The 60,948-nt window shown below is 43.9% G+C and overlaps 2 protein-coding genes and 2 long non-coding RNA genes across 6 annotated transcripts; 2 read left to right on the plus strand and 2 right to left on the minus strand.

Moving 5' to 3' along the window:
* The first annotated feature begins 11,369 nt into the window (after positions 1-11,369).
* Positions 11,370-26,520, plus strand: Rps6kl1 (ribosomal protein S6 kinase like 1). 3 transcript variants are annotated; one of them, XM_027931590.2, is made up of 11 exons: positions 11,370-11,455; positions 13,014-13,298; positions 14,620-14,744; positions 15,598-15,690; positions 21,221-21,268; positions 21,700-21,832; positions 22,601-23,209; positions 23,574-23,663; positions 23,824-23,906; positions 25,242-25,337; positions 25,650-26,520. In XM_027931590.2, the coding sequence occupies exons 2-11, from the start codon at positions 13,034-13,036 to the stop codon at positions 25,761-25,763; spliced, it is 1,656 nt and encodes a 551-aa protein (XP_027787391.1). In that variant the 5' UTR covers positions 11,370-11,455; positions 13,014-13,033; the 3' UTR covers positions 25,764-26,520. The 3 variants fall into 3 exon arrangements, with proteins under 3 accessions (XP_027787391.1, XP_027787392.1, XP_027787393.1); XM_027931591.2 differs by having other exon boundaries at positions 25,653-26,520; XM_027931592.2 differs by having other exon boundaries at positions 11,377-11,455; positions 13,141-13,298.
* LOC139704670 (uncharacterized) lies at positions 22,170-25,246 on the minus strand. The gene is made up of 2 exons (XR_011706552.1): positions 24,827-25,246; positions 22,170-22,296 (listed from the first exon to the last, which is right to left on the minus strand). It is a non-coding gene; the product is annotated as an uncharacterized lncRNA (long non-coding RNA).
* Positions 26,521-28,914: 2,394 nt separating the features above from the next.
* On the minus strand, positions 28,915-50,283 carry Dlst (dihydrolipoamide S-succinyltransferase). Its single transcript, XM_027931568.2, has 15 exons — positions 50,174-50,283; positions 49,596-49,629; positions 46,528-46,576; positions 43,297-43,352; positions 43,112-43,186; positions 42,676-42,731; positions 42,039-42,150; positions 39,347-39,499; positions 38,905-38,981; positions 37,766-37,863; positions 33,910-34,040; positions 32,127-32,200; positions 31,836-31,919; positions 31,313-31,480; positions 28,915-30,242 (listed from the first exon to the last, which is right to left on the minus strand). The coding sequence occupies exons 1-15, from the start codon at positions 50,234-50,236 to the stop codon at positions 30,108-30,110; spliced, it is 1,365 nt and encodes a 454-aa protein (XP_027787369.1). The 5' UTR covers positions 50,237-50,283; the 3' UTR covers positions 28,915-30,107.
* Positions 49,553-60,458, plus strand: LOC139704669 (uncharacterized). Its single transcript, XR_011706551.1, has 3 exons — positions 49,553-49,741; positions 54,741-54,909; positions 60,282-60,458. It is a non-coding gene; the product is annotated as an uncharacterized lncRNA (long non-coding RNA).
* Positions 60,459-60,948: the final 490 nt, after the last annotated feature.

A 60,948-nucleotide genomic window follows, 5' to 3' on the forward strand; every position in this document is an offset into this window, starting at 1 on the left:
CTCTTTTTAATTTCTTTTCTCACTTGTCTTCTCTCGGTGCCTGAAATATTTAGTGCCCACACCTCTCCAGGGCCTTTGCTCAGGCTGTCTCCTCTGCCAGGAAATCCCGTTCCCTCCTGCACCCAACCCCTCAGTTTTGTTGACTGACACGCGCATCATCTGAAACTCAGCTAGAAGGCACTTCCTCAGGAAAGCCTCCCAACACTGCACTCCTTCAAATTCCATCTGATCCCTCATTAGAGTCTGGCAGAGCACGCTCTGCTCTCATGTGGCTCTCATTGCTGATTCTGTAAATAGTTTTAAGGTGTTTTGTTTTCTTTTGTCTTGTTTTGGTGCCAGGGATTGAACCCAGGGGTGCTTAATCACTGAGCCACATCCACAGCCCTTTTTTTGTATTTTATTTAAAGACAGGGTCTCACTGAGTTGCTGAGGGCCTCACTAAGTTGCTGAGGCTGGCTTTGAACTAGTGATCCTCCTGCCTCAGCCTCCTGAGCCACTGGAATTACAGACATAGGCCACACCACCCAGCCTTTAAGTTATTTTTAATATCACAAATAATATGTCAATTTTATTCTTTAAAAACATATGTCATGTCACTACAGATACCGTAAAGATCTATTTGATCTCTCCATCCTCCTCAAGAAGACCCTCCTCCTTTGAGAGCACCCTGTTAAGGGTTTAGTGTGATCAGCCTGGTACTCCAAAATCTGGGTTCTAGAGCCAAACTGCTAAGATTTCACTCCTACTGCTCCCAGCTCCTAGCTGGGTAAGCACTTACTCAATCTTTCTGCAGCTCAGCATTGTCATCTGTAATGTAAAGATGAATAATAGTTATGAGTAGTGTAGTGTTAAGATTTAAATGAGATGTTCTATGTCAAGTGCCTGGGAGAGTACCAGGCTGATACGAAGTGCTTTTTAGATGTTAGCTTCACTATACATGATGGTTAATCTTATGCATCAACTTGACCGGGGCACAGGGTATCCAGATATTTGATTAAACATAATTTCTGGGGGTATCTGTGAGGGTATTTCTGGATTTCAGCATGTGAATCAGGAGTAAAACCAATCGCCCTCCCCAGTGTGTGTGGGCATCATGCAACCCGCAGAAGGTCAATGAGGAAAGAGAAGGTAGAAGGAAGGAGAATGCACTCTCTCCCTGCCTGCTGACTACAACATCCAGCTTCTTCTGACTTTGGACTGAGCCTTTGGTTCTCAGGTCTTTGGACTTGAACTTGAACTCTACCACCAGCTTTCCTGGATCTCCATCTTGCAGATGGCAGATCATGGGACTTTTAGCCTCTATAAAATTACATGAGCCAATTATTTATAAGGAAATAACACATCAGTCTATTTATATGTAAATGAGATATATGTGTATATGCACATATAATCTTTACATTATACATAGATTAATATTAATTATATATTATATATGTGTATATATGCAAAATCTACATATTATCTATGCATATTTTTAAAAAATATATTTTAAGTTATAGGTGGAAACAATATCTTTATCGATTTTTATATGTGGTTCTGAGGATAGAACCCAGTGCCTCCCATGTGCTAGGCAAGCACTCTACCACTGAGCTTCAGCCCCAGCCCATATATTATCTATATATTATATATGAATATGGATCTATTGTATAAATAAATGTATATATATACACATATATACAAGCTATATATACATATACATGTATACACATCCACAAAATTGACATATTATATATATATATATATATATAATCTACAGATTTTGTATATAACACACACATACACGTGTATGTGTGTATATAATCTCCTATTAATTGTTTCTCTGTAGAATCCTGACAACCATAATATATAGATAATACATAGTGTTGTTTTGTATATGTATTTTTAAATATATAAATATAAATGGCATTATATTGTAGGTGGCATTTGGAAAGAATCTCACTCAAAAATATACTTTTGAGATGTGCATGTTCACACACATAGATTTAGTTCTGCTGAATCCACTGAATAGCCCTTATCTGAGAAGCTTAGGACTTAGGACCAGAAGTGTTTCAGATTTCAGATTTTAGAGTATACATAATTAGATGTTTAGAGATGGGACCCAAGTGTGATATAATTTTATGTTTTATAAATATCTTATGTTTATAGAGTGAAAGCAGTTTTATACAATATTTTAAATAATTCTGTGCATGAAACAAAGTTTCATGTAGAATTTTCTACTTGTGATATCATGTCAGCTCTCAAAAGGTTTCAGATCTTGGAGCATTTGGGATTTTGAATTTTTGGGTTAGGGATGCTCAACCTATAATAATAATTCAATAGAAGAATATACCACATTTAATTAACTTGAAATGCTTCCTTTTTCCATATTGATATTATATATGATATTGAACTTAGGATTTGTTTCATTTCTTGATATTGCAAGCAATGTTAAGTGAATACCCATATATATCCTTATGTGCCCGGGTGTTTAGTCAGACTTCCATTGCTGGGACAAAGTACCTGAGAAAATCACAACCCAAAATCCTCCCTTCTGAACATTGCTGCATTGAGAACCCAGCCTTCAACGCAGGAATCTTTGAGGGATGCTTCATATCCAGACCATGACACTGGGCAATTGTTTTTCTAGATTAAATATCCAGAAGTGAAATTGATATTTGGTGTATTTCCACTTTAAATGGTTCTATAAATCAGCCTCCCAAATGGACCAATTTATATCCGCTTTTCCACCAGTAATATTTAAGAGGCACGTTTATCTGCAACCATATAGTATTCTTTGACACTTTCCTCTAAAAATTTAAGGCTGTTCTCTTTTTTAAAAAACAATTTAGAGTTTTTAACATGGATTTATTTTTGAATCTGGCATGTAGTAGGGATTGATTTTTTCCATAAGTTGAGGGAACTGTCCTATGAAGAATTCATCCCTCCCCTGGCTTGAAATGCTTCCTTTATCCTATGTGAAATCCCCAAAGAAGCATGAATGTATTTTTGGACTCTATTCTAGTCTTTCATGTATTTGCCATATGTTTTAAAAACCGATGCTTAATAATATGCTTCACATCTGATATGGCAAACTCCCAGCCTCACGTTCTATTCTTTATCGAGAGGTAATTGTTTCCCATTTATATACTGTAAAATTGCCATGAGATATTACGTGTTCCTACGTTTATTTTTGCTTCTCTTCACAAAGAATGCGAGTTTCATGGAGGCAGAAATTCTGTTCTGTTCACTGTTTTTCCAGTACTTAAGGCAGGTTCAGACCCATAGTAGGATCTCCGTGTTTGTTTATTTGTTTGGTTTTGCAGGTCTGGGCATTGAACTTGGGATGCTCTATCACTGAGCTACACCCCGAGCCCTTTATCTTTTTTTGTTTTGAGACATTCTTACTAGGTTTCCAAGGATGGCCTGGAATTTGCAATCTTCCTGCCTCGATCTCATGATTTGCTGGGATTATGGGTATGTCCCATCACATCTGGTCATAAGTTTTTGTTGAATGAATGAACGGACATATAAATTTTAGAAGCATCATCCAAGCTTTATGAAGAGTTCTTTTGGTATATTGAGTGAGTTGCATTGAAATTTAAAATTAACTCAGGGAAAATTGGTATCTTTACAATGGTTGCGATCCCGTTCTTGAACATAACACGTTTCATTTATTTGGTTCGTTCTGTCCAGTTTTAATTTCACCACAAGGGTCATATATTTCTAAGTTGTTTATTCCTAAGGATTTAATAGTTTTTGTAACTATGATGAATGGAATGTAAAATTATTGTTGTATTTTCAAGTTGTTATTGCTGTATAGAGGAAAGCTATTGATTTGTTAATATTGATCTGTGTCCAGCCACTTTGCTGAACCTACAGACTGTTCCAGATGGATAATCACCTCATAAACAATGGCAATTTGGCTTCTTCCTTTCCAGTCCTTAAGCTTCTTATTTGTTTTCAGTTTCTTTTTGCATTTGCAGCGACTCCTAGTACATGATTAAAAAGAAGAAGTGTTGATGGGTTCATCTTGGCTACAAGGGGCATATCATTCAGGATAGGTCAAAGTACAGTGCAGTAACAAATAATCCCAAAATCTAATAGTGACTTAACACAACAAAAATTATTTCTCATTCACAAGTCATGTCCAATACAAGTCATAAGGTAGAACAGGGAGTTCTCGTATTGCCAGAGGTCCAGGATGATGGAGGCTGTTTGTGTCCACACACAGGTGTTTCCATGGTGACTATGGCAGGAGGAAGAGATGAGGTGAATGAGGCACTGGTCTTTGAAGTTTCCATCCCAAACGACAGATGTTTTGTCCACGAGTATTCCAAAGCAAGTCCTGTGACTAAGCTTAGCTTTCAAAGGAGTTAGAGAAGTGTGATGCTATCATATGCCAGCAGGACAACTGGACTGTAGGAATGCTTCTAACACTCCATTACATGCAGTGATTGCTGGCTGGCCATATAGCTTAGTCGGAAGACTCTTTTCCTTGTATGCACAAGGCCTTAGGTTTCAATCCCCCGCACCACACACAAAAAAATGCATTTGGTGGTTGCTCTGTTTCTGGTAGAGAACCACTTATCAGGTTAAGAAGCAAATTCATGAGCTTGTTTAGAGTTTGTTAAGCAGGTGTTTATCTTTATTATGAATGGGCATTAACTTTTTTAAAATTTTTTTTTTTAAAAATATTTTATTTTTTACCTTTATTTTGTTTATATGTAGTGCTGAGGATCGAACCCAGGACCCCACATGTGCTAGGCAAGCACTCTACTGCTGAGCCACAAACCCAACCCTAGGGCATTAACATTTTTTTATTAATTGTTTAATTTATATATGTCAGCAGAATGCATTAAAATTCATATTATACGTATAGAGCACAAATTTTTCATATCTCTGGTTGTATTCAAAGTATATTCACACCAATTTGTGTCTTCATACATGTACTTTGGATAATAATGTCCATCACATTCTACCATCATTTCTTTTTTTTTTTTTTCATAGTTGTAGATGGACAGCATGCCTTTATTTTATTTGTATATTTTTTTTATGTGGTGCTGAGGATTGAACCCAGTGCGTCCCAAGTGCAAGGCAAGCACTCTGCCACTGAGCTACAGCCCCAGCCCTCCACCGTCATTTCTAACCCCTGCCCCCTCCCTTCCCTCCCACCCCTCTGCCCTATCTAGAGTTCATCTATTCCTCCCATGCTCCCCCTCCCTACCCCACTATGAATCAGCTTCCTTATATCAGAGAAAACATTTGGCATTTGGTTTTTTTGGATTGGCTTACTTCACTTAGCATTATCTTTTCTAACTCCATCCATTACCTGCAAATGCCACGATTTTATTCTCTTTTATTGCTGAGTAATATTCCATTGTGTATATATGCCACATTTTTTTATCCATTCATCTACTGAAGGGCATCTAGGTTGCTTCCACAGTTTAGCTATTGTGAATTGTGCTGCTATAAACATTGATGTGGCTGTGTCCCTGTAGTATGCTGTTTTTAAGTCCTTTGGGTACAGACCGAGGAGAGGGATAGCTGGTTTAACTTTTATCAAATGACTTTATACTGTCCCTTTGAGCCTGCAAATGTTATCTTCCTCCCTTAATTCGTCAAAGTATTTATATATATCTTGTCCCTGCCAAGTACATTCTTCCTCCACTGCCCTCTCTGAACACTTTTTCTGGTTAATTCCTTCTTATTCTTTAGAGCTTGCTCACTCATTCAGCCAGTATTTCTTGAGCAATATTATAGACTAGATGCTGTTCTTGGCACTTGGGTTACAATAGTGAGCAAAGCAGACAAAGCTCTTGTCCATGTGGATCTTATGCCTGGGATAGAAAAAGTAAGAAAATAAATATACAAAAAAAAAATAAATAAATTATAGAGTATGGTACAGTGTTGAGGCCAATGGAAAAGAAGTAGAGCCAGGTGTTGGCAGCCCACACCTGTAATACCAGTGACTAGGGAGGCTGAAGCAGGAGGCTCACAAGTTCAAGACCAGCCTAGGCAACTTAATGAAACCCTGTCTCAAAATAAAATATATATATATGACTGGGCATGTGGTCGAGGACCTCTGGGTTCAACCCCAGTGCCAAAGAAAAAGAAAAAAAAAAGGAACTGGGGAAAAAAAAAAAAGGTGACCAAGCACTTTGGAGGTCACATTAGGGGTTAGTTCTTGGAATAAAATGGGAGCCCTTTCAGTGTTTTGAGCAGATGAAGGACAGCAACTGATTTGTGCTTTGAGAGGTTCTCAGTGATGCAAGGTCAGTCACCTTTAGGATGGCAAGGGTAGAAAGAGAAGACAGTTGGAATTTCCTACACTAAGATAAATATGATTAACCTGATTTTGACATTTTGTAGTTTATACATGTATCCAAATATTACATGGTACCACCCTAATATGTACAAATTTTATGTTTTTTTAATGTATCAGTTAAAAATTAATTAATTTTAAACCCTCCTACAGTAAAGGAGTCACAAGATATAGAAGTTTTCACCAAAGTCTTAGCAGTGGAGAAGGTGGGAAGTGCTGGGATTCTGGATAAATGTTAATGGATAACCACTTATGATGTTATATATTATATATGTGACTATACATAATATATAATAATGAAATTTATATATATATATATATATATATATATATATATATATATATATATATATGTGTGTGTGTGTACACACACACACACACACACACACTTGGAATTGAATTCATGAGCACTTTACCACTGAGCTACATCCTCAGGCCTTTTTATGTTTTGTTTTGAAACAGGGTCTCTCTCAGTTGCTTAGGGCCTTGCTAAATTGCTGAGCTGTCTTTGAACTTGTGATCCTCCTCCCTCAGCCTCAGGAGTCTCTGGGATTACAGAATGGATCATCCTGACAGAGGAATCATTAGGATGAAAAGAGCAGACTTCAGATAGATAGAGTTTCAGGGGAGGCTCAAGAGTTCTTTTTTTTTTTTCATTATGTTGATTTTTTTTTTTTTTTTTGGTGCTGGGAATTTAACCCAGGGTCTCAAGAATGCTGGGCAAATGAACCACACCCCAGCCCATATATTTCATTTTTAAACTGAGATAATTGAGATATCAGAATTCTATTTACCCTTTTAAAATGTATAATTCACTGGTTCTTAGTGTATTCATAAGGTTGTACAACCATAAGTACTATCTAATCTAGAATGGTTTATGATTCCAAAAAGGAAACCTATTATCCATTCCCCCATTCCTGATATGAATGGATTGGCCTATTCTGGAAACTTCGTATAAATGGCACCATACAGTACATGGCCTTTTGTACCAGGCTTCTTTTATTTAGCACACTGTTTTTAAGGTCCATCCATGTTGTAGCATACATCAGTATTTCATTCTTTTATTTTTTTATTTTTATTGTTTGGTGCCAGAGATTGAACTCAGAGATACTTAGCCACTGAGCCACATCCCCAGCGCCCCCACCCCGCCCCAGCACATTTTTGTATTTCATTTAGAAACAGGGTCTCACTGAGTTACTTGGGCTTCACTAATTGATGAGGCTGGCTTTGAACTTGGAATTCTCCTGCCTCAGCCTCCTCAGCCACTGGGAATACAGGTGTGTTCCACTGCACCCAGCTAGTATGTCATTTTTTTAATGGCTGAATAATATTCCAGTATATGTATATATCACATTTTATTTATCTATTCATCAGTTGATAGATATTTGAGTTATTTCCTCTTTATAAATAATACATTATAAATAATGCAGCTATCAACATCAAAGTGCTAGTTTTCAAGTCAACATGTGTTCAGTTCTCTTGAGTACCCACCCAGGAGTGGATTGCTGGGTCATATAGTAACTCTACATTTAATTTTTTGAAGCACTGCCAAATTGCTTTCCAAAGCAGCTGCACCTCATCAGTGATGTATGAAGGTTCCAGTTTCTCCAGGTCCTTGCCAACCTTCATTATTGTGTTTTGTTTTGTTTTGTTGTTTGTTATGACTATCCAGCGGGCATGCAGTGGCCTTGCACCGTGTGTTTAATTTGCATTCCCCTAATGACTAAGAAGGTTGAATACCTTATTGGCCATTTGCATATCTTCTTTGGAGAAATGCCTATTCCAATACTTTTCTCTCTTTTAAACTGGCTTTTCTTTTTATTATTAAGTTGTAAAGACTTCTTTGTATATTCTGGATACAGACCTTTATCTGATTAATGATTTCCATATTTTCTCTCCCATTCCATAGGGTGTTTTGAGAGTTTAGTTCTGGACATTTTGAATTTGAAATGTTTTATTAGACTACTAAATAATTAAAGAGGCAAAGAGGTGAGAGCTGAGAGATATAAATACAGAATCAGCGGTACAGGAAAGTATAATATAATATTTAAAATCACGATGGGCTGGGGATGTGGCTCAAGCGGTAGCACGCTCGCCTGGCATGCGTGCGGCCCGGGTTCGATCCTCAGCACCACATACAAACAAACATGTTGTGTCCGCCGAAAACTAAAAAAAATAAATATTAAAAATTCTCTCTCTCTCTCTCTCCTCTCTCACTCTCTCTTTAAAAAAAATAAATAAAATAAAATCACGAGACAAGGTACAATCTCTCATTAAGAACACAAGAATAGAGGGAAAGAAAACTGAGCCCTGAGACACTAACATTCAGCAGCTGACAAGGAAAAGGAAAGCCACCAAAAGAAACTGAGAATCGATGGCCAGGGAGAAAGGAGGAAACCAGAGAGGGTGGGCCTGGAGAGCTTGGGGCAAGAGGAGGAGGACACAACCACCTGGTTCAGATACTCCCACTAGGTCAAGAACACAGGCGAATGAGAAACCACCACTGGGTTTAGCATCCAGGAGGTGATCAGTAACTTGACCAAGGGCATTTGTGGAGGAATGTGGGACAGAACAGCCCCACGGAAGAGGGTTCAAGAAAAAGTGGAAATGTACCTATCATCCCAGCTACTCTGGAGACTGAGGCCAGAGGATGGCAAGTCGGAGGCCAGCCTGGGCAACTTATCAAGACCCTGTCTCAAAACAAAAAAATAAAAATAAAAATAAAAAGAGCTGGGGATGTGTCTTAGTGGTAAAGCACCCCTGGGTTCAATTGCTGGTACAAAAGAAAAAAAAGTGGACAATGAGAAACTGGTAATAATTATCTATATCTCTTTTAGGGAATTTTGCTGCAAACCCACAGTGATAGATAATTGGGATTGTCACCAGAAGGGAAAAGAAGTCCCTCCAAGGAGGTAGTAGAATGGCAACTTGGCTCCAAGAGGACAGCGTCTGGGGTTCTTGACTCACACCACTGAAAAGAATTCCAGGACTTGTGGGAAGCAAAGCACAAGCAACTATTCATTGAAGAATTGCAAAGGTCCACACACCCTAAAGGCAGGGTGTGGATACCCCTGCTTCTCAGAGAAGAGGAGATGAGGGACACACCCAAGGTGGAGCTCTCTGGCTACATATATGACAAGTGCAGTTTCCCAGGCAAGCTTTGGTAAACATCAAATTCCATGTCAATCATTTGATATTTAGGATTCAGAAAGTTCTGGTTAAGCAGTCGAGCCACTAATCAGTTGTGGGCACATTGTGTGGGTCTTTGAATCTGGTGACTTTTAAGTTGATTCTGTTGTTGTCCTAGTTGATCTGGTTCAAGCATACACCGAGATAACTGAGACATCAGGACAATTACCCTTATAAAATGTACAAACCACTGGTTCTTAGTATATTCACAAGGCTGTACAACCATAAGTACTCTCTAATCTAGAATAGTTTATGACTCCAAAAAGGAAACCTATTATCTATTCCCATAGATAAGTTCCATATCCATGGAACTTTTGTTTATTTAACTAAAAAGACAAGCGTGGTGGGTCATACTGGTAGATCTGGGTCTCTGTCTAATTTCCCTGAGAACCCACCTATCTCAGAAGTAAGGCCCAGAGTATCTTTTATTTTGTTTTCTTTATTTTTCCTTTTTTTTTTTTTTTTAAGAGATGGGTCTCACTCCAAGATGGCCCCAAACTCCTGGGCTCTTCTGCTTCAGCCTTCCAAATATTGCAGCTTTGCTTTTAAGAAGGGAGAGATGGTATTGTTTATATCAGATGGGAATAAGCCAATGGGAACCAAACGTTAATAACATAGGAAAGGGAAGAATTGCTAGGGTGGCCTCCTGGTGGTGATGGTATGGGACTCATGGAAAACGGTCTTCGATGGGGTGCAGGCCAGACCTTCTATGGAAGAGGTGAGGAAGTTGTGTGCAAACCTGGCAGGGGGCTGGGTAGGAATCTGTGGCCCACTGTCTTCAAGGGAAGGGGAAAGCAACAACTCTAGATGAGAGTGAGGATGGAGAAGTGGGAGTGAGGAGAGGGGAACTGTATGGAACTGTATCCAGGGGACAGACAGCCAGAGCAGTAGGGAAGGACAGTGCAGGTACCTCCCTCCCCATTAAGGGCTCAGGTGAGGCTTATGTTCTCAAACTCAAGGCTCAGTTCATGTATCACTTTCTCTCGAAAACTTTCTGGCCCCCAGACTAGGTCATAGACCCTTGTGCCCCTTCTCCCTCATAATAAAACCAAATCTGAACTCTATTATTCAGCGTGTGCTTAACCACTGAGCCACATTTCCAGCCCTTTTTAATATTTCATTTAGAGGCAGGGTCTTGCTGGGTTGCTTAGGGCACCACTAAGTTGCTGAAGCTGGAGACAGGAGATCCTCCTGTCTCAGCCTCCTGTGCCGTTGGGATTACAGGAGTGTGCCACTGGCCCCGAGTCCCCGGCCATTTTTATTTCTTATTTTGAGACAGGGTCCCTCCAAGCTGCTGGGGATCTCCCTAAACTGCTAACGCTGGCCTCAGAACTTGCAATCCTCCTGCCACAGCCTCCAGAGTCTCTGGGATTACAGGTGTGCGCTGGGGAGGGGCTATTTTTTAGCTCTTAAATCCCGGTGTCCCTCTGGAGACTCAACCCCAGGAAGACATGCGCAGAGCTGTTTAGACCCTCACTGCATCTAGCCCCTCAGCAGCTAGCCTCTAGGGCAGGGTACACTCTGGACACCTGATTAAATAGTTGAATGAGCGAGTGAGGTAATGAATGAGAAAAACCTTAGAAGTGCCACGAGTGCATTTGAGTCGACCCAGATTTCTGAAGCAGCCCCGCTCTCATCCCTGGGGGGCAATAGACCTCCTCTCGCGACCCCACCACCTCCCTCTTCTAACTCCCAGCCCCACCCCCAAGCGCAGCACCCAGGAGCGCGGACCCTGCGACTTTAAGGGCCGGCAGAAGCCGAGCCGGGCGGTGATTGGTGGTTTATTCTAACGGGTGGAGGATGAGCTCATCGGCAGCCAATGGCCGGGCCGCACCGGGATAGACCCCCGCACCTGACCGGAGGGCCGCAGGCAGCGGCCGGCCGAGCGCACTCGCCGGCTGGGCTGAAGGGGCGGTGGCCATCGGGGAGACCGGGCCCCGCGGACCGGGCGCCTGGCTCGGGCAGGTACGGTGTTTTCCCGCTCCTCCATCCTCCCAGGCGACGAGGCCCCTTCCTCCCACCTCCTCAGCCCAGCCTTCCTCGGCCGTCCCTGGGGGACCGTGCACCCTCCGTGCCGGGGACTCGCGGGCTGCACGTGCGGGTTGCGGTGCCCAAGCGTGGACTTGCGGCTCGGAAGGCGGGACCCGGCCCGGTAGGGCCTGACCCGGGCAGCACAGCCCCATCGGCCTTGGTGCCCCCAGAGCACAGGCCTCAGAGCAGAATGTCCCCTGAGCTAGGCGGGGCGGGGACCGGTGGCCTCCCTCATCCTCCCGGCTGCATCCTGGCCAGGGACCAGCTCCTCGCTGTCGGGGGCAGGGCGGGGGGGTGTGGGTTTCCTACCCCCCCCTCCGTGCATCCTGTTTTCGTCTCTCTCTCTGAACAGAGGCCAAACAGACCTGGGCTTGGAAGTTCCCTGTTGGCCCTTTCCCAGTGACACCTGAGGGCAAAGGTGGCAGAGAGGCTACAGGAAGGGGCAGAGGCTGCATGGCTGCCCTCTCTCTGAGACTCTCTGCTTCTGCCGCAGCCTCTGCTCTTATCCTTTGCCCATCTGTGACACACATTGATGAGGGAGGAGCTACTGTCAGGCTCTTGGAAGCCACATGGCTTAGTGGCTTTCCCAGACAAGGGCCAGGCGGTCAAAGCCATCCCCTCCATAGGCGGGTCACCCTGCCCTTCCTGCCCTTTATCAGCAAACTCCATCTATAGTGGCACCAAATCTGCCACTCAGTTATCTACCCATGGACTTCAAGGCTGGGCTCTATACCCAGCTCTCTGCTGGTTCCTGGAGGGTCCTCACTCACTGGCCACACTGACCTCAGGACCAAGAGAAACAAAACAAAGAACACACAGTCCATCTTGTCCTGGGAGAGGTGTCACTGAGCTGAACCAAAGGGCAAATGAGATTTCCATAGGGGCACAGGGAGTGTCTGTGACGGACAATAATGATAGCTAGTGGGGAACAGTGTGAGGAACTGCCTTTGAGCTCAGAATGTGTGGACTCCACTTGTTTAACACGTGCTACACACCAGATTTGCTCTGTGGAGGTCCCATGAAGGCAGCTCTGGGTCACAGATAACCTCAACCTTCTCCGGTGCTCAACATATAATATATGCTTAAGAAATATTTGTTGAGCTGAATTTTTAAAATACGTATATTTTTTTATTCCAGGGATTGAACCCAGGGGTGCTTAACCACTGAGTCACATCCCTAGCCCTTTTTATTTTTTTGAGTCAGAGTCTTGCTAAGTTGTTGAGGCTGACTTTGAACTTGTGATTCTCCCACCTCAGCCTCCCAAGCTGCTGGGGTTACAGACAGATGCCACGTGCCCAGCCTTTTGAACTGAATTTGAATGGAAAAGAAAAAAAAGCTGTGTTATTCCATCATTATCACCACTTGGGGAGGATCTGGCTCACTGGGGGGGGGGGGGAACTTATGCACATTAGCTCTCATCCTTCTGGCTTTTGGAGGTGAATAGTAGTGTCACTCCCAGCTAGGTCCTCCCCAATGCATTTGCAAATTCCAGATCCCAGCTGCAAGGCAGCCATGAGTCTGGTGGCCTTTGAATGCCTGCCTGGCCCAGGTCTGGAGCCTGAGCCCTGTTCGAGAGCACGATCCCAGGCCTGTGTATACCTAGAGCAGATTCGCAACAGGGTGGCTGTGGGAGCACCTGACATGACCAAGCGTGACTACCTGGTGGATGCGGCCACGCAGATCCGGCTGGCCCTGGAGCGTGATGTTAGTGAGGACTACGAGGCAGCCTTCAACCACTACCAGAACGGTGTGGACGTGCTGCTCCGCGGTGTGCATGGTGAGGGGGGGTCTGGGCAGCGACAGGGCATGGGAAGGGAAGGGCCAGAACAGGGCTTGCCCTGTCATGCATCTGTCCTGTTCTTTGTTCCTCTGCTGTTTGGCAGGGCACTGTGCTAGCCCTGCAGGGTGTCTGTGATGGACAATAATGATAGCTAGCATCTATTAAGCTGTTCCTCTGCACCAGGCTCCCTTCTAAGGGTTCTACCTGTATTTAACCTCACAGTAATAGAAATGATCATATTGGTTGTTGCATATAATTATGAATATGTAGGAATGTTTTCCTTTCTTCTTATCTTTTTTTTTTTTTTGAGATGGGGTCTTGCTGAGATGGGGGTCTTGCCCAGGCTGGTCTTGAATTCCTGGGCTCAAGAGCCTTCCTCCCACCTCAGCTGCCAGAGTAGCTTGAACTATAGACATTTGCAGCCAGGCCCCACAGGAACTTTTTTTTAGACTCATTTTCCAGATGAGAAAACTGAGTCATGAGCAATTAAATAGCTTGCTCAAGATTCCACCACTCCCAGGGGGCACAGCTGGGGTGGAAGCAGTTTTGGCTGCCAAGGCTGTGTGCTTGGCTTAGCATACTTGGCCACCCCTGGGTCTGAGTGGGTTGCTGCCCCCTGGAGCTTGCACTCCAGGGTCATGTGTGGCTAAGAGTTGATAATGGCCAATTAGTGGGAAGAACAATAAGGAGGAAGTGTGAGAGGATCGGGAAACAGGCCAGATGGGGCTAATGGGGGGCATTTTCTAGAAATGCTGAAGAACAGCAGGGAGGCCCAAGGTGTTCCAGAGGGAGGGCCTGGAGAGAGAGAGGCCTGCTCAGGGCAGAGTACTGGGAGAAAGGCTAGTGCTGCGGCCAGTTTGAGACCCCTGAGGGCCTGTGAACAGGCCACAGGCAGGAGTTGCCCCCACTCAGCCTTCCTATGCTCTTGCTAAAGAGGCCCCTCCAAGCCTGGGCTTTGGGCCTGTCTATGGAATTCTGATCTGGTCTCCACCCTGATGCCCTTTCACACTGGACCTCAGAGATGGAGGGTGCAGTGCTCTCCAGGAACTTCATCTCCACTCTGAATAAATGGACATGGGATCCCCACCCTGACCCTTTCCATGGAGTGATGGTGGCCAGAGAGGTGGTGGGTGCCAACTGTAAAGTATAGCTGGCTAACTGTGCCATCTTCCTCCTCCTCCTCCTCCTCACTTGGGGGTCAGCAGATCTGGGAAATAGGAGCCATCTGCTATGGAGGGTGAAGGGTGGGCAGCTGAAGCTGGGGGAGGGCCAGGGGTGGGAGACAGGGCCAGTCCCTGTGACCCTCGTTTCCCTACAGTGGATCCCAACAAGGAGCGACGCGAGGCAGTAAAACTAAAAGTCACAAAATACCTGCGGCGGGCTGAGGAGATCTTCAACTGCCACCTGCAGCGGACACTGGGCAGTGGAGCCAGTCCCAACACGGTTTGGAGACCCTCCCCAGGCCCCTTATCGGGGGAGGGCCCTGAGGGAGAGAGCTGAGGCCCAGAGTTGGCCAGCCTGTGGTGCCAGAGCTGCCTCTCCTGTGCTCGGGCTTCCTCCATCCCCCACACCCTCACAGCTCATTCATTCTCAGGCACTCACTGAATCATCCGTAGTCCAGTCTCGCGCTGTCACAGAGGACTTTACAGACACAGCCACCCCAGCTTGCATAGGGCTGCATTCACGTGCTCACATGTATGGAGCCTCTGGCCTGTTTCTCTTATGAATGAGCAGGCTCCTGGTCTCTGGAGCACACATAAACACATGAATGCAAACGTACACATGTCTGCCCAGGGCTCCCCATGTGGCTTTTGCTAAACCCGTGGGTACTTGATCAGGGTTTGAAATGCATGCACAGTTCCCATGCCTACTTGTGTGCACAGGCAAACGCGTCCACCAACTAGGCTGACTGGATCTTGCAGGCTGCCTTAACCCAAGGCAGATGGCTTGGTCTTCAAACCATGTTCCCTTAACCCACACGTGCCCAGGTTATTTCCCATCCCTTACCCTGAAGCATCTGTGGATGGGGCTTATGAGAGACTTCCGAAACCCTGAGAACTTTGGGAGGCTTGGAGGGCAAGGCAGAAGCTGAGCCAAATGGTCAGCCTGGCCACCCTGGACCAATGTGGGCCCCCACGAGTCAAGGCCAGCTTGTTAACTCAGCCTGTCCCTGTGAGGTGGGGTCTGCCTGGACTCTGGTCCTACTCACTGTGGTACCCACTGCTCTCCCAGCTGCCAGGAATCCCTGAGGCAAGTCAACCCTGAGCCCACATGTGCCTGTCTCCCTCCTCCACAGGGATTCAGCAGCTTGAGGCTCCGGCCCATCCGCACACTGAGCACTGCCCTGGAGCAGCTGAGGGGCTGCAGGGTGGTTGGGGTCATCGACAAGGTGAGTGGATGCCCAAGGAGTGGGAGGGAGACACGGGTGTAGGTGCCATCCAGGGTGGCAGAGGGATAGGTGGGTAGGACGGCCGTGGGTCTGAAGTGCCGCCTGACTCCTCCAGGGGCTGGTGGACAGGGTCAGAGGAGAGAGCAGCTGAGTCCAGGGGCCCCTTCTTTCCCACTCTCACGCTCCAATCAGGTCCTGAAGACGGTAACGGGGGAAGGAGGAGAGGCAGCCAGCACCCTCTCCACAGTGCTCTGACCCAGACACAGAAAGCCAGCAGAGGCCACAGGGAGAAGCTGCTCAGAGCACAAGACAGGCACTTGTGACCTGCCCACTCCCACTCCTCACAGACACCCACCTACTCTCACTGTGCACCCCAGGGGTGCAGCCCACCACACACAGCTGAACACTCCCTGTGACTGGAACGTGCTCATGCAAAGCTCTTCAGCAGAGGACCAAGTGGGCCTGCCTTGTCCAGGGCCTGGGAACTCTTCCCTTTTCTTCTGGCACCCCCACCATCATCTGAATTTCCTTAATTCAGGGCAGACAGGAAGACAGGAGATGACATCTCAACCCTCACTCAGGGCATTCATTATTAAAGTGGGGAATCAGAGGGGCAAACATGTCAAATGAGAGCTGAGCCAGTCAGATTCCCCTCTGTCCTCCATCCAGGGCTCCCTGAGTATCCCTAAAACAATTTTTTCTCAGACTGGCCATTTATCAGAATCACTTGGAAAATACAGATGCCTGGACCCCACCCCACATCTGTGGTGTTAGAGGTTGAACCCAGAGCTGAACCCAAGACTCTGCAACTTAAAACACTTGTTGGATGATTTTGGTGATTCTGGGTTTATAGAGAACAGACCGGTGTGGGTTTCCCCCCATGCAACAGGTTGGCATGGCTGCTGATGGGAGGAGGGGTTTTGGGGAGCAGACCCCTGCCTGGCAATGCACAAGGTGACCACAGGCAAGTCCCTCAGTGCTCTGAGCTTTGGATTCCTCATCTGTAAAGTGGGGTGGGAATTCTCTCCACAAAGGATGATCTGGGAAGGAAAATGAAATCATTTTGGGGAAAGGCCTGGCACATGCAAATATATTCCATGCATGTCTGATGGCTCCCAGTGCAAGTGACATGAGCGAGTGAAGAGGCACAGGCTCCCAGCCCCAGGCTTTGCTACAGCTGCTTCTCCTAGGTCCCTGGAACAGACCCCAGACTGTCACCAAAGGCCCAGCCAGCTTCCATCTGCCAGTCCCCCTCTGCCTGCACTATCTCAGTGGACGCAGCCCCAGCCTGACCTTGACCAAGCACAGCCACTCCCATGGATAGGCTGGGGAGGCGACCATTTCCCACTAAACCATAGGTGTTATGATGAAGGGTGTTCCAAGTTAAATAAGTTTGAGAAACAGTGAGTTAAGGTTCCATTACTTTTTTTTTGGGGGGGGGGATGATAGGAGTTCTCTGAGCTTTTAGGATTCAAATGTATACTTGGAGTCTTGGAGACTCCAGGAGGGAGGCGTGTGACACAGCATCCCTCAAATTTGTTTAACTCCAGCACGACTCTGAGGGCTGTGCAGATTGAAAGCACAAATTAAGGCCAGACCTAACCATGCTGTCTCCAGGTCGCCCTCTTTCTTTGTGTCCCTTTCGTGCACACTCAGTTTATGGATTCAGCTCCCTCCTGAGACCCTGCTTACTTTTCCTGTGTCATACCCAAGACAGGAACAGCACTTTCCCCAAATTAGGAAAGGTGTTAGGGCCACTGGGCCCATTCCATAGCTCTGCCCAGGCAGATCTGGGTGGCAACGCAGTGCCAGCCCAAGGCAGCTGCAGGCCTAGGAAGGCAGCAAAGATGCCCTGAAGGTGTCTAGTTTTTTTTTTTTTTTTTTTTTGGGGGGGGGTCCCTAGGGGCTGAAGAGAAGCTGGCAGGGGTAGGGGGAGCAGGGAGCAGGGAGGTGCGTGGGCCAGGGTTTGTGTAGACAGCCAGGACACCCAAGGGTTCATCTTCAAGGAACCTGGGGACCAGGGAGATGTCACTCAGTTTTTGCTGAGCTTCTTCCAGAAGCCAGCCTCTGAGTCAGGCATGAAGAAGAAAAATGTTATTAAAGTCACTTCTTGCTTTATTTGGCTCAAACACAGGGGTGTTTTTGTTTTTGATTGTCACCAACATTTTAAACGTGCAGATTTCAAATAAGAAATCCAGATTTCTGGCTTCTCCTGAAAAAAATCAAAATACTTGGAAATTCAGGGTTTGCATTCCCACCTGGTTGGAGAAGCTGAGCACTTCAAGGGGGTGCAGGCCCTCCTATTCGTCTTGTCCCCTTCCGCGCCCCCCCCCCCCACTTTCACATACTCAGTGGGCCTTTGAGTTGGAGAACCTATTTGAATCTTTTGGATTGTTTGCTCCGTTCAAGATTCCTCCTAGGACTTAGATTCGGGCATCTTTAAAGAGAGGGTTTATTGTGTTTCACCAAAGTTTTAATCATCTCTGTGTCCCAAAAAACTCAGTAGGGTTTTTTTCTAAAAAGAAAAAAAGTCATCTTTTAAGAAAAGTAAGAAGAGGCACCCCAAACTGCCTTCCATCTTTCCAGTTATCAGACTCACCTGACATTCGTTGTCATGGCATGTTGTCATTTCCAGTGCTGTGGCAAGAGGTCCTCACAGTTGCTGTTCAGTATAGAAGCCATTAGCCACATAACACAATTTACGTTAATAGTAATTAAAATCAAGTATTCTGTCTTAATGGCACTAGCCACATTTCCAGGGCTAACTGGTCACATAAAGCTAATGGCTTCGACACTGGACAGTGCAGATATACAATATTTCTACCATGGCAGGAAATTCTATCGAACTTGTTGCATCATAATAATTGTCTGACAGAGAATGAAACTGAGGTTCATGGAAGTTGAGTACTAACTAGATAGTACTCGGTCCCTCAGGCCACTAAGCAAAAGAAGAAGGGGATTTTTTTGTTTGGTTGCATTAATGGGAAAATGCCCTCTTTGCTGCCCTTTAGAATATAATGAAAGAGAAAGGAGTTTAAAACTGGAAAAAAACAAGTCAAAACTTACTGCTATCTAACTCCAAATAATTGCTGTTAATGTTTTGGCCTAATTCTTTCTAGATAAATAGTTAGGCTTTGATTTTTTTTTTTTTTTTTTAACACAAAATCTTTCAATGTGTGTGTAAAGCGGCCATTCTGGCTTTGCCTTCACTGATGGTTTTTTGGACAGTAAATCAAGAGGGCCTTGCCCAGGACAAGGTGGTGGGGAATCCCACTTGGCATGGGATGGTGGGGAATTATCCGGGGTGTTGGTACTTGTGGGAAACTCTGTTCTCTGAAATGACCCCAGAACTTTCTGCCTTTCTTTTTCAAGCATTGCACAAGTTTGGTCAAGGAGCCAAAACCAGGGTTCTGTCTCTGGCTGCTGAAGGGGAGACCTCTGGTGGTCAAAGGGACACCTCCCAGGCGAAGGGCTGGCACTAGTCTGCTACTTTCTTTTTACTAATAGTAGGGAAAATGAGTCCCAAAGGGAAGGAATTTGCCATGGTCACCTAGTCATGCCCCCCGCTGTAGTGAGGTCTTCAGGACTCTGGGATCAGCCTGCCCTGAGTCAAATCCTGACTGCTACTTTTTAGCGGTGGGACCATAGGTGGGCAATATCACCTTTCTGAACCTCAATTTCTTCATCAATAAAATGGGCCACTAGTAACTGTCACCTGGTAGGTTGTGGGAATAAAGTAACCTGTGACAAGTACCTAGCACAGAGTGAACTCTTCATAGCCAATATAGATTTCTTCTACAATGTCTTTTGATAATTGCTATGGATTATGAGGGTTTGTACTTCGATTGACTGCTTTAATCAAACCCCCTAATGACCCTCTGGAGGAGGAACTGCTATGAACCCACTTTGCAGTTAAGAGCAAGGTTAAGAGAGGCTACATGATTGGCAACCCTGATAAACGCCATTCTTGCAGTCTGTGCAATCCCAGAGGCTTGCCCATGTGAGGCTTCATCAAGCCCATGATGCAGAGAAGGCGGATATTTGTAATTCCGTTTGGTGGTAGAAAACATTGCCTCACTTGTCCAATATGTAGATGCGCAATGCACTTTCCCCTACCCTAATCCTGGCTGCATTGTCACCACTGTCTGGCCTTAGGGTCTGGTTCCCACTCATCATCATGGCCAAGGAGTCACAACACCAGGGTGCTGTCTTGCCTCCACATGCCCCTTTATCAAGGCTGAACCCTCTGCCTTCTTGTCCTGACACATCCATGTGCCCCCTCCTACAGCTGGGCCCACCCAGTTGAATCAATGACCCAACTCCAAACAAGGTGTGGACCAGCAGATGGGCTGAATGCTACCTGTAACCCAAACTAACACCAGGAGGGGCTGCTTTCTGAAGACAGCCTCCAGAGAGAGATTTATTCATTCAGGCTGGCCTTGAACTTCTAGGCTTAAGCAACTTTCCTGCTGCAGGCTCCTGTGTAGCTGTAAGGCACAACCACACCTGGCTTAAAGAACTTTTTTTCCTTCTTTTTTTGGTACCGGGGATTGAACTCTGGGATGCTCAACCACTGAGCCACATTCCTAGCCCTTTTTTTTTTTTTTTTTGTATTTTACTTAAAGACAGGATCTCACTGAGCTGCTGAGTGCCTCGCTTTTGCTTAGTGCCTCACTTTTGCTTAGCGCCTCGCCACACACACACACCCTCGAGGTACATGAATTGTCATGTACCTTGACCAGTGCCTCCTGGACTTTGGCAGGTGCAGCTGGTCCAGGACCTACTCCTGGCTAGAGAACTTTATTTTTTATAAAAGGAGGTGCAGAAGGTCAGGGGGAGAGACCCCAAGAAGATTGCCAAGCCCAGGCATAGTTCAGCCCACATGACCTGGAGCTGTACACTCAGAGCCTCAGCTTCCTCACTTGTAAAACAAGGATCAGAGGAAGTGAGTGAGGTCCCTTCTGGCTGTGACACCTTCAGACCCTGCAGAATGGTGGGCTCTGGGTGAAGTCTAAGTGAAGGGTTGATCTCCTTATGTGAGGCCTGGCCAACCATGGGCAAGAAGGGGGAGAGAAGTTCTTCTCACATCAAAGTCCTCCCAGCCCCAGCAGCTGGTACTGGGGCCACTCACCAGGCATGTGTGAAGTACCCACTCCATTCCTGTGCTGTGCTTGGCTCTGGGAATACAAAGCTAGATAGTGTGGTCCCTGCCCTCGGGAGCTCAGAGTCCAGGGAGCAAATATGTAATGAGACACGGTATGACAAGGCTTCCCCGAGGGTGAGCACAGAATGCACTGTTGATGGACTAGGAGCCCCAGATGCTGGAGGAGGTAGCCCCAGAGCTGAGATCTAGCAGGGTAGAACAGAACAAGGTTTAGAGGTGGAGGACATCTCTGAGCCACCAAAGCCTGCCCTCCCTGCCCTTCCCTGGAGGATCAGCTTGGTGGAGAAGCCTGGTGGTGGTGGGGGGGGGGCAAAGAGCCCCAGGAATTGTCATGTACCTTGACCAGTGCCTCCTGGACTTTGGCAGGTACAGCTGGTCCAGGACCCAGCAACTGGAGGGACCTTCGTGGTGAAGGTAGGTGCTGCCCAGCTCCCGCCATGCTGCATTCCCCTTGGGACTTCCTCAGAGTTCTTGAAACCCCTTCCTTCTGGGGAACCCCATCCTCAGAATGTGCATCAGGAGCCCATGCTCCCTCCAAATCTAAAAGCTGCTTATTTTGCCCCTGAACATGGCCCCTGCCTCCTAACCAGACACACACGCGTGCGCGCACACACACACACCCAGACACACACACACACACACACCCTCACCTTGGCCAGGAGGGTGGAGGACCTGATTCCTGGGGAAAGAAGGGGAAGCCAGGTCAGAAACTGGGGAGGCATTTGCTCCTCAGAGTTGCTCCCATTTCTCATCTGGGTTCCCCTGAAGCAAGGGCTAAGATGATCCCTAAAAGTGGCAGCCTCTGACCAGTCCCAGCTGACCTGCCCACCCTACTCCCTCCCCAGAGCCTGCCCAGGTGCCACATGGTGAACCGGGAGCGGCTGACCATAATCCCGCATGGAGTGCCCTACATGACAAAGCTGCTACGGTATTCCGTGAGTGAGGACTCCATCTTCTTGCACTTGGAACATGTACAAGGTAAGGGGGCCCCTCAGCAGCTTGGGCCTTTGGTATTGTTGACACCTACCCCCTTAAAATACTGAGCCCTGGGGAGGGTTGTGGCTTTCACTAGATGCACAGTAGAGATCAGGGATCCAGCCTTTCTGGAGATTGGTGGCAGGACCTGGCACCAGGCACATCTGGTGCCAGAGGGGCTGGGAGGATGTCTGCATGTAAGCAGATGAGACAGCATTCATACACTGTCTCCTTGGTCACCATTTCCTCTTGTCTTGGCACTTCTCATTTTTCTGGTTGGTGCCCGTCTCTCAGAATGGCCACACAGGATGGTGGTGACTGAAGCCTTAAGGACAGGAACTGAGCCATGTAACTGATATTTATTGATGATTATAGTGATTTTTAAAAAATGAGGTACATCCTTGAGTCATGACATAGAGCAGTCATGGATTCCTGCCTGGTCTTTGACTGTCGTTACATAAGTCTTCCTATGAAAAACGAAAAAAAAAATTAGAATATGTTGAACATTGGTGAACCCACCACGCAGAACAAGGCCATCAACAATAAATACAGCAGTCTTGGGGTTCAGCACCTATGCTATGCAGGCTGGGAGGCTGGGCCTTCGAGGCTGAGTGGCAGGCAGGGGCAGAGGTGAAGAGGTTGAACAGGGAAGGAGCCCAGACAGGTGGAGGTCCACACCCAGCATGGAGGGGAGGCGGGAGTAAGACCAGACCCGGTGTCCATGCCCTTCTTCTCCCTTCCCACGCTCACTGCTCCCTCTGCCTGGCCCAGGAGGCACTCTCTGGTCCCACCTGCTCTCCCAGACGTGCCCCCAACATTCTGGGCTCAGGTCTGGCTCCACCCAGGAGAAGGTGAAGGCCCAGCTCAACACCAGCCACAGCCTCAGTCTCCTGACCCCAGCACAGCTCCCCCCAGGCCACACCCTCAGGCAGGCCAGCATCCCTCCAGAACCTTCTTGGACTTCTCAGAGCCTTCCCGCCGCCAAGGAGGCCCCCTCCCTCAGACCCCAGAGAGAAGCAGAAAGTGAATCCACAGGCAAGACCAGCACTTCCTGCTCCTTGGACCTAACAAAAGCCCCCAGTGGCTTGAACCTGCAAGCCAGGCGGGCTGGCCAGAGGTCAGACCCTGGGCCCCCTTGGGGGATCCCTTGGGTTCGCAAGGGGGCTGGCCGGGTGCTGGGGGGCTGTGGCCTAGGCAGAGGTCAGAGCCACCCATCAGAGGGCAGGGCCAGCCTAGGGGGCAGTGGGGCTGTCTGGAGCGTGAAGGAGGAGAAGGTGAAGCAGTGGGCAGCTGAGATGTTGGTGGCACTGGAAGCACTACACGAGCAGGGGGTGCTGTGCCAGGACCTCAACCCCAGGAACCTGCTCCTGGACCAGGCAGGTAGGAGGCCCAGTCTCACTACCCCTGCCCTTCTCAGGTGGGATGCCCCCAGGGTCAAGGTGACCTCTTAAGTTATGTGCCACTTTCCCCTACTTCCATCCAGCCTTTCATTGGACTCTGATGGAGTCTGGCTTGCCTTTGTCCCCATGAGACTCGGGTAGCAGCTCCCAGGAACATCCTGTGAGCCTCTGGGTCTTAGGGGCTGTGCTCTTGGGGAGACTGTCCAGCATGGCAACCTTTGGTTCCCACCATGTGACTGTGTTGGGGGAAACCCTGGAACCACCTCCCCCATGCCAGCTGCTTGGTGACGGTACCCTCAACCATTGTCCCCTGTCGTTCCTTCCTATTCACACTGGACATGAAGGTCACATCCGGCTCACATATTTTGGCCAGTGGTCAGAAGTGGAGCCCCAGTGCTGCCGGGAGGCTGCAGAGCTCCTGTACAGTGCCCCAGGCAAGAAGGCAGGGGGTGGGGCTTGGCCTCTGGTACTTCTGTGTGGGCTGATTCTGGGGGCTAAGGATGACAGAGGGGATGGACAATATGTGGTAGGATGAGAAGAATGGAGAGGGCCCTTTTGAGTGAGGCAGGGATGTGTGTGTTCCTGTTCCTGCAGAGGTGGGTGGGATTTCTGAGCTGACAGAAGCCTGTGACTGGTGGAGCTTTGGGTCGCTGCTGTATGAACTGCTGACAGGAAAGGTGAGTAGCTGGCAGGGTGTGGAGCCCTGGTGGGTACTGCTGCGCCCAGTCATTCAGTGACTGGGCAGAGGCTGCATGGTTCTCTAAGATCTGGCCATGGGGCTGAAAATCCTGCCACCCCTGCAGGCCACCAGGGATATAGGAAGACACTTCCACCAGGCCATGGGCACACAGCACCCCACTGCACTAGCAGCTATAGCAAATGAGATGGTCAGCTTCTATGAGTGTTAAGTTGGGACAGTTAGGGAAGGCTTCTGGAAGAGAAACCAGGCTAAGGTTTGAAGAGAGGGTGGAATTTGACAACCCTCCTTCCCTGGATCATCCCGAGCTTCCTCTGCCCACTGCTGGCTCCTCCTACCTATGCCCTTAGGGGCTTCTGCCCCAGATCTAAATGGGAGGATGAGGAAGGGAGGAGGCAGGCCTTTCATCTAGGGCAGTAGCTGCCCTGTCTTGTTTGGGTTAGCCAGGAGCTCAAGGTTCCCCTACAACCCTCTTGCTCAGGATGATGACTGCCCTTTGTCCTCCCCTGGGATGAGCTCAGCACCACATCTGGGGCCCATTAAGAAAAAAGCAAGGAAAGCAAGGGAGAGGCCAAACTGCATCTGAGCAGGAAACAGCTGGAATGGATGCAGTGTGACCTGAAGTCCAGACCTGACCTCCTGGCTCCCTCCTGTTTTTGTCCCCTATCTGGGGGCCTCTGAGAGTCCTGGCTGCAAATATTCACCCCCCCCCCCCACCACCAATCCAGCACTCCTAGTCTCCCACCACCTCTACAGGCTAGGGTTCCTGGTCTTCATCCTGGAGCTCCTAGCAGCTAACCCTTACCTCCAAACAGACCCCCTCTGCTCTCCAAAGCTGCACCTTTGGGCATGGAGAAGTAAGTCTATGTCACCACACCCTGCATAGCATACAATTCTTACCTTGGGCCTGGAGGCAACAAGACATGGTCAGCTGTCAGATGAGTAGCCCATGGAGGCTTTTCTCTGTAAGGAGACAAGTCCCAGAGCCATTCCTAATAGTATGTCTGTCCCAATTGCCACCCGAGATGGGTACTTGTAGGAAGCTTGCAGCCAGAGGGACCTGGGTTCAACCCTGAACTCAGCACAAGTCCCTTTTCCTCTGAGCCTGCTTCTTGTCTTTAATGATAAGGTATGTCAGGGATCCAGAACAGGGTCTGGCACCTAGTAGATCCTGAGCAAAAGGCAACTCTCAATGTCATCATTATCATCATCCCTATGGAATGTGACATGAGGGTGGGAGTGGGTTCCTGGCTGCCACTGGAGTGTAGACTTTCCTGGGGCTGCCTCCTCAGAGGTCCTCCTTTTGTCCTTCCAGGCACTGTCACAGAGCCACCCCTCAGGATTCCAGGCTCATACCCAGCTCCATCTGCCTGAGTGGCTCAGTCCCTCAGCAGCCTCCCTGCTGACTGAGGTGAGGTGCAGCCCAACCTAGAGGTGGGTGGGTTCTTGGCCTATGGTTAAAGACTGGTGGCATAGCATCCCACAACTATGTGTGACACATGTGTGTTGTGTGGGTAGGAAGGGCAATACATAGAAATCTTAAACATTGGTGACCAACTGCCACCAATGACCGCCCATACCCTCTGGGGAAAACAGGGTTTACAGGCAGGGCTAGCAGGGAGTGAGCCACCTAGGGCCGTGGTGAGACCTTAGGGGTGGGCCCCTGCCTCAGTGGTGGGGGCGGGGAAGGCCTGTCAGAGTACTGACCCCTGGTCTCTCCCAGCAGCTGCTACAGTTCGATCCCACACAGCGCCTGGGTGCTGCAGGAGGTGGAATCAGCAAACTCAAGTCCCACCCCTTTTTCAGTACTATCCAGTGGAATAGACTGGTGGGGTAATGGGGTGAAGTGGGTGGTGGAAGCAGCTGCCCAGGTCTGGATGTCCTGCCTGCCTGTCAGAGCTGGCCCCTCTAATCAGTGGGCTGCAGGTGAAGAATGTGGGGTAGCTGTCTTTCCTGCCCAGCTCCCTACATGGGCCTCAGGAACAATTATCACCACTGCCCCAAAAGGGCCAGCCCCTGAAGAAGCTGCAGAAGGGCAGCAAGGCTTCCCCTGCTAATATGCAGCTTGACCAGCCTTCCACCCATCAGCCAGCAGACACATGTTGAGTACACCCTATACCCTAACATGGACCTACCACCTTAAAGGGCACCTTCTGTGGTACTGGCTTTGAACTATGGACCACCTGCTGAGCCCACAGGAGGTTTTGTGATATATTCCTTCACTACCATGCTGTGCCTGACTTGGGACATCTCTGGAAACTCCTCCCAGGATACAGATCCACTGGCTGCTCGGTAGACCCAAACCAGGGCACTCCCTGGCTGTCTTCTTAGTCATGCAGCAAGCAGCTACTAGTTGCTCCCATCAGAAGCTGTTCCCATAGGGGTAGGGAGAGTGGGAAGCAGGGGAGAAGGTGCAGAACTGGATTATCCACTCTTCACTCCTGTCCAGGACCCTTATCTGGTGATTTCAGACTTGGGAGAGCAAAAGGGAGGGGAGAAACTAAGAAGATAAGGCAGAATGGGATGGGAACAGGTGACACAGTTTGCCACTTAGATCAAATTTGAAAACAATAAAGAGCTTTTTTAGCTGGGAATAGTGGCATGTACCTATCATTCGAGTGACTCAGGAATCTGAGGCAGGAGGATTATAGTTCAAGGCCAGCCTGGCCAACACCGTCTCAAAAAAAGCAGTGTGGGGGGGGTGGGGTGAAGAGGCTTGAGATGTGGCCCAGTATTTTGTAGAGCACTCGCTGGGTTCAATCCCTAGTACAAGAACAACAAACAAAACAAAAACTTCTCCAGCTGCCAGCTGGCCCACCTAGCAGGGGAACCCGTCCCAGGTTCCAAGAGGGGCTGAAACAGCTAAGACAGGTGTGCCTATGAGGATTCCCTTCTCAGGCACTGGATCTATTTACCATACTGCATTTTGGTTGAGGTTCTACTCAATTCACTGCCCACTGTGACTTCATTTCTGTTTGAGTAAGAAACCATGAAACACATTAAATTATTACTCACTTTTAGCCAGAAGCAAGATGTTTCTAGTCTCTGAAGAACTGGGTAAGTGGGCACCTCAAAAGAGCCCAGGTATGAAGGTCCTTCTCACACCCCACCAACTTCCACTAAACCTATGCCCTCAGCTCCTTCCTGTCAGTGTCTCCACTACCACCAGGTGGCGTCTCTGGAGGACCAACTCAGGCCAGACTTGGTGTCCTGGGGAGGTCCAAGGCTCCCCAGCTTCTCAGGAGGACTCTGGGGAAGAGGATGGGGAAAAGCAAAGCCTGTGTATGATTATCTATGGCTCATGCCCAGGCATTTGCCCACCCCCTAATAAAGCCTGCTCTTCCTACTGTGTCCTTGCATCATTAATGTAGTCAAAATACCTGCTAGAAGGGGCAGACTGCAAAGCTCAAGAATGAGCTTGGGTCCTGCTAGGAGAAGCTGCCTCAGGTCTCAGTGGAAGTGGAAGTGGCAGTGTAAGGGGCACTGGGCTCTGTGGGAAATAAGAGAGGAAGAGAAGCCTTGAAAGAGGGTCATGGTACCTGGCAGGTGAGGGGGACTAGTTTAATCTTCAGTGACCCCTCAGGAGATGGTAGCTCCTGAGAAAATTGAGACTCCAAGAAAATTGACTCTATAGCAGCAGGACCTCAGAGTTACTGTTCCTTCTGCCGCACTCCCCAGTCAGGCCAAACTACTTCCATCCACTGCTTCCTAAAGTGCAGGTCACTTCTGAAGGGTCCCTTCCTGCCAGCACACACTACACACTTGGCACTGTTAGGCCCTCAGTTTAGAATACTGTGGTCCCAGTACTAATAAGGCTTAAGGTTGATCTTTCAAAAAAAAATGTGCTTTGGTTTACTAGAAAATTAATAAAGCTTCTGGCACCAAGCCCTGGACTTGACACATAATTCTAGCTCTCCCTTTCACTGAACCATTTTTACCCACCAGCTCTAGTCCTGCCCTCTAGGACCTACTTCCTTCCTGCAACAGACCTCCACAGACTGCTGGCCTCACTATAGGCAGGATCAGCAGACAAGGACTTTGTGTGGAAAGATAAAGCTGTTTAAGCATGGACTCAATGATGCCAGTCATCAGTCTAGCACAGTTATCAGCTCTTTTCACTGACCCTCAAGGACCCGGCTCTGCGGAAACTTCCCCTCATTTGCTCATACTGACCTCATGCATCTTGGTACATGTGACAAGTCCAAGTAAAACTATAAGAGATACTGCCACAATCCATCCCAGAAATAATACAGCCCCCCAAAGTGCAGCTGTCCCCTGGTACTGTGAAGGGGGAATCACAAAGGTGAAAACTATAATTTCTTGTCAAGAGTCCAGCTAACCATGGGGCTGGGGTTGTAGCTCAGCGGCAGAGTGCTTGCCTGGCATGTATGAAGCACTGGGTTCCATACTCAGCGCCACTTAAAAATAAGTTTAAAAAAAAAAAAAAAAAAAGTACTGTATATATTTACAACTAAAAAAAAAATTTTTAATTAAAAAAAAAAAAATAAGAGTCCAGCTAGCCAGGCTTATAAGGTTCCCTAGAAGCAAGCTGGGGCACTAAGAGACTAGTGTGCTTCCCTGGCTGGCGGACTTCCACCTTCTGTCATATTAGTACAGTTTAACTTAAGTCAGAAGCATGGGACATCATGAGACCAATGCTAATGACAACCATTAATTAGTACAACTATCAGTGCTGAAGACTTACAATACCTCAGTAACCAAAAGGAGCACAGATGCAGGAACCCTGTTTGAGAACATGTGTCCTTTAATTTTCATTCAAAATCAGTTTCTTTAAATACTTTAGTTACAAGTTCTGAATGGTAAAGACAGAGTAGCAGATGCTGCAGGCACTCAGTACCGGCCCCTCCCCCCACCCCCGCCCCCGGCCTTGCTTCTTGGCTCAAGATAAAAAAGGGCACTCTGCACTAACTAATGGCCCCGGTGTCAAGTGCCAGCAGTCTCAGGCATGGATGCAGTTGGATACAAAACCATACAGCACAGTAGCTTTCACAAGATACTTGCATTTAACCATGCTCCAAAGGAATTCCAATGATTGTGCCCAGACTCAAAGGGCAGTACCTTAGAGATAATACCAGTCACTTCATCACTATGTACTAATACCTGGAGGCTGGGTCCCACCACAGTCCATCCTCCCCTAGATCTGTGTCCTATAGGGCAAGAGCCAAGGCCTGGCTCCCTATGGGCCACAACATGGGAAGGAAGAGGACAGCCTCCTCAGTCCAACTTGAATCTGAATCTAAAAGCTCGAGTCAATGTGAACAAGTCAGAGGATACCTCCTCTCCCCAGGTTCCAGTCTTCACTGTGACCAGGCTCTGTCCCACTGCCATGATGCGCTAGAATCTGCTCTAAATGAGGACAATGTGCTAGATGGTTCCTAGCATCCTGGAAAGGGTTGGCACAACCACAACTGTGTGATTATGCCAAAGTGGGTCTTCCTGGCATGAATCTATGACTGTGAGTGTGAGGGCAGGCCTGAGTTCTGCTCTCACTGACATTTACAACATGTTGCCTCAGGGGGGTACTCTGCCCTCTCCCCCCACATCCAGATCCCCTGGCCTGTGTTTCCTGGAAGAGGTAGAAGAGGCATCTTGAAGTCACTGACATCTGAGAATGACGGTGCCATTTAAGAAGCAAAACAGCACCTCTTCACCTGTGTTCAGTACCTCCACACAGATGGCATCAAGTGAGAATGTGCACAGCTGGGACAGAGGCTGCTCTGAGCCTGGGAGGCAGAGCACCCCCCTAGGCATCTCTGGAGAACAGATTTTCCAAAGATGAAAATTTAATCACATGGTCCCAGTGGTTTCCCTATAGTATACTGGCAATGGGGAGAAGCAAAAATCATCTGTGCAGAGGCTAAATGGAAGAAAGGCAGGAATATTAATGAGCATCCATTAAGGCTCTCTCACTCTCTCTCTTTCTCTTAAGCCTAAGGAAATAAGATATTCAAAGGCCAGAGAAAGATTCAGAGGGAGAGAGCCTGGCAGGAACACCAAGAGAAGACCTGCAACTGCTGGTTACATAGTACCCTGGCTTCCTTGCTTGAGGCCAACAGCAAATACCTGCCTGTCACAGGCTAACCTGGGACCCATGAGGGGACAAGGAGAAGACTGGTTTTAAGTTCCTGCATGGTCGATTTGTAGGGTATGGGGCTTTCTCTTAAAGGTCCAGGAGGAGAACTCTGGGATCCTCTACTGCTGCCTTGATTTTGCGGAGAAAAGTCACAGCCTCTCTGCCATCAATCAGCCGATGGTCATAGGTCAGGGCCACAAACATCATAGGCCGCACCTCCACCTGTAGAGGGTAAAGGTCAACAGGTCTGTCACCAATAGGTCAGAGAAAGCTCTGCAGAGGGAGGGAGATGGGAAAGTGCTGCCCTCAGGCAAGCTCTTAGTTCCAGAGGCTTTCCTATTAATGTGGCCACTGCATACTTATCATATTTTCAAAGGCCAATCTTTACCCTTAATGCAAAGCTCCTCTACTTAGAAACAAAGAATAAACAAAGAGAAAATAGTCTCACAACTGCCCTTAAAATAAAACAACACAACATAATCTGCCTTGTCCACCCTCCAACTCATCTGCTATCTACAGAAAGCCTTCCTCCTCTGTTTGGGCTGCCTGAAGCATTGCAATTACACATCCCCCACCCCTCCCCTCCAAAGTTCTAGGGATTGAACCCAGGGCCTCAAACCTGCTAGGCAAGTGCTCTACCACTGACCCACAGCCCCAGCCCATAGTTACAATTTAAAAGAAAAAATATTTAACCTGGAGTGCACAAATTCTCTTGACACTATGCAAAGTTGGGTGACCACTTTTCAGGCAGAAGATCCATGGCTTTTCAATTCACAAAGGAAGTAATGATCCCAAAAGATTCTAAACCCAGGAGTCTGAGAAAGTTTTTTTCCTATCAATATATCTTTTAAGGGCTAGCTGAAGCCCCTTTATCATCTAAGGCCTTAGAAAATTTCCAAGCCTTATCAGACAACTTCAAAGCTCCTAAATTCTTGTGCATTCTTGTCTTCTGTTTCCCAGGGACAAGGTCCATGACTGCAACTCTATCCCCCACTCTCTATAGCACCTAAACAATGAAACATTTTAATTGGTCCTAGAGGAAGGGCAAGTCTCCTCAATGGTTCTCAAATATGCTGAGATGGAATTAAGAATCTGCATTTCTAACAAGTTCCCAGATGATGCTGATCCATAGACCACAATTTGATAGTGAGTGCCTTAGCTGTTAATTATATACTAAGAAATGAAACTTAGGCCTAAAATTATAGTGAATGCTCTATAATAAGCCCTTAATTGGACTGCACTCTCATCATCACCCAGCTATTAGGTAGGACCTTATAAGCAATAGTTCCTACCTTGCCTCCCACAGCCACTGGCCTGTCAAAGATGGCGTGCATGCCCAGGATGGCAGACTGAGGGGGATTGATAATGGGCGTTCCAAAGAGCGAGCCAAAAACGCCTCCGTTACTAATGGTGAAAGTACCACCATCCATATCTTCAATGGCAAGTTCATTCTTTCGGGCCTAAAAACAGAGTTCACAATTGAAACATTAAACAAATACAGATTCCTTCACCTAAAGAAAGTAGGTCCATATCTGAGGTAAGTAAGCTCATATCTGAGGTCAGTACTACACCCTCCACCTTCAGCATGACAATTGCTTAGCTGAGGTGACTGTGTCAGTGCTCCAGAGAAAAGGCATGATTGCATAGAATTGACCTTTTCTTCCCCCACCAGGTCTCACTTCATGAGATTTCAGTCAACTAAGCATGCTATGCTTAATCTTCTAGGGCACTACTTTCCTCAGTGGCTATGTATTTCTTAGCTGGCTCTTCCCACACCTGCCCAGCAGCTCTCATGCACACTTCTTTCTACCTTACCTTCTCTCCCAGTTCACTAATGGTTCGTTCTATATCTGCATAATTCATAGTTTCCACATTCCTGATGACAGGAACCACCAGGCCCTGAAAAGAATGAAAAAACATTTTCAGTTGCAAATTAACAGTACCCTTTCTAGTTACAAGTCCCCTACCCAGGATACTTTTATTACTCACCATGATTAAAAGTCTAAGACATTTAAGTCCGACATTAAAAGAACATGGTATGGTTTAAAAAAAAAAAAGGTTACTTTTACTAACTACCTCCATTCCCCACCTCCTGCCCCAACATACCCGTGGCGTGGCCACCGCAACACTGATGTCAATATAATCCCTATACACCACCTCTTTGGTTGCATCATCAATCACTATGAGAGACAGAGAAAAAAAAGGTTACATATAACTCCCCAGGCCAAGGCTAATAAGCTAATATTTCTATTAACAGAATAAAAATCTGCAGTTCTTGATACAGTGTGGGCTGACCAATCAGCATAAAAATAATTACATTACAAATGGCAACTGGCACACTACTTACTCCTATCCCAAGCAATGATAATATTTCCCAAGTTCCCTAACTGAGCATATATTCTGTGGCAGCCCTCAGAAGTGCTCAATACACAGGCTCACATGGGATTAGAGAGCATCAAGTTCTTGTTACTACCCCTCTTAAGCCCTCCCTTAGCACGGGATGGCTAGTGTTAACAAAAAAAGGCCACTCAGCAAAGAAGAAGGGGCATAGGCACGCTGCCCATTCTGCTTTCAACAAGGGGAAGAAGGAAGCTTCTCTTTAGGAAATGGAGGGGGAACTAGTGGTCTGGCTTTTAAATATGCCAACTTGAGACAGCAAACCAGCAGCTGAGAATTTACGTCTAGTACTCATAAGAAAACAAAGGCTTGGGAACCTTCTCCACAGATAATAAGTCTATGCTGTACTTTATATAAGGTACTGAAGAAAAGCATGTAAAGTAAAAGAAAGTCAGAGAACTTTTTAAAAAAATATTTTTTAGTTGTACATGGACATATTTTTATGTGGTGCTGAGGATAGAACCCAGTGCCTCACATATGCTAGACCAGCATACCACAACTGAGCTACTGCTACAGCCCAGCCAAAAGAACTCTGAAAGATGCCTATGAGCATGGGAAGGCATAAAAGAGGGGGGCAGGGAAAGGGAGAATGCCAGTCAGGAAAGCATAAGAATGGAAGAAACAAAATGAGGAACACATTGGGGACAAAGTCCACCCTCCTATCTACCTAGAGCACAGCACTCTATGGAAGTGACTAGGCTCCAATTTCTAGATCTTTTGCTGAGGATTGCAAAAATATCACTGCTTGCTCTCCAGTCTTCCAAGGGATAGAGAAATGTTTTAATAGGAAGAAGAGAACTGCTTGTTAGGTCAACACTTCAATGACGTGGGTGAATAAAAAGTTGAAAGAAAACAAGTACCAAGTCCATGAAAGTGAGATTCCCAGTGAGGCCCATCAACCTGAGATCAGAGGTCAACCTGGAGGACTATGTCAAATGTAGAGGCCAGGCTCCAAGAAAACAGGGCCCACGGGGATTAGGGGTGGGCAGCCAGAACATGAGCTCCTATCCTGACAGGAGGCACCAAAGAGAGCTGGGCTGCCCCACAACTGCCTGCTACCAGAGCAAATGCCAAGCTATGCATCAGGAAGAGAAACTGTTCTGCCCACTTTGTGGAGAGAAATAATCATGGTGGCCTTTCAGAAAAGTACATTAAAAAAAAATCTTAGCCAGACACATGGCATATGCCTATAATTCCAGCAGCTTAGGAGGCTGAAGCAGGAGGATCGTGAGTTCAAAGCTAACCTCAGCAACAGCGAGGTACTATGCAACTCAGTGAGATCCTGTCTCTAAATAAATAGGGCTGGGGATGTGGCTCAGTGGTTGAATGCCTCTGAGTTCAATCCCCAGTACTTAAAAAAAAGAAGAAAAGAAATCTCTGAGGAAGATGGTCAAGTTATGAAATAAAAGCCTTGGTCTACTAAATGTGGGAGCAGGTCTGTGTGTACACCTACCTTCTAAGACCTTTGCAATATTGGCCACCAGAAACTCACCTGCATTTATAACAGGCTGCTCCTGCAAGGCAAAGGCTGAGGCCTTCACAAATGCTGACATGAAGCCTAGTTTGAGATTATGTTTCTTCAGGAAAGCATCTTTGTGCCGAGCTCTCATATCCTGGATGTTACTGTAAAAACATATTACAAAAGAAAACACAAATGAAGCCTTGATTTTAACATTCAAACATGTTTCCACCCAAGTACACAAATAGGCAAAGCCTTTCCCTTACTCTGGACCATCTATGTTTAAGTTGTTTTTTTTTTTTTTTTTTTTAAAATGTGCTGTTAAGGATCAAACTCAGCACCTCAAAGATGCTAGGCTAGCACTCGCCAACGGAGCCACAACCCCAGTCCGCCATGTTTGAGTTTTGAAATAGTTTACTAGAAGTCAACACCTTGTTCTTTCATAAAAACTGGACAGAAAGGAATCCGGGCAATGTGTCTTTAAGGTGGGTTGAGTCTTTACAGGGCTTATTATGTCCTAGAAGTCACAGATTTCAGTAACAGAGAATATGAATGAGACATAACATAGCACAACATCCTTGCCCTGAATGAGAAAAGTATTTCTAACTAAAATAGTGAGATATCTACCTTGAGTGTGTGTGTGTGTGTGTGTGTGTGTGTGTGTGTGTGTGATCGGGGGGATGTTTTAAAGTATAAGCAAAGTCTATAAAACAGAAATATTCTTTTCATTTATCAAAATTATTTTCAACAACCACCAAACCAGATTTTAGCTTCTTTGGGACATTCTCTTATCTGATTATCAGAGAAAAATAAAAACAAGCCAGGAGCAGTGGTACATGTCTATAATCCCAGCAACTTGGGAAGCTGAGGCAGGAGGATCTCAAGTTCAGGGAAAGGCCATGAAGCTTAGCAAGACCATCTCAAAATAAAAAATAAAAAGGGCTAGGGATATAGATCAGTGGTAAAGGGCCCTGGGTTCAATCCCTAGTACCACAAAAATCAAAATGACAAAACCACCCATGGGCTTATGGTTTTCATGTGAACAAAAGCAGTCATGATTATCAAGGAAGGGTAAACCCAGTGCTCTTTCAGGCTCCTTGGAAGTCCTTCATATTCTCAGAGTTAGGAATTCCTTCCACTTATTCCTTGGAACAGGTACTAACATGCAGCATATGTGAGAGTCACAGCTAAGCACCTGGATACAAAGAAAAGACAAACTGCTTGCCCTTAGATTAGTTTAATGAATGTGTTTTTCTCGATATTTAGAAAAGTGGCCCTATGTAGAGTGAGACCTGCTACCTTCAGTTTCAGCAGCAGGACCTTGCTTCTGAGAGACCTCTGCAACATGATTAGCCTTTGGTCTGTCAGGGCCAGTTTTTTTCACATACATGGTGAAGAGTGAGAAATGGCTTTACCATCATTTTGCCTCAGAAACCTATGTATTTATCGGAATAGCTATTCACAATGGAAATTGAATTTAACTTCATCTCAGGTCCAAATGCTTGGTTTTCCCTTTCCCCCTATAATGGCCTAATTTGACATTACCATGAAAGCTAAGATGTGATACAACTTTAAAATACCCCCTTCAGACCTTTTGTTTTTGAAAAAGGAAATTTTTTTAGACAGCCTGATTGGGTTTAAAATGTTTGTTTTCCTGAGTCTAACCTTATTTAGTGCTAGGATTACCACCCTAAAGACATTATTGGATCCCAAGACACAAGGGCTGCAGAAGAGGGTAAGAGTAGTGATAAACATCTCTGCTCTCAAACCTGCAGGAATGCCATTGTCTGGTCATTAAGTAGTTTCTATTTCAGAACTCTGTCCTTGGAGGCACAGCTGGGACAACAGGGAAAAGGAGGAGTCTCAGAAAGGCCCCTTATGGGTTAGCTGATGGGCACAATATCCAAAGGGCACTCAATCTAAACGAGATTACTGGCTGCAGTGAGACCCCAAGCCATTGTTAAGGGATACCTCAATTAGCCACTGAAAGGAGATCCAACTCTTATACTTACTTTCCAATTGAGGCTGTTGGAACAACTGCATCTTTCAAGACCACAATATTTACATGTTTTGTCTTAAGAAAGTGGATAGAATTTCAAAGTTTCATTCAATTTGTGTACAATTTGGACCTAATGCACTGAAACATAAGCTACAACCTTTGTGATTCATTAGGCAAGGTCCTTCCCTGCACACTATGAACAAGAAATCTTTGACTAGAATGACATCCAGTCTCTTTAGGAAGCTTCCCAATAGAATGGAGATTTCTAGTACAATTAGCCACAGAGCCTTATCTGGTTAACAAAGCCCTAACACACTGTCAATAAACCACTCCCTCCTATTTTTCAGAACTCATCCAAAGGAAAACAAATTTCCCTAATGAAAAGTAGATGAGCAAACTTAACACTCAGGACAAAAGGAGGCAAGGAGATCCCCTGAAGACTTACTAATACACCTCCTGATTTAATATAAATTTCTTTCTTGGCCTTCAAAACCAACCTTCTTTACCACTCTTTCCCATACATATTCCTCAGGGTAGAAATGATCTAACTATTTCTTGTACTTTCATGACTGTTGTCATGATACATACCTTTCATTAACACTGTCTGGAACGACAATGCTGCTTGTCAAAATACTAGTCATTCCTGAAGGCCTGTTAAAACTTCCCCAGGAAACCTGCCCTGATCCTACCTTTGCAACCTCTACTCCCAACTTCCAAAACAAATGAGTTTACTCCTTTCTCTATTCATCCTTATTTTTATCCTTCTGACACTTCTTTCTAGATTTTACTTTGTGTTTATCCAAACCAAACAATAAGCTACAGGGAGTCAGGGCTTCTTTTTCACTCATTTTTATATTATACCCCCTAAATTCCATACTTTAGTTCCTTGTTTACAGTAGGCACTGAAAATGTTTGTTAAATTTAACTGCTTTCTCTTCCCTACTGTGCTGATACTTGTATGCATTATTATTGTTGTTATTATTATTATTTTGTGGTACTGGGAATTGAACCCAGGGGTCCTCTACCAACGAGCTACATCCCTAACCCTTTTTATTTTTTGAGACAGGGTCTTGTCAAGACAGGGTCTCTGCTGAGGCTGGCCTCAAAATACAATCCTGTCTCAGCCTCCTAAGTAGCTGGGATTACAGGCATGCTTCACTATGCCAGCCATCCTTTTAATTTTTTCACACAGGGTCTCATTAAGTTGCCCAGGCTATAATCCCAAGTAGCTAGGATTACAAATATGTACCACATGCCTGGCTGCACACATCAAAATCTTGAAGAAAACAGGTGGGTCAAGAATTAACTCACTATAGAAATGGGTAGAATAAATTAGTTCCTTTTACTCTTCTGAGGTTTTTATTTTAAAACAAACTACTTTCCATTTCACACTCAAAGCTGGGAAAGCAAGAGAGATGACAAGCCTCTGCCTTTTGGCTGGTATGATTCTAAACTGCTCAAGAACATGTACAAGAAGCAGTCATTGTGGGAAAGAAGCAAGGTGTGTTGCCCCTGCTCTGGCATGATGATGAAGGCTCTCCATCCAAAGGATAGTCCTGGGAACAAGCCCTGTTTGCCTGGTTGCTCATTTCTGGCAATCTAACCCTAGTCATCAGAATTTAAGACTATTAATAGCCTCATTTACCAGAATTCACAAGATTCAGGTATAAAAGTCTAAAAGGCTAAGTTTTTTAAGTCATAGAGGAAACAAACATAATATTAGGAAAGTCATTTAGAGGATGAAACTGGTAAATTTCCCTGTGTAAGTCAACTACAAGCAAAGCAAAGAAGTACCTCTCGCCCATCAAGTTAGTTTTGGGAACAGCACTAGATAGTCTCTCACTGGGGCAAGATCAAGGCATGGGGAGGTAGAGGGTCTAGACATCCCACCTCATGTCAATCTCATTGAAAGTAGTCAGCATTGCACACGTATTCTGGGCCTCCTTCAGACGCTGAGCAATGCGCTGCCGCATCCTGTTCATTTTTTCCTGAAAGCAAAAGTGAACAAGAATTGACAATCTGATCTCTCTGGATCAAGTATTCCTCAGTAGGCAGAGAGAGAACTCAAGAACTTGCCAAGAGTAGATGACAAGGACTACAGTATTTAAATATAACCAGGGGAGGAGGGATGTTCTGGGGAATGATATAGGCCAAATTATATTGTTATATCGTGTACATCCACAAATAGTAACAATAAATCCTATCATTATGTACAACTATAAGGCACCAATAAAAAAATGTGGAAAGAGGAAAAATAAACAAATAAATAAGTATATATATCCAGAGTTCTAGGCTTCCCCTTTCCTGTGGTGGTCTTCTTCCTCTGAGCAAAAGCAACAAAACCTGAGCCAAAAGTACTACCTCAGATATGCCTGATGGTTGACCAAGAATGGAGGTCCAGGAAATGGTGTGATTTAAAAACCAAAACCAATTTATGAAAAGGAAGAATGTGGTATAGGTCTAGACAGCCTAAGAATCATTACAGAATGGAGATTTCTGTTGACAGAGGCTTGCATGAGAGTAGCTACTTGTGGAGCGGAAACTCATGAGCAACATACTTTTGAAGCTATAATATTTTTAGGAAGTATTCTCAAGCAGAGGAACCCACACTCTTGACCAAACTTCCTTGAGGTTTATGTCTGCCCGGACAGCTATTGTTACTATGTAGTATATCCCTTAGCTGCAGTTAAGTATCCTGGAAGTATAAGAATAGAACTCTCAGTACATCATCTGTGTGAAGTATTTGTATCATTATGGAAGGTACTATTCCTTGCAAATATTTTATACCTAAGGCATTTCACTGATGGCATAACAGTGAAAAACCATTGGATAAGTATGCAGAAAACCTCAGATTCTAGAGTTCTATCATTTAATGGTTATGTGACCACAAACAAGCCATTTCCTATACTCTGTCTTTTCAAGGCCAAGAGAATAAATTGCTAGCCATTCAAAGGTGGGCACCATCATACCCAAACTCCATTAATCAACTAACAGGTAACATGCAAATGCAGTAGTTCTCAGATGCTTACCCGATGTTCTGAACGCACACCTTTGCCAGATCCTGGCTCAGCTAGTGGCGGAGCGGCAGTGGGTTTTATTGCAGACACTGAAAATGAAAAGAAAAGGTACAGCTGATTAAGAGACAGAAATATTTACTGAGCACATGCCAGTGCTTTCATACTGTATTTTCACTTGAAATATTCTGAGGTGTATTAGTATAATTCCCACTCCACATATGAACAATCTGCTCAGAAAAGTTAAGTAACTGGCCTAAAGTTACAGTGAACAGAAAGCTGGGATGCAACTTTAAGTCTTCACACATAAAATCTAGAGACCTTTATACATAAAGCAGCCAACCTGGCCTTTTCAGAGCCACAGTTGGTCTCATACTATACCTCGTTCGTGAGGGGACATGGTATTAAACAAAGTATTCTTCTTTCACAGAATGACACATGGGAGTTAGAGGCTTACCTGGTTTGCTAGAAGGAGGTTGTGAAGGTGAGGGCACTGGTGGCATCTGAGTGGGTATGGGTGCTGCAGGGGGAGGAGGAGCAGTTGATGTTGCAGGCTCTGCTTTTGGGGCTGTGGCAGGAGCTTCAGCTGGCTTGGCCTTAGCAGGAGCAGCTAGAAAACAAGAAAAAAAAATTGCTATTGACACTGTCTGGAATGGAAAGCAACCAAATCACAGAAACCAAGCAGAATTCAATGGCAAAAGCCCTATCTCCAATCCATTAATAAATGTCTACTGGGTATTTGCTATATTCAAGACCCTATCAGACATGCACAATGACATAAGGCACTAATCTCTATTCCCCAGAGTCCCTAAATGTCCTATATCAGATAACTGCCTCAATTCAGATAACTGGCTTTCCTGATTTCACAAATATCTACGGATCATGAAATTCTGCATGTACTTCCAAAGCTTCTACTCTGAACCCAAGGAAATGAAAACTTCCAAGCAAAAAAAAACCTAGGCAATTTAAAATATTAAAACACACACATAGGGCTGGGGATGTGGCTCAAGAGGTAATGCGCTCGCCTGGCATGCATGGGGCGCTGGGTTCGATCCTCAGCACCGCGTAAAAATAAAATAAAGATGCTGTATCCACCGAAAACTGAAAAATAAATATTAAAAAATTCTCTCTCTCTCTAAACACACACACACACACACACACACACACACACATAGACATATTTCTAATTATAATAGTATGGATACTCATCTTCTATTTCAACTTCACATGTAGAAGACTATTCTTAACCAAAAAAAAAAATAAATAAATGTTTAATCAAGGACTCATTTAAGCTTAAGAGTTCAAAGTATTTCTTCCAGGATGACTATCAAAAATCAATGAGGTGGGGGCTGGGGATGTGGCTCAAGCGGTAGCGCGCTCGCATGGTATGCGTGCGGCCCGGGTTCGATCCTCAGCACCACATACAAACAAAACAAGACAAAGATGTTGTGTCCGCCGATAACTAAAAATAAAATATATATAAAAAAAAAAAAATCAATGAGGTGGTAAAATAATAAATCTACAACTTTAAATTAGATGTTTATTTCAATTTTTACCCATCTGGATATTATATCCAGTTTTATATTTAAATTACAACTTTCTTTTGATAGTAAAAAAATGAATGATTAGAAGATGAACTTCAAATTCATTGAATCTTGGAATCTGGAAGATTCATTCTTGCTTCCTAGCCTATAGAGATTTTCTCCCCAGTGTGAGTGTCTGGTTTCTCTCTGCTTGACTATTTTAACAATTAAAAAGAAACAGACCTTAGTAGTTACAGCATTTAAGAGTCAAAAAAACCCAGATATTTTCTAATCTCTAATACTGATCATGAGGTTCAATAGATTCTTTTCTTTCTCATTTCTTCCCAAGAGAAATATAACCCTTCTTAGAGATGTTATGAAAGAATAAATGTGAAAAGAAACTACATGAAATGAAGGGAGGGGGAGCCTGTAATCCCAGATATTGGAGAGGCTGAGGCAGGCAGATCAAGGCCAGCCGAAGTAACAAGTGAGACTTTGTCTCAAAATAAAAATTGTTTTAAAGAGGACTGGGGATATAGCTCAGTGGCATGAGGCCCTGGGTTCTATCCCTAGCACCACCAAACAAACAAACAAAAGATGACAACTTTGCTTCATAATAGTCCCATGAAATAATTCTTTGTCCTCTAGTGTACTGGTTCTCAGTCCTAGCTTGTATCAATATCACCTGAGAAGCATTAAAAACATAACCCAGGGCTGGGATTATGGCTCAGTGGTAGAGCACTTGCCTCACATGTGTGAGGCACTGGGTTCAATTCTCAGCACCACATATAAATAAATGAATAAAATAAAGGTCCATCAAAAAAAAAAAAAAAAAAAAAACCATAACCCAACTATGGCTGAGGATGTAGCTCAGTGGTAGAGTGCTTGCCTAGCATGGGAAAGGGTTCAATCCCCAGCACAGGAAAAATAAAGAATCTACCTATGATAGATTGTGATTTATCAGATCATCTGATACATGTGATTCTGATGCCAGGGTTGGAAAGGGGAATCACTATCTTTAGATATCCTCTTCATTTTCTATTGTATCTTTAAGAAAAGGTCCAGTATAAAAAAACACCATGGAGGGCTGGGGATATAGCTCAGTTGGTAGAGTGCTTGCCTCGTATGCACAAGGCCCTGGGTTCAATCCTCAGCACCACCAAAATAAATAAATAAATAAAAATAATAAAATAAATAAATGAAATCCATGGAAAGAACAGAGAACTATGAGGTTTATTCTTTAAAAAAAAAAAAAAATTATCTACCCCCCTCCCTTTTTAAACTACCCTTTTCTTTTATTACTTTTTAGTTGTAGATGGACATACCACCTTTATTTTGTTTATTTACTTTTATGTGGTGCTGAGGATCCGAACCCAGTGCATCATACATGCTAGGCAAGTGCTCTACCGCTGAGCTAACCCCAGCCCTAAACTACCCTTTTCTTTTAAACCTAACATTTAAAATTCCCTCTATATAAATAAAAATATTGTTCTTTCTTTTCCCTCAACTAAGGGCAACTGGGATGCAAGAGTCTTTGAGGTTTCGGGGAATTATTAGTACAGTATGCTCAGCCCCAATCCCAAGGGGGAACACTGGAGACCTTGACCACCAGGAGAACTTCTTTACCACCAGTTTTCCTGAGTGTGAAAAGAGGAGTGCCTCCTTCAACTTTTCCCCCATCAGGTACCAAAAGAGCTTCAATTACGCCATTTGCTGGTGATGGAACCTGCACAGATGTCTGGAAAAAGAAGAAAGATGGAGAAAGGGCTGACATTTTTACACAGCATTAGCCAATTAATTACACAGAATCTCCAACATGAGTTACAAGAGTTGCAACATGGTTAAACAAGGCCCTGCAAAACACCTGAAGTCACACTTTCAGAGTGGGAGCAAAGACAAGTCATTGCTACAGAGAAGATTCACCAGTTCTTGGAAACATTAAAGTAAAATTCAGTTAATGTGTTTCCAAGAGACGAGTGGACAAACAAGTGGAAACAGCTCATGTACCACAAAGGAAAAAAAGAAAAAGCTACCAGGTTAAAAGTTAGAAAGTTACATAGTTCATACCTACAGAACAATCTAAAATTAAAACTTTAATAAACTGCTTCTTTTTAATGAGTTACTCAAACACTTTCACAACTAAGGTTAGAGCTAGTTAAAAATTATCTTTAAAAAACACTGCTGCTTTAAATCCTGCTTCTTCTTAGAGTGAGAAACCAAGGGTTGATCATGAAAATTTGTCACTAATAAAAGACAAACCCACCTTGTCAGTTTCAATCTCACAAACCACTTCATCTTCTGCAACTGTGTCTCCAACAGCTGAAAACACAAAAGCTATTTATTAGAGGGGGACCTCCAGAAGCCACAAAACCCCTTTCGGCAAATGTGTTACAAGACTCCTCTCCTATAAGGCCAAGGGAAATAGGTATATATGTGGGAAAGGTTCCACTGACTAACATAGGGGAAGTGGAGACTTTACTAAAACTTAAGAAGTTGATGCTTAGCATGGTGGCACATGCCTGTAATCCCTATGATTCAGGAGACTGAAGTACAATTGCCAGTTTGAGGCCAGCCTCAGCAACTTAGCAAAGCCCTAAATGACTGGGCAAGTCCATAAAAAGGGGTGAGGGAACGTGGCTCAGTGGTAAAATGCCCCTGGGTTCAACCAGGGTTCAACTTGAGAGGAAACTAAATCCTACCTTTCTCCCACCTGACATCTCCCTCTGTGACAGATTCTGCAAAAGCTGGTGTGTTGACTGTAATCACATCATCCTCTAGGAAAAAAGCAAAAAGGAAAATCATAAGTAGTTCATTTGTTTTTTCTTTTTAATTAAACTCAGTTTGTTCTTTCTATTAAAACTCCATTCACAGGGCAGGTACTTACTGCACACAGCTGTAGTTCTGAAGAAGCGAACACTGAAGACACTACTGTTGTTAATGCTACGAAAGAAACATAAAAGTTAACTCCTTTAGCAGGCGAACTACTCACATTTAATCTAGTTTAGGTACCATGAGTCACCTTTCCTTTAAATCAGTGTTTCTTGACCAGAGTGCCCATCCATGTCATCCAGGGGAACTTTGTCAAAGTACACATGTTTGGGCCAAAACCAGAGAGATTCTGACTCAGCAGGTAGAGTCCCAGTGCCTGATGACCTGGCTGTCTTAAAAAGTGTCCTGTGCTGCAATGAAATGTCAGTTCTCAAAAAAGACAAGAGACTTATATTTGGTTCTCTAGAAGAAAAAAATTAGCATTTTCGTCCTTCTTTTGCAGACACACGAAAATGACTTAGCTTCCAGATAGGTTTCTTTCTTAACTAACCAAATCCATGTAAGATGCCCTCAGGGATACATGGTGATACATGTCAGATATAATGGTATTTCTGTCCTTGAGATTACAAATTTAGATCAGATAAGGCAGCAAAGTAAGATAGTTACTTGCAAGTAAAACAAGGTACTCTGCCAAAAAAAAAACAAAAAAACCCCCACAAACCCACATATCTTGTATTTTGTTCTCTTTGCTAAGAGGCAGTGTACAGATCCATCCTGGACTCCTTCCAAAGAACCTCACTCAAAGACAAAGGCATTTTCTCATATAGCATTTACATTAAATAGAATAAACTTGAGAACAATATCATCTTTTATGCACAAAACCAAGAATAGTTACCTCTGGGGAGAGGGAGATGTAGCTATGTAGGGTAACTTTATACAGTTTGAAAAAATGATTTGGAATGATAGGAATTTTCATCTTTTACATTTCAGGACTCTCTGGATATTCTACAATAAGCATCTTTATAACAGAAAAGCAAAACAGATTTAAAATTGTCTTTAAAGATGTTTATAATGCCACAATAACTTTTTAAGGTCTATCTAAAAATCAAAGAGAAAAATAAAGTTATTTTTTAAAATACAGAATACAAAATGTATGCGTAAAGTTTGTAACCATGTGAAAACACATGCCCATAGATAAGAACTAACAGGTAACATGCAAATGCAACGGAGAGTGCTCTGCCAGATACCCAGGAACCTGAAGCAACAGCTGCTACTGAGAAAAGGCATTCAACAGGGCTAGAAGACAAAAATAAAGAAGTCTTCTCATTAATACCCCTTTTTTGCCTTTTGAATTCTGAGCCATGTAATTATTTATTAAATAAAAACATAAAAATTTTAAAAAATTGTTTTAGTGTGTTTGTGGTATTAGGGGTTGAACCACTGAGCTACGTCCCCAGCCTTTTTAATTTTGAGACAGGGTCACGCTAAGCGGGCAAGAAATGGCTTTAATTCTGTGATCTTCCTGGATCAGCCTCCCAAGTTGCTGGGATTATAGGCATGTACCACCATATGTAGCTTAGAAAATAGTTTCATAATAAAAGATTAAAAAAAGAGAGAGAGAGAGCTCAGGATGTAGCTCAGTGGTGCTTATTTAGCCTGTGTGAGGTCCTAGGTTTGATTGCCAACACCTCAAAAGACAAAACTAAAACCAAAATAAAACAAAGTGGATAACTCATTCACTCATTCACATAACAAAAAAATGGGTATTAGATTAAGGTGACCCAATTAGGGTTATCCAACCCAAAGATTAGATTTTTTTTTCCATAAATCACTTTCAAATACTTATTTGTTGTATTTATTATATAGAGATTAATAACTGCCCCATTTTCATTTAAATTGCAGGTGATATATTTTGAATCTCTAAATTTTTTGCAGAGGCAGAGGGGTGTTTCGAGAGTTGGGGTTGCAATATTGGGGACTGAACCCAGTGGCACTATACCACTAAGCCCCAGCCATTCTTTTGTTTTCTGAGAGAGGATCTCACTAAGTTACCAAAGCTGGCCTCCTGCCTCAGACTCCCAAATCACTGGGATTACAGGTAGGTACCACAGCACTTGGCATTTAAATAACTTTTAAAATTACAAAAGCATTAGATGTTCACTGCATAAGCCTTACATAGTGGTGCATACCTATAATCCCCACTATTCTGAAGGCTGAGACAGGAGGACTGCAAGGTTGAGGCCAGCCTGGGCAACTCAGCAAGATCCTGTCTCAAAATAAAAAGGGCTGGGGATGTAGCTCAGTGGAATAGTGTCCCTGGGTTCAATCCCCAGTAACACAAAAGAAAAAGAAAAATATTCACTGCAGAATATTAGGAATGGCAAAAAGAATGTTTATAATGGAATTGTACCAAACAATAGAAAATGGAATTACTTTGTAAAATGCTTTTTTCTACTTATCATAGTGTAAATGTGTTAACATGCTATAGCGTAATTAATCCCCTACTGTCATTTTGAGGGAAATCTGGGTACACCAGTTTTTCAGTGTAGATTCCTAGAGGTGAAATTGCTAGATCAAAAGGTACAATGCAATTAAAAGACTTAAAACTGCCAAATTGCCCTCCAAAAATATCATAGGAATTAATATTTCTTGTTGAGTGCAACATTATCTAAATTGAGAAAAAAAATCTTAACTGTGATGCACAGTAAGAAAGCTAATCTGCTGACTCCTCACTTTGAAGATTCTCCCTGTAGAGAAAGCAGCTCATAGTTCTTGAACAAGTTGTTAGAGAGCATCCTTTAACTACCACCATGAAAATAATTGGCATACAGAGCAACATTCATAAGAAGTGAATCTGAAATACACAGAGGTGGCCCTTCTCCAAATGCAACATTATGCAATAATAATATTCCTCCAATCTAATCAAAGTCCCAGAGCTCAACTAGTCTGCTTTTTCTGTTTCTAAAATGAGTAACTATGCTGCCAAGAGGATGCTCTCAATCTCCACAATACATGTCCCCTCCAGTCCTTCAGCTGTGCTTATATCCAACTAGAATATTTAGGAGCACTCTTCTATACCTATTCCCATAAAAAGTGGGTTCCAAGTTAACTTTAGTTAATAACCAACCACCTGATGACAGGTACACTCTTGGTTCAAACCTGACATGAAGCTGAAGCCCAAGGTACATCATAAATAAAAAAAATGATCATCAAAGTTAGATCTAAGGACTCAAGATACCATCTTGATTTCTAGGTCTCAAGGCCAGTGAAGAAATCAGATAGTCAATTTAGAATTGGATTCTGAATACCCCATGGCCACATATCTGTACTCCCCAGTGATACTTACACAATCTTCCTGCTGTCAGGGTAACTTGGTCCCTGACATAAGGAGACCCCTGCAAGAAACAAAACAACTCTTAACCAACAACTCTTATCTTACACAGGATACAAGATGGAAAGGGAAAAGAGATCTGCTCACCCCCTAACCCCAAGACAGAGCAGGACCAACTGCAGTTAATGACATAATCTTTATCACACGAGAGTCCTGCTTCTCAAACTTTTCCACCAAAGTAGCCTTAATGGCAGAGAACAATGGGAAGAATAGGTGTTTGGGAAGGGAAAGGGGAGATATCTGATGACACAGCCCAAAAGAGTTTTACAATCTTATTTGCCTTAAAAGTTTACAAACTTTCATTATTCCTATGTTCTCATAATAAAAGGTCTCTACTTCCCAAGTATTCAAATACAATTGAAGATTGGGGAAAACAAACAAACAACAACAACAAAAAAATGTGATGGCTGATCTAGTGACTTTACATAACCTAACTGGAGACTCAGGGTAGTGGATCTGGGATTGAGTGGATTGGGCTGGAAACCTTACTCACTGAACCCTAGCAGCAAAGACTGAGCTACTTTAGACCCAAGGTCTCCAGATTGTCCGAAGATTGAGCAAATCATTTCCCCACCTTTCAGTTTATCGTCTTCTTGTGCTCTTTCTGAAGCCCTTCACCTTGGTCACTCTCAAAAAGGTGGGAGCCCCTTTTCTGCTCACCAACTGTGCTTATCATAAATTTTAACTGCATCTCCCTAACTGATGTTTAATAACTACAGACACCTCCCCTGAATATATTCTGTGTCTTGTGGTCTTTCCTCTCTCAGATCTATTAACAACTTTTCCAAAATCCTAGGCTCAGAAGACACCAAATGAGATAGCTCCTGCTTATGCCTACCTCCTCATAAACATTCCCAAGTTTTAATTCTCAAGTAAGATGCCTCTAGCCTAGCAGCCAGTGACTATGCAGTGCAAACTCTTGAGTGCAGCATGTCTTTGAAGTAGAACACAATAGTATATACCAATTTTTGGAACCCCAAGTCCAATTCAGAGCTCAGCCTATAGCAGGTTTCATTTGTACAGTGCTTTTGGGTTATAAAAAGTTTTCACATAATGACCTCATTTTTATTTTCAAGTTTCCCAGCAATTCTCTGAAGTAAAAAGACCATCTGCCATTATTCCTATTTCATCTACAAGTAGGGTTTCTGCCATTCCTATTTCATCTACAAGTAGTGACTACTCTAAAGTAAATCCCTGGGGCTGGGGATGTGGCTCAAGAGGTAGTGCACTCGCCTGGCATGCGCGGGGTGCTGGGTTTGATCCTCAGCACCACATAAAAAAATAAAATAAAATAAAGATGTTATGTCCACCGAAAACTAAAAAAAAAAAAAAAAAATTAAAATATTCTCTCTCTCTTTAAATAAATAAATAAAGTAAATCCCTGAGCCAAGATGCAAACTCCCCAAGTGCAAGGCTCTTTTTTTTGGTCCTGTCAATCTAGAAAGTGGAGAAATGTTTTGACATCTTTCAGAATTCCAGTTGAAAAGAAAGTTTATTTATTATCAGGACTGGGAGTACAGCTCATTAGTAGAGTGCTTGCCTAGCATGCATGAGGCTCTGGGTTCAAACACCAGTACTGCCAAAAAAAATAAAAATAAAAAGGTTTATTATTGAGAGTCCAATACACACTGTGCTGGATGTCATATGTTCTCCTGACTCTTAGGATAAAGTCCAAGCACTTTACACTGTCATGAACCATCCAGTTCTTTCTATCTTTCCAACCATACAGGGTTCCTTTCCATTTTTATAACTGGTCAAATTCCTTCTTGCGTGGAAACCTTTGCAAAAGTAATTCCCTTTGCCTGGAATATCATTTTCCTGACTAATACCTATGTACTCTTCAAGTCTCAGCTTAAATGTCACCACTTTTAGAAAGTCTTTACCAACAAGCTGGACTACATCATGCTCATCACAACATGTCCTGATCTTTCCTAGTAACCACATATAAATATGTACTTAAGTGTGCATAAACACGTATTTGCTCTCTCTATCCAGCTAGCCCATAAGATCTCTGAGGGTAGAGACCATCTGTATCCCATCACCTAGCACAGTGGCTACACACTGGATTAAGCACTTAATAAATGATCTGTTGAGTATGTGAGCAAATGAGAACACAGTGGGTTAAGATTTGGACTGAGGAAGGAGTCAGGTGGACCTGGTTTGACCAATAGTTGGCTGAGTGACCTTGCCATGACACTTAACTCCTCTTTTTTGGATTATGCATTTTTAAAAGAGATCCTACCTCTCTTGCTACTTGATGATTAACTAAAAAGCACAGAAAGCACTCAGGACAACACTTGACACAAAGAACCCTACAATAAGACTGATTGATTTAACATATATTTATACCAGGCATATAAAAATAATAAGCTATGTAAGATACATTATTAATAAGCCCACCTTAAAAAATACAAACCACTATTTGGATAAAATCTAAACTCCTTCCAAGGTCTCCACACCATCTCTATCTCATGACAATGTCTCCCTTAACAAAAGTGGTCCAGCCAAATCACACTTTTCCAGCTCCAAAATACCATCAACCTTTTTCCCTCCTCAGGGACCTTGTAGATGTTATTCCTCCCTTTCTTCTGCTGTTTTCTATGCTTGCTCTGTCCCATCCTTCAGATCTCATCCTTAATGTCACCAATTTAAAGAAATCTCTTCAGTCCATTTTCATATTTCCTTCTCAGCACTTACTAAAATTTGTGACTGTTCACTTGTTTAGCAATTCACACCATGTCCCTCCCACCAGCCTGTAAGCTCCAGAAGGGCACGAGGACAAGAACTGTTAATAGCCACATCCCTAATGAGTGCCTAGCTGCACAGTGCCTGACACACAGTAAAACCTCAATAACAAGGGCTGAATGATTAAATGAGAGTTATTATGATTAAGTAGCATATTGCTTCACTCCTATGAACTGAATGGTCTTTGAAAATTAAGAAGAAATATACACCCAGATTTCCTCACACGCTGCTCTGCCCAGGAGGAGAGCATTTTAGGTGACGGCAAGGGCAGAACTTACCAGGCAGGGAACGTCTCCCTAGAGGGCAGTTCCCCTGTTGAGAAAGAAGACATTATCGACGTCACCCAAGATGAAAAGAGGGAAGAAACAGCTTTTTAGGTGCACACTTCCAATGCTGATGACAGGTGGATCTCACAACTCCAAAGGTAATATAAATGCAACACACTGGGTCTGCCAAACTATCTCAAATTCCCAGTGGAATGGCACCCACTGATTTTAAGAAAGGAGGAGACGGACTCCGGCTCCAGCTTGGGGGCCGCACCGCGCCTCCTCCCGAACTGAGTCAGTCTAATGTTGGGACGGGCGCGGCTCCCCAAGCCGGGTGAAGGGTGGGGTACAGCAGGAAACGGTCGGCGCCAGCTGCCTCGGGAAGGAAAGGGGCCGCCGGGCTCCAAAGGTCCGGCATGACCGTCCCGAGGACATCGGCCGGGCCCCCAGCCGCCCAGCCCGCGGCCTCCGCGTCCCGGTGCCCTTGGTGTCCAGCCTGGCCACCGAGCTGCGCTCCTGCCCTTCAGGCAGCCCGTCCACCCGCCAGCAGGTTACCCACCTGCCGGAGCTCCGGCCCAGGCAGACCGTACCTTTTGGAAGGCAGCGAGCGAGCGGCTGAACGCCCGGGACACGCAACGGGACCGGGAGAGCATCGCGCCAGCGGAGGAGCCGAGGGCGGGCGGACACCGGATATAGGGCCCGGCAATAACCGGAAGTGGGGTGGACCGCTGCACCCGCCAGGCGGGGAGGGGTGTTCGGAGCGAACCATTGGCAGGGGGTGGTATGAGCAGTGCAACCCAGTGCTTCGCGGTTCGGCTTGCGAGAGCCGGTAGCGGGAGGGCGCACTAGGAGCTCGCTGCGCTGCCAGACACCCAGGGCTGGTCCTCCTGAAGGTGTCTACACTACCCAGCCACCTCATCGCCCCCAGGTCAGGCCTTCCCCGCAGGCTTGAGTTTGGCGCCTTTCTTTTCTGGGAACCTAGGGCACCAAGCCATTTCGCCTCTGCATCACGGGAAGAGAACGAAAAGGAGGGCACAGGTTTTGGACTTGGCAGTCAAGCCTGACTGATCTTAAGCTTGTGTGGCTTTCATTGCCCTTTTATGAACCTCACCAACTAATCTTACTTCTGCATCATCGGATCTTTGCCAGTCTGTAGAACAACTCTCCAGGCAAACTAATTGTTCCCCATGTTTCCTGTGTATTTTTGGAATTTGTTGGTTTGTCTTCCTACTCCTAGAATATAAACCCCTAATCTCATGAGATTTACATTGTGTCTTGTTTACTGCTGTATCCCCTGCACCTGAGACAGAGATTGACTAGGTTATGTGAGCTGAATTTCTTCCAGCTGCCTTAAAATGAAAGCTCATGGCATCCCCACTCCCTCCCCTTTTTTTTTTTTTTTTTAACTCTGTCAAGTCCTCAGGACGCTGAGTAGTAGTCCATCTTCCTAAAAGAAAAGATGTTTCAAAAACGTCTGGTTGAATGAATAATGAATGAACATATGAATGGATGAATCAACCAATCGCCTGGTGCTTGTTGGTGTTGGTTCTTTTACTTGAGTTATTTTGCCTAATCCTCAAGACCTTCACAGAGCCTTCTCTGACTCAGACCCTACAAGCACTGCCACTGGAATTCTGGAGTAGTGAGTAGAATCCCTAACTAGAAATAGAAAAAACATCCATGCCAGCTGCTGCCCACAGTCGATTTCAGCATCCTTCATCTGAAATATTTTCAAAGTTTCCTAAACAGTCCTGAGCCTCCACTCTCACTTTCTCTAGCCCATCCTTCACACCTCTATCCAAGATCCTTCTGAAATACAAACCTAATCCTGTAACTCCTCTGCTTAAATTGTTTTAGTTGCTTCTCCCTATCTATAGAATAAAGTCCAAACTCCCCAACTTGTTCAGGCACCTGATAATCTGGCTTCTACTTCCCGTTCTCACTGACCCTGAGCTTTAATCATACCACACTGTTTGTTGTCACCCCAATCTGCTATTTCACTCCTTCTCATCTTTGTGTGGGCTTTTCCCTCCTATTTGCCTAGGGACTTCTAATCATCCTTTAAGTCTCTTTCCAAATCCCTTCCTAATCCTTTTCTGGCAGAGTTGACAGATACTTTCTCTATGCTTCCAAAGTAGTGTGTATCTTTGCCTTGCATTATATGGTAATGTCCTTTTTATTGTCTGTCATTTTCCTGAATGTTGTGTTGTGCACAACACGGTGCCTGGTACTCTGTGGGTACTCAATAAGTATTTGTGAAATGACTAAATATTTTTGTGCTCACAACACTGCTGGACACAGCTGAAGAGTCTAAGAATAACCAGGAGCTATGGCAGTCTCTTGCTGGGGTTGCTGTTGCTATTTCTTAGATAGCTGCTTAATTATTATTTATTTTTCAGCTGTGATTAAACCCAAGGCCTCACCCATGTTAAGCACATGGTCTACCGCTGTGCTACCTTTCCAGTTGCCCCCCACCAATAACTGCTTAATTCTTTCTTGCTTTTTAATGATTAATTTTTAAGGTTCTTCTCTAAAGTTTAGAAGCTCATACCTGGTTACAATGTGGCAAAAATTTCTCCTGGTTTTAGTGATCACCCTAGTTTTATAGTCTTAGACAACTTTCACACAAATATATACAAACACACCTGTGCATAATACTATGCAAAGTTTCTTTCAGATGAAAAAAAAAAGGTTGAAATTGATTTCCTTGAATTCTTCTAAGACCTTCCATGGGATCCAAGGTGCATCCCATAAGCTAGCACCCTCTTCTGCATTGGGAGCCTCCCAGAGCACAGCATTCCCTACTGGGACAGGAGTTCATGAATATGTTATAGTGTGGTTCAAAAGAGAATGTTTTTTAAAGTATTTTCATTTATATATATATATATTTTTTTTTCATTCAATGGGGGATAAAAGTCTATGTGTATGTTTTATAGAAAAATAATAAAAGAGCTGGACATGGTAGCACATGCCTATAACCCCAACTTGAGAAACTGAGGCAGGAGGATTGCAAGCTCAAAGCCAGACAGCAATTTAGTGAGGCCCTAAGAAACTTAGCAAGATCCTGTCTCAAAATAAAAAGAGCTGACAATGTGGCTCAGTGGGTTGAACACCCCTGGGTTCAATCCCCATTACTACTACTATTAATAATAGTAACAACAACAATAATAATAATAATAGAAGAAGAAATATCCATACTTCCCAGCTTAAGGAATGGAAAAATCCTGTGTGACCCTCCTGGATCATCATCCCCAGATAACAATGATTATATTGAATTACATGTCAACCATTCCTTTATTTTCATTATAGCTTCAATATGCATGTGCATAGTATTTTGCCTATTTTAATTTATCTATTTAGTGGTACAGGGGATTGAATGCAGGGGTGCTGTACCACTGAACAACATCCCCAGCCTTTTTAAAAATTTTTATTAAATATTTTTAGTTGTAAATGAACACAATACTTTTATTTATTTTTTCATGGTACTGAGGATCAAACTCAGTGTCTCACATGTGCTAGGCAAATGCTCTACCACTGAGCTACAATCTCAGTCTCTTATTTTTTAAAATTTTGAGACAGGGTCTCACTAAATTGCTGAGAGTCTCACTAAGTTGCTGAGGCTGGCATTGAGCTTATGATCCTCCTGCCTCAGCTTCCTGAGTAGCTGGGACTATAGGCATGCACCACTTTCCCTGACTGGTTTTCATCTATTTTTTAAATTGCTAAAAGAAGAAAAATATATATTTATATATTTATTTATTTAAAATTACAATAAAGAACAATTTTGTGTTTTAAGAAAGGATTAAGGGATGGGGTTGGGTTCAGTGGTAGAGCACTTGCCTCACGCGTGTAAGGCACTGGGTTCGATGCTCAGCACCACTTAAAATAAATAAATAAAGCTATTGTGTTCATCTACAACTAAAAAAATATTTTAAAAAGAAAGAAAGGATTGAGAGGCTCTGTTCATAGAACATATCGAGGGGTCAGCTCAACTTGAATAAAACACTCAGCATTCATTTTACTTACTTCAAATTCCCCAGTATTTGTATGTGTGGTCTGACCTATGCACTCGCGTGCTTGCTTATGTATTTATGAACATTACTGATCAGATGGTAGGTGGGGCTATACCCTGCCTCTCCATCTCTAGGCTCCATAAAATCAGGACTATGCCCTGTAGTCACTCTGTATTACCTAGATTCCATCTATCTATCTCTATTCAGTTGTAATTAAAAATAATGGATAGAGGAGTACACAATGAAAATCAAGACATTTTGGGGGTGTTGCCTGGTTTTGAAATGGAATTAAATCAAATTTCTGCATCATTCTGTGACTTCTTTCACTGCATATAAATACCCCTGTGTGAACAATAAAAGTTTGCAGCTTGATCAGAACTTTTGTCTTGCTGTCACCTTTCGTGTCTCTTGTCCCTTCATTCCTCCCCATCTAGGTTCGCTGCCCACGTTGATGTGTCCTGCCGGACGGGACAGTTTTGAAGATTTATCCATGTTGAAGAGTTGAGCTGTAGCTCAATCAATATCATTGACTGAGTATTATAACATCAACTCCATTTTCCAAGCTGAAGGAGAAGATAGCAAAATTTGAGTGACATTGAGGGGTTGGATTGGGGTAGTGAGTTTTCCTCACCTGTCAGATATGGGCACTTTTGGGCCTAGCAACCAGCCTTCCCAACAGTGTTCCAACCTCTGCTGCAGGAACAGGCCACACGCACAGCCTCTCTTCTTCCTGCACATTTGAAATGCTATGCTTTGGTGTAGGACAGAATTCAGTCTACTCAGGATGCTCTAGGGACATGGAGAAAGATGATCACTCTGGAGCTTCCTTGGGGGGATTTGGAAACAGTGTCCAGGAGCTTTCCAGTGGAGGCTGAAGGATTGGGAGAAACTGGGTAATCCAGTCTCCTAATGTTCAAAGGGCTCTGTGAGTCCTTAGGCAAGGACAGAAGAGATGGCATTTCAGGAAGGTCGTCTCTGAGATGGCTTTCTTTGGGGGGGGGGGGGGCAGGAGGAAATGACAGAGAGCAGCCAACCAGCTCTGGCCCCTATTTACATATTCATAAGCCCCCATGCTGGTTGGCTGCACTAAGCAGCCCCCAGTGTCCCCCAGCAGGGCTGGGTCTGTCAGATGGTGTCTTTACAGAGAAAGGGCCAGAGGCTCCTCTCAGCCAGCCACAGCACCAAGCCTGCCTGGGGAGGAAGCAGGGAAACCAACATCACTTCCTGAACCTGGTTTTCTGCCCAAGACTGGTGAAGACTGGGCCACTCCATGCTCCACTCCTAGGGCTGGACCTCCTGAGGACTCCCTCTCTGTGAGTTAAGCCATCCCTTCCATTTGCCTTGCGCTGTATTATTGTTATTATTATAGAGTGTTTACTATGAAAGTTTTCAAGTATTAACAAATTGTTAATATGTTGCCTGCCATATTTGTTTCATCTATTTTTTTTGGCTGAAATACTTTCAGGTAAATCCCAGACATGGAGATATTTCGCTCCCTAATACCTTACTCTGTTAATACCCTGGATGCATTTCTGGAGGCCTCTTGAAACCTGGGGATGGGGCAGGGGGATCACCACCCCCATCTTAGAAAAGTGGAATGAGGAACACAGTGCAATTCCAGGGCTAATATCTGGGAGTAGGACCCAGACCCCCTAACTCCCAATCCAGGTACCTGGACAGCCACATGTGAGCATTTCTGATGTCCGGGAATGGTTTCCTAGGTACTGCAGCCACTGTATGGCCCTAGGCAGTCACTATACCTGTCCAGGCTTCTGTTTCCTCATCCATAAAGTGAGGGCAGGCCATGAAGAGCCGAGGATACCTGACACTGGTCTTTGCTGTTTTCATAAACATGAGAAAAGAGTTTTTCAAAAGCTAAATTTATCTGCATGTTGTGCCTTTCCTTCTTATTTTAAAAAAACAGGATGTTAAGATTCTTTTCTTTTATGAAATATAAATAATAGAAGATTGTAATCTTTTGAATCTTTATTTTTTTCATGCTCTTACCTACAAAATAAGATGTCACAACTCTCCAGGTGATTCAATTTTTTTTTTTCGTTTCATTTTATTAATGGCTGAAGCCTGTAAGTCAGGAGACCACCCACTGTCCCATGCTTTCTAAGCCACGGCTAGCACTAGTGTTCTATGGTTGTGGGGCCACACAAACTGCCCTAGGAGGAGAGGAAGCTGCATTTGGAGGAGTACTTATCATTCATGCTGGAAAATGCAGGAACCTTGGCTTGTGTTACTACATGGGATCCTAACACAAGTGATTCACAGAGAAACTGAGGGGGAAGAGAGACAGTTAACTTGCATAAGGTCACTTAAGAGCTAGCCATTCAGCTGAAAATCCAGTAACGGGTAGATCATTCCTCAATTCATAGCTGACAGTGCCACAGACCACCCAGGCTCTGGTTCAGTTGAATCTGCATCTGTCTGTGGACAAGGCTGTCTGACCTGAGCCTGTTCATCTGACCTCCATTTCTTCCCATTTCTGCCAGTACAACAGAGTGCTGCTTGGGGCTAGACTACAAAAGGATGAGGTGGCCTTTGATTGGTGGCACAGTGGGGACAAAGCAGAGAGCCTCTGATCTTAGAAAATGAATACAGATGAGGTTGTGTTTGAAAACACCTTAGCTGAGCATAAACCTGCTATAGGACTTTGGGATGTGCTATTCTGAACAAGTCTTATATCAGCAACTAAAAATTATCTGGGTCTGGTAAGTAGATGGGAGCCCTGTTAAGAAGAATATAGATGAGGGCTGGGATTGTGGCTCAGTGGTAGAGCGCTTGCCTAGCACGTGAGAGCCCCTGGGTTTGATCCTCAGCACCACATAAAAATAAATAAATAAAATAAAGGTATTGTGTCCAACTACAATCGAAAAATACTAAAAAAAAAAAAAAGAAGAAGAATATAGATGATACAAAAATGTATACATTTAACCAGGAGCGGTGGCACACGCCTGTAATTCCAGCAACTTGGGAGGCTGAGGAAGGAGAAGCATGAGTTCAAAGCCAGCCTCAGTAACTTAGATATCCTGTCTCAAAATAAGGGCTGGGGATGTGGGTCAGTGATTAGAGAAGAAGACAGAGGAGAAGGAGAAGGAGAAGAAAAAGGAAAAAAATTATACATTTAGAAATGTGATTGAGTGATCATTTATGAATTGCCGGTGAAGGGCCCTTAGATCCTGTGACATCTGCATGAGATGAGGCGTTTTCTTCTGTATTTCTCCAGCCATATGTAGGAGGCATCTACTGAGGCACTAGGCTGGTCCAATTTAGAATGTAACTGAATCTAAGAAATGAATAAGCAAATATTGCAAAGAAAAACCTAAAGTTTTCCCAACAAAATCTTGACTAGAACTTTATCAAGGAAATGACAATATATCTTCTTGAAAAAGTCTTGAGCTTCAGTGGCAGTGATGAGAACAGGGTAGGTGACTTTTGTCTAAGGACACCCGCACCCCCATAATCCACCTTGCTATATTAGCCAGCTCCTTGCTCCTTAGCTGGAGCATGCTAGTACCTAAATGTATATGCACCACAGAAGAGGAGACGCAGCCTGAGAGCTGCCAGTGGCCCCAGGGACATCCCTTCCCCTTTGTCCCATTTGGACAGAGCTTTGGGAGATCTCCAGGGATAGCCCACAGAAGGGCATAGACTGGCAAGGAGAAGGGCTGCCATGTTCAGAGGAGATTGGTGCAATTGACAAAGTCATAGACTCCGGCTGTCCCTTTTCAGCGCCTGCCCCTGGGTTCCAACCCTTCATCTGAAAGGGGACAATGCACAGCTTCTCTCTTTCCTCTTTCAATTACTTGAAGTTAACCTCACTCTCATTTTACACTCTGTAGCTATAAAATTCTAACTTTGCCATTATCTCAGGAGATCTGTTTTCTGCACTTGGGTTTGTAGCTAAATTTGTTCTTCCAGTGGTTTTTTTTTGGTCTGGTACCCAGGAATGTGTATCTAGGAAGGAGGCGATGAGAGAAAAGGCAGGTTATTGTTTTATATTTATTTATTTATTTTTAGTTGTAGTTGGACCCAATACCTTTATTTCACTTATTCATTTTTTTGTGGTGCTGAGGATCGAACCCAGGTCTCGCACGCGCAAGGCGAGCCATCTACCGCTAAGCCACAACCCCAGCCCCCAGCTTGTTGTTTTACTTAAAGCAGTTTTATGCTCACAGTAAAATTCAAAGTACAGAGGTTACCCATTCATCCCTTGCCCCCCAAATGCATAGCCTCTGTCATAAATGTAAAAAAAAATTAATTAACAAAGGCAAAATTTGTCATTTTTAATTACAAAAATGAAATATAAACTAGGCATGGTAACGGTCCTGTCATCCCAGTCCCTCTGGAGGCTGAAGCAGGAGGATTATCGGTTCAAATCCAGCCTCAGAATTTTAGAAAGGCCCTAAGCAACTTAGTGAGACCCTGTTTCAAAATAAAAATTTTAAAAAGGGGGAGTGGGTTGGGGTTGTAGCTCAGTGGTAGAGTGCTTGTCTGACACTTATGAGGCTGGGATCGATCTTCAGCACCACATAAAAATAAATAAATAATATAAAGCTATTGTGTCCATCTACAAATAAAAATATTTTAAAATAAAAATAAATAAATAAATAAGGGTTGGGGTTGTGACTCAGTGATTAAGCACTCCTGAGTTAAATCCCTGGAATTTATATATATATATATATATATATATATATATATATATATATATATATATATATATAGTGTGGGGGGAACACACACACACATATATATAAATAAATATATAGAGAAAATATGAAAATGTAGGAAAGTAAAAATAAGAAATAGAGAAAAAGATTACTCATGGCTCCATCGTTCATAATAATGATTACTAACATTTTAATATATTTCTTTCTCATGCTTTTTCTTTGTATTTTTATATCTAACTTTCTCTTAACCCCCCATTATTATAAAATAATGTTACACAAACTCTGCTTAATATAATTTTTTGAATGGTTACATAGGATAGCATCATGGAGATGGCATCATGCTTTATAATTTATTTAATCAGTTTCTACTCATATAATATGGGGATGATGATTTTTGACATAAATTCATGAGTATAACCATGATTTTCTTGGTTTAATTTCATAGACATCGAATCATGACTCAAATTGTATAAACATTTTTAAGTTTCTTCATATATACTGTATAAATATGCTCTTAAAAATATGTGAAAAATGAGCAGGCACTGAGAATCAAAGAAATGCAAATAATGAGATAATATTTTCATCCATAATATTAGCAAAAATCAAAGAGTGTTGTTAAAGATAAAAGGATATGTGCTCTTCTTTAAAAAAAAATTCTTAGTTGTAGTTGGACACAACACCTTTATTTCACTTATTTATTTTTTTATTTTTTATATGGTGCTGGGGATCAAACCCACAGTCTTGCACGTGCGAGGCAAAGTGCTGAAGTTCCAATTTCTGGCCTCAAGATATTTCTGTTGGTTCTTGCTTCTACCGCTGAGCCACAACCCCAGCCCCAGGATATGTGCTCTTTTATAGATATATTAACAGGAGAGCAAATTAGCTTTTTGAAAGTATATATAGTGCTGGGGATGTAGCTCAGTGGCACAGCACTTGCCTAGCATGTACAAGGCTCTGAATTTAATCCCCAGCACGATGAAAAAGAAATTAAAATAAAAAGTGTATATATATATATATATATATATATATATATATATATATATATGCATATTCTTATAAAAATTCATCTATAGAAATATAAGTAGTGAAAACTGAAGGTTTTCCTTCCATTTCTCATCTCCACCCTTAGTTGATACATTTCTGGAAAGCAGTTAGGAAAGAAGCATAAAAGTTTAACATATGTTTAGTCTCTGACCCAGTATTTCTGCTTCTAGAAAAGTGTTCAAAGAAGCAAATAGGTTAAGTCCCCATATGTTGATGAAGGAGTGTTAAGATTATTCACAGTAACAATAGTTAACACCTATGAACAGTTATTATGTACCAAGAACTATTTTAAAAACATAACATTTATTAACTCATAAGATCCTTAAAACAGTCCTCAATAACACCAGGTATTGTGGTTATTCCAACTTACTGCTGAGAAAAGTGAACTACAGAGAGGTCACAAAGCTAGTGAAGTGGCTTGGGGGTTCATGCTTTCACCTCCATATGATATTGTTTATGTTTATGGTGAAAATTAAAGGTAGGAACTTATCAATCCAAAGAGAATTTACTAATAAATTACAATATGTCTATACAATGGACTGTAGATTTATACTCATTGATATGAGAGAGAAAAGGAGAGTATAGAACTATATAATTCCATTTTTGTTCTCTTAAATTTACAATTATGAGAAATTATGAAAATTTCATAAAGACAAAAATGTTTGAAAAAAATTATGCACACTAAAATGATAACTGTGATTTTACTCTGGGAGAAAAATCTTTTTTCTTCTTAATACATTTCTATATTTGGGAAGTAAAATAATCCTGCATTATTTTCAGACTCTAAGAAAAGCAATAATACTGTTTTTAAAGGGTTGTCGCCATTGCTGCTTCTATAAATGCATATGAAATTTCTACTATTTAATTTTCAAATAGAAACCTCTGCTGGGTGCAGGTTCACCCAGATAGGGGATCTGGGTAGCATACTGGTCTCAACACAGAGGTTTCCTGTTTCTCTGCAGCCCAGATGCAGTTTCCATGATTGTCTTGCAGAGATGGCCGTAAACATCTCTGGACACCTGGCCACAGTGGAGGCTGGCTGGAGTTCCAATTTCTGGCCTCAAGATATTTCTGTTGGTTCTTGCTTCATTAAACGTGCTGGCCTTGTCTCTTACTCTGGTAGTTCTGCCTTCTGGAGCACACAGACCACATGGAACCTTAGAAACAATAACTTTAATAAACTTTTCTATGTACCTATAACCTTGTTCAGAAAATGAATATTAGCATATTTATTAAGATGTGTTAAAATTATAAATTTGCTTAGGGATAACTGATATCTTTCTGAGTCTCCCTATTCATGGGAAATGCAATGCTTAACCTGCAAAGAGCTTCCGGGAAAGCAGTGGTTCTGTGCTCTCTGTCTACACACCTACAAACCTGTCTGTGTGTATTGATTTTGTTCCATGCACAGGGCTCTATGTTAGGTGCTTGAGGGATCTGAAATTTAGTACAGTCATCCCTTGATGTTGGTAAGGATGTCCTTGGTTCCACCGATACCAGAATCCTCAGATACTCCATTCCCTCGTATCATATAGCATATTATACATACCACACTGTAAGCTTTAAATCTCTAGATTGCTTATAATTCTTTTTTTAAAAAATATTTATTTTTTAGTTATAGATAGACAA

Source organism: Marmota flaviventris, chromosome 2 (assembly GCF_047511675.1).
Source record: "Marmota flaviventris isolate mMarFla1 chromosome 2, mMarFla1.hap1, whole genome shotgun sequence".
NCBI lineage: Eukaryota > Metazoa > Chordata > Mammalia > Rodentia > Sciuridae > Marmota > Marmota flaviventris.

Excerpts from the sequence above, each read along its gene's own strand:
- Dlst (XM_027931568.2), bottom strand. The coding sequence starts at position 50,236 with ATGCTCTCCCGGTCCCGTTGCGTGTCCCGGGCGTTCAGCCGCTCGCTC. Across the intron at positions 43,353-46,527 it reads CCTGACAGCAGGAAGATTGT|CATTAACAACAGTAGTGTCT; the intron begins GTAAGTATCACT and ends TTTCTTTCGTAG. Across the intron at positions 30,243-31,312 it reads CAGTGGCTGTGGGAGGCAAG|GTGGAGGTGCGGCCTATGAT; the intron begins GTAGGAACTATT and ends TACCCTCTACAG.
- Rps6kl1 (XM_027931590.2), top strand. The coding sequence starts at position 13,034 with ATGAGTCTGGTGGCCTTTGAATGCCTGCCTGGCCCAGGTCTGGAGCCT. Across the intron at positions 13,299-14,619 it reads GCTGCTCCGCGGTGTGCATG|TGGATCCCAACAAGGAGCGA; the intron begins GTGAGGGGGGGT and ends GTTTCCCTACAG. Across the intron at positions 25,338-25,649 it reads CAGCCTCCCTGCTGACTGAG|CAGCTGCTACAGTTCGATCC; the intron begins GTGAGGTGCAGC and ends GGTCTCTCCCAG.